The sequence below is a fragment of the Miniopterus natalensis genome, chromosome 11 (assembly GCF_054644295.1).
Source record: "Miniopterus natalensis isolate mMinNat1 chromosome 11, mMinNat1.hap1, whole genome shotgun sequence".
NCBI classification, from domain to species: Eukaryota; Metazoa; Chordata; class Mammalia; order Chiroptera; family Miniopteridae; genus Miniopterus; species Miniopterus natalensis.
The window spans coordinates 77212587-77280983 of NC_142091.1; the positions used below are offsets into that span (position 1 = coordinate 77212587).

At 61.7% G+C, this 68397-nt stretch overlaps 2 protein-coding genes and 1 long non-coding RNA gene across 5 annotated transcripts; 2 read left to right on the forward strand and 1 right to left on the reverse strand.

Moving 5' to 3' along the window:
• Nucleotides 1–3269: 3269 nt before the first annotated feature.
• On the reverse strand, nt 3270–20190 carry LOC107539921 (uncharacterized). 3 transcript variants are annotated; one of them, XR_015715319.1, is made up of 4 exons: nt 19668–20190; nt 13290–13465; nt 8834–9007; nt 3270–4102 (listed from the first exon to the last, which is right to left on the reverse strand). It is a non-coding gene; the product is annotated as an uncharacterized LOC107539921 (long non-coding RNA). The 3 variants fall into 3 exon arrangements; XR_015715321.1 differs by having other exon boundaries at nt 8834–9010; XR_015715320.1 differs by having other exon boundaries at nt 13290–13491.
• A 298-nt stretch (nt 20191–20488) lies between these two features.
• On the forward strand, nt 20489–28952 carry CTSD (cathepsin D). The gene is made up of 9 exons (XM_087822467.1): nt 20489–20605; nt 22368–22527; nt 24257–24380; nt 24963–25081; nt 26265–26494; nt 27232–27354; nt 27713–27857; nt 27941–28039; nt 28123–28952. The coding sequence occupies exons 1-9, from the start codon at nt 20538–20540 to the stop codon at nt 28288–28290; spliced, it is 1236 nt and encodes a 411-aa protein (XP_087678593.1). The 5' UTR covers nt 20489–20537; the 3' UTR covers nt 28291–28952.
• Nucleotides 28953–32956: 4004 nt separating this feature from the next.
• On the forward strand, nt 32957–40312 carry IFITM10 (interferon induced transmembrane protein 10). Its single transcript, XM_087822315.1, has 3 exons — nt 32957–33001; nt 33195–33647; nt 40141–40312. Exons 1-3 carry the CDS (start codon nt 32957–32959, stop codon nt 40288–40290), a joined length of 648 nt encoding a protein of 215 aa, XP_087678441.1. The 3' UTR covers nt 40291–40312.
• The last annotated feature ends 28085 nt before the right edge of the window (nt 40313–68397 follow it).

Below are 68397 nucleotides of genomic sequence, written 5' to 3' on the forward strand. Positions count from 1 at the left end.
TAGTCACACCCCAGGCCTATTAAAGGTTCACCTTAAGCCAGCCCTGCCCGTTGTTTCTGCGCATCTAGGTTAACACACCTTTAAAATGGCTCTTTTCCAGACCCCTAGGAAGGGAAGCCACCCTCCAGAAATTTAGGACACAAGCTTGTTAACTATCCTGTAATCCAGTCACAGAGTTTTTCCTGGCTAGCTTTCTCCCACCTCCACACAATCTTCCTTGGTTCCCCCCTTAATTCCAAATGTGTGAAAAAAACTGCAAACTCACACTCTCCGGACCATCTGAGATCTTGCTTCCTGGCGATGTCCTCAGTTTTGGCTCAAATAAACTCTTATAAAAATTCTCTACAGGTCTGGACGTTTCTTACATTGGCAATGTCAACGCACCTAATAAGAGCGCTTTAAATACGTAAGGCAAAAATGAAGAGCACCGAAGGGAGAAATAGACAAGAGTGCAACTATGGTAAGAGAATTCAGCAACTCTCTGTTAATCATGGAGAGAAAATATGGTAGGAAGTCAGGAAGGCTATGAAGACTCGATCGATGCTATGGATCAAATTCACAAATGGGCTTTGATGGAGCACGCGACCCTACAACAGCAGAATTCACATTCTTTTCAAGTCCGTATGAAGCATTTACCTACATAGAGCATGTTCAGGGCTGTAACACAATTCTCAATAAATTTAAAAGGCTTCTAGTCATACAGATTCAGGCCACAATGGAATTAAATTACAAAATGAAAGAGAGAGCGATACCCAGAAAACCTGCAAACATATACTTGTGGTGGGCAGGCTGTTAAGATGGCCTTGTGACCTCGGTCCTCTGGGGTTCCTCCGGTGAATGCGAATAAGGTTACTAATCAGTTGACCTCAAGATAGGGAGCCTATGTGGTGGGCCTGGCCTAATCAGGGGATCTCTTTAGAAGCAGAGAAGTTGCTCCCGCTGGCAGAAGGAGAAGTCAGCGATTGGCAGCGTGGGACGAGGTTCTTGGTTACTGAGACAGAGGGGCCATGGAGCAAGAACCCAAGAGGGACCTGTAGGTGCTGAGAGGAACCCCACTCCAACAGCGGGCAAGAAAACACAGAGCTCATTCCCAGGACTGCAAGGCACTGAGTTCTGCCAGCAACAAGAGCGATCGAGGAGCCTGAGCTCCAGGGGAGAGTGCAGCCAGCTGCTACCTTGATTTCAGCCTCACCAAAGAACTGTGGATGCAAAAGGGGCCACGCGCTAAACCCGACACACTCAGGGGAGGCCTGCGTGGCGGGCGGGCCCTGCAAACACAGAGACCGAAAGTAACCACCCAGCATGGTGTGAACATAAAAATTCCTAACTAAGAGAGGGTCACGTCCTTGGCCTGCAGCCTCCCTGACAAAAGTCGATCTCTACCGTAGGCTAGGCTGTTTATGGTCCTTGTGCGTCTAAGATAACATGCGTTTGAAAGGTCAGAGGAATCCCCTTTTCCAGACCCCACCAGAGCAGGAGACCACGGGGCCCCTCACTGTTATCGCATCCCCGCACACCATCTCCATGTGCTATAATGTTCATTAACTTTCCTGCACCCACCAATGTCCAAGAAGTGTCTCTCAGGCTTACTCTTTACTCTCTGTCCAATCCCAGAGGTTCCCCTGCTTTGCTTCCTCCCCACCCCCTTCATCTACCACCCGTGGATTTAGGGTAACCCCCACCTGCATCTCCCCCTTTTGTTCTAATGTGCACCACAGCTGCAAAACCGCCGTTCTCGGGAGCGATTCCTCAGGCTGCTGAGAGTTTACCCTCCAGCCCCCAGCAGATGTAACCAGTCTGGCTCTAAGAAACGCATAAAAATCCTCTGTGGGTTTGGACGTTTCTTGCCTGGACAGAGCTGGGGCCGCGTCTTGCTGGGTCTGACCGGCACTGGGCGATACAAGTCGCTGTTGTTTAAGCAGCTGCACGGGTCCTTCTGCGATGGAAGACTCACGCGATACAGAAACAAAGTAACACAGAAGCAAAATACCACAGAAACAAAGTAACACAGAAACAAAATAGCAGAAACAAAATAACACACTTTACAATAGCATCTTGAAATGAATGAGAGTGAAAATGCAACATTAAAATTCCCTGGATCCCAGCCGGCGTGGCTCAGCGGTTGAGCATCGCAGCAACTTAGGATCCAGGAGATCAAGGTTCGATCCCCAGTCGGGGGCGTGCAGGAGGCAGCCGATCGATGAGTCTCTCATCATTGATGTTTCTTTCTCTCTCTCCCTCTCCCTTCCTCTCTCTGAAATCAATAGAGACCTTTTTTTTTTTTTTTAATTCCCTGAACGTACTACATTCGAGAACAAGAAGGTTCTCAAATCTGTTCCCTCGGCTTCCACCCTAGAAATTAGGAGAGAAAAACAAGTGAAGTCTAAACTGGTGGAAGAAAGGGGGTAAAAAATGCAAGAGGAGGAACCTATGAAATAGAAAACAGAAAATCAATGAAACCAAAGATTTTTTTTCTGAGCAGATAAAAAAAAGTCCAATGAAACCCTATCTAGTCAGATTGATTCAGGAAAAAAAGAGAGAAGACACACAGCATCACCACCAGGAGTGAGACCGTGGCGATCACAGCAAATCCCACAAAACAAAAGGGTGGTGAGAGGATTCACCGAACCAACTCTACGCCCGTGTCTCCAACCGCTCGGAGGACACGGACAGCCCGGCAAGCTCGCTGCGGGGCACCGACCAGCCGCACGGCCCCGCACCTCCCGGAGACGACGAGGGTGTGATTTAAAACCGTTCAAGAAACAAAATTCAACCACGTAAATGTGAAGATGCAATTGGCTCTATTAAGCGATTCATGAATCTGGCAGCATCCCCCCCCCCCACCCTGAATGAGGGGTTTATAGCCCAAAAGAGGGGCTTATAGACAGAGAAGCTGGCGGGTTATTTCGGGGAAGACACGTCCCCTCGAGCAAGGCCGGGGTCTTATCAGGCCAGGACCCGGCTGAGTGGTTTGAAGTTCCCCTCCCGGGAGAGGCTGCAGCTGCCCTGAGCAGGCTGTTGAACCCAGGTTTGGCATCCTGGGCTTCGATCGAGGGACACCTTGGCTGGCCTGCGGCTTTTGTTTTTAATAAAACCTCCCCTCGAAGAACATTCCAGGACCAGGTGTCTCCACTGGTGGATTCTACCCGGAAGCCGGAGAGAGGGCGACACCGCAGCCCGCCGGGCAAGGGCCGAAGGAAAGAAAACCACAGGCCTGAACGCAGGGCAGACGTTCCTGACAGAAGCTGAGCAAATCAGATTCCAGAGGATTTAGCCCGGGAACACCAGATCTTTATTTAAAAATATATATATATTTTTTTAATCCTCACTGGAGGGTATTTTTCCCATTGCTTCTTCAGAGAGAGTGGAAGGGAGGGAGGGGGAAGAGAGAAACATTGACGTGAGAGAGACACATCCACTGGTTGCCGCCTGCAGTCGCCTAGACCGGGGCCAGGGACGGAGCCTGCCACTGAGGTGCGTGCCCTTGACCGGGAATCGAGCCTGAGACCCTTCGGTCCACGGGCCGATGCTCTAACCACTGAGCAACACCGGCCAGGCCACCAGATCATTTTAACATCTGAAAATCACCGCATCTCATGCAGCACGTGAACAGGCTGGGGGGGGGGAAAGGGACCGCTGTCCTCAAAAGTGCAGAACAAGATTCTCACAAAATCCAAGCTCCCTTCCTGATACAAATTCCCCGAAGTCCTGGCCAGCGTGGCTCCGTTGGTTGGTGCGTCCCGGGCGCCAAAGGGTTGCAGGTTCAAGTCCCAGCCAGGGCACACGCCTAGGGTGCAGGTTGGATCCCCAGTCGAGGGGCGGACGGGAGGTCACCGGGCGATGTTTCTCTCTCCCATCGGTGTTTTCCTCTCTCTTTCTCTCCCTAAAATCTATTTTTAAAAATTTTTTTCAAAGGACCAAAACTCCCAGAAAACAGAACAAAAGGGAATTGCCACAACCTGCTAAGAGGCACCTGTGGAACCCGTCCGGCCGGCGCCCTCTGTCGTGGGGAGACCGGGGGCTGTGCTCCGACGCTCAGAAGGGGACGACGTCGCTCTCACCGCCCCGTCCATCGCCGCCCGGTAGGGTCCAGCCAGTGCAGCTAGAGAAAAAAAAATCAATAAAAATAAACTTAAAGAAAAAAGAAAAATGCATTCAGCTCTTACAGGGGATCAGACGTAACCACCTGCGCAGAATCCTACAAAATCAGAGACTGACCAGGCTACGTGAGCGGCACAGGTGTGGCACAGAAGGTGGACGCGCGGGGATTTCTACCCGCCAGGCCGAACGTTCGCAAGGGTCACCGGCTAAAGGGGCTCGTTTGCCCGCCCACCAAAGCCCCATCAATCCCGGACAGGCGTTTGCAGCCAAGAAGGTGAAGGCTTATTCGTAAGGAGATGGCACCAAACCCGGAGTGCCAGGCGAGCTCGAGCTCACAGACGTGGCTCCCGACGGTCGGGGCCAGGGCTGGGGTGCGTCCAGCCTGCGGGCTGTGCGCCACGTGGTCTGGCCCGGCCGAGGCCTCCCCCAAGAGCAGCAGTTCCAGCCATCACGTCGGGGTGAGATCAGTAAATGCTTGACCCAATACAGCTAATTTTTAAGTTGATAATTTTGTATGGCCCTCGAATGATGTTATAAACGTCCAAAGGGCCCTTGGCAGACAAAGGTGGCTGGGCGTGGGCTCTATAGGGGACAGTCACTCATCATGCTGGGGTCGGGGTCTCTCCTGACCGGTCTGGCCCTTGTCCATCGCGTCCATCGGCTGGTTTCCCAAGGGTGTGGGCAGTGGGATCATCGGGCTTTTCTGAGCCTGGAGCTGAAACACAGCCAAGGCCGAGATGTCATCCTGCTTTGCCTGAGACTCTGTCTCCAAGGTCAACAGACCTGAGGCTTTGTTCCCGAGATTATTTGATGTGACAGGAACCTCCTTGTCTTGAGGGCCTGATGATGACGGGAGTGGCCGAGCGAGGGAGGAGGGGACAGGTGAGTCAGGTGCCAGGCGAGGACAGAGCGACCGGAAGGTCAGGCTGAAGCAATGAAGTTTCTGCGAGTTACAGAAGCTGACTGCTTAAAATACCGCTCCCAAGAGAATCAAAATAGGAAATATTTAGGGATACGTTTGACAGGAGACGTCCAAGACCCGTACTCTGAAAACTAAAAAATATTACAAAGAGAAAGTAAAAAAACTAAACCCGGGAGGGACACGGTGCTTACGGACAGGAAAGCTCATCTCCACCGAGACGCCAGTTCCTCCCAGCTGACCTGCGGGTTCAACCCGATCGGGGCCAGACCCCCGAGAAATGTTTCGGAGACACTGAGAAGCCAACGCAAAGACGTACGTGAAAACGCGAAGGACGTGAGGTGGGCGAATCGGCCTAAAAGAAGGGGTCGCGCTGGACGACTTCCCCTGACCGCAGGGCTCCCCGCGAGCGGCAGGGAGGCCGCGGCCCAGCTACTGGCGGGAAGAGCCACGTGGGCAGGTGGACCGGGCGGAACAGGGCAGGGAAATGGGCCCCCACACGTGGTCCCCGGACTTCCAGCCTCATTACCCAGGCAACTCAGCGGGTTAATCGTCACTCCAGGACATTTTTTCCACTGCTTTTCGGAGACAGTGGAAGGGAGGGAGAGAGAAACATCGACGGGTTGCCTCCCGCACGAGCCCCGACTGGGCCTGGGAATCGAACCTGCCACCGAGGTGCCTGCCCTTTACCAGGAATCGAACCTGCGACCACGGAGCGAGCAACACCGGCCAGGCCGGGAGAGGACTTTTTCTCAGACAGAAGGTGCTGGGACAGGGCACAGCCATGAAAGGGAGCACCAGCCCTCCCCTCGATCGTGACCGAAAATTAACTGGAACACAGCACAGGCCTCGCAGAGAGATGAGGCCGAAACTTCCAGGGAAAAAGCACAGGTGGGGACCTCCCTCACCTCCCTTGGGTTTGGCAAAGATGTATTAAATACAGCATTTGGAAAAAAAAAAAAATCAATACATTCAACCTCATTAAAAATTTTTTAAACTCTTTGAAAGACACAGTCGGGAGAAAATACTTGCAAAACATACAGTCTTTGCAAAAAAATAAAAATTAAAAAAACCACAAAGAATTTATATCCAGATCACATACAGAACTCTCTCCACTCCATCATGAGATGAACAACCCAGCAGAGAGACAGGGAGCGCTGGCCGTGGCTCAGCTGGCTGCACTGGTGTCCTGTGCACCCAAAGGTGGCGGTTCCATCCCCGGCAGGGCTCGTGCTGGGTGGTCGGGCGGCCAAACAATGTTTCTCTCTCTCTCTCTCTAAAAAGAAAAAAAAAAAGCCAGGAAAAGGTCTGAAGGGACAGTCCACAGGTAAGCTGTGGAAATGGACCATAAGCAGGTAACACGTGACCAGGGAAAGGCAAATAACCCCCGGGGGCGACACCGCGCAGCATCCTTGGGGTGCCAGCAGCGAGGGCCGGGCACGTGGAGCCGGGCAGGCGGGGAGCACCGGCCTCCTCGGCTGCGGGGGTCGGAGCCGGACGCCCACAGTGCGGACGCCGCTTGGACACGTCCTTACAAACTGCCCACAGGCCTGCAGGGGAAGGTTCCAGCAGCCAGAACAGGAAACCCTGGAGCCCACCCAGGCGCACCCACTCCAGCGGGCAGGCGGGTGGAGGCGCGGGCGCAGGGGGTGCTGCCCGGCTGTAGGGAGGGGACGGCGGTGCTGGAGGGCGGATTAATGAGGGCGTCTCGGAGACGCCCACGTCCTAATCCCTGCGACTGTGACCGCGCTCCGTGACCAGCGGACCCGGGGCTTCAGGCGGATCTCGGTTGCTAGGCCGCCGACTTGGAAATAGGGAGATTATCCGGATTACCCAGCCGTGAAATCACAGGTGCCTGAGTGGGCGCGGGACCTGGCCTTGGAAGGGGAAAGAGCCACCAGCCTGGGAACACGGGGCCTCCACGGCCCAGGAAGGAACAGGGAGGCCGGCGGGCGGGGGAGCGCCGTCCCGCGACCAGGAGCCACCCAGGGACCGGGAGCCAGACTCGGGACCTCCAGGACTGGAAGGGAGCCTGTGTGTGTAGTTAAGCGCTGGGCACGGTGCCCCACGCAGACGCCGAGAGCGATGCTCAGATGCCAGCAGTGAGCTGGCGAAACCTCGAATAATTCCGCTGAGGGACAGTCGGGGGAATGAGCGCCTGCTGCTGGTTCCTCTGCAGGACAAGGGCGTGGTGATAACAGGTGGCCACGGCCTGCTTGTCCCCTTCCCCTCGGAGAGTGCACCCCCGCAGCCTCGGCCAGACTCGACAGTCCAGACGCCAGGGCCCGTCAGTCACACACACGCACAGAGGACAGAGAAGACTGTCGCAGGCAGACACCGGACGTCCCTGCAGAGGCTCAGCACCCAAGGCTCCCTGGGGTGTGCGGGGCCCATGGGGTCACATGGGACCTTGGGGCCCGGGGAGCCGAATGGAACTTGGTCCCATTTCCAAATGCGCGGGGAGTTTTCACAGGACAGGGAGAGGGTCACGGGCACCTCCACGAGCCCCGCGGGCTGTGAGGGAGGGCGTCTGGGGGCTCCGGGGGCAGAGGAGAGGGGACTGTGGGCCCGGGCGGGCCAGGGAGAGGGGCCGGGAAGCTGCGATGCCTGGGGGGACGGGAGAAAGCTGAACCTGCGTTCCCCGCGGAGGCAAGCAGGCGTCTGAGGCGGCCGGGGACAGACTCAAGGTCCCCATCAGAGAAATGCAGGTGCTCAGACCAGGAATCCAGGGGCTGTGTCTGGGGGTCGAGCGTGGGGCTGGGCGTGGGGCAGAGGGACCTGCCGGTGGAGGCTGAGTTGTGTCCCCCGAATCCCAGCGTTGGAGCCTGACACCAGCACCCCGGAATGTGACCGCCTGTGCAGGTGATTAAGCTAAAATGAGGTCACTAGAGTGGGTCCTAATTCAATATGACTCGTGTCCTCGTAAGAAGAAGAGACCGGGCCCTGGACACTGTGGCTCAGTTGGCTGAGTGTCGTCCGATGCCCGGAAAGATTGTGGGTTCAATTCTTGGTCCGGGCACATGCCTGGGTTGGGGGGCCAGTATGGAAGGCGGCCAATCGAGGTCTCCCTCTCCCTCTCTCTAAATCGATGAACATACCCTCGGGGGAGGTCAGGACACAGACACACCCAGGGGACGGCCCCGTGGGGACACCGGGAGAGACGGCCGCACACGCCCAGGAGAGAGGCCTCAGGAGGAGCCAGCCCTGCGACACCTGGATCCCGCCTCCAGGACAGGGACAGGGAGCGTCCATGTTTCAGGCCCCATCTGTGGACTTCAGGGGCCGCCCCGGACACTAACGCGCTGCTTTTCTGACAAACCCCTGAGAACGGTCAGCCTCCTCTCTCAGGTGGCATGAAAGCGGCAAATCAAGTCCAGCGTGTCCCTTGAGTCCGGGACGGGGGTCCTGTGGCCCTGGAGGCTGCGTCAGGGGCGGTGATGGTGGCAGGAGGGGGCAGTGCCCCAGCCTTTGTCCCCAGCCTCCAGGCGAGTGGCGAGGGCAGGAAAAGGGCCGGCAGGTTCCTCGCCGCCTGCCGCCTGCCCCCTGGGGCGGTAGGTGGGAGCGGGACCCCGGGGTTCGAATCCTGACTCTGCGCCCTGGCCAGTGTGGGTCAGTGGTTAGAGTGTCGGCCTGGTCAAGGGCACATACCCGGGTTGTAGGTTTTATCCCAGGCCCCGGGCGGGCGTGGGCGGGAGGAACTGGCTCTAAAAATCAACGGGAAAATATCCTCAGGTGAAGATTAACAAGAACAACAAAAACCCTGACTGTGCCGCTTCCTAGCCCCTCAGCCCATCCACGCCCCTGGCCTCTCACCTGTGACGTGGGTGGTGGCTCCGCCTCTCTCGAGGGCAGGCAGGTGGTGCCCCTCCTGAGGCTCTCCGGGCAGCGTTCCACTCCGCGTGGTAAACACCGGGGGAGCCACCGTCCTCGGCCTGCGACAGCAAGTCAGGGGTTCGCACATGAGAGGCCAGCAGGGCGCCTGGTGTCCTGCTGGAGGAGCCAGGAGGAGAGGTTTCAGGGACAGGACCTTCTCTTCTGAAACAGGAAAAGCCCGGGGCCGACTGGGACGGTCGGTCACCCTCACAAGCTCACCAGGATGGTCGGTCACCCTCACAAGGTCACCAGGATGGTCGGTCACCCTCACAAGGTCACCAGGATGGTCGGTCACCCTCACAAGAACATCATTCAACCCAGCACAAGGTCAAAGGGATCAGCGACCAGCAGGGTGGCACATGGGGGGTCAGGGAGCCCCATGTCCCAGGAGGGTGACGCTCTCTCGCTCTCCCACGGGGCTGAACTCCACTCGCCAGCGGGCAGGTCCCCAGAGCCGCCCTGGCCCCCCGGGGCTTTGGGACACCCGCTTCTTCCCATCCAGGGGGCTGTGGGGGGCTCAGTAGCACGAAGCTGGTGTCTCTGCAGCTGAGGACCTAGAAGGGAGGCTGCCTCCCCAGGATGGGGGTCCCGTAGGGGCAGGGAGCATAAAACCCAAGGCCAAAGCCAGCCTCACATGACAACCAGACACACAGGCAGTGGGCGCCTCCCGTCAAGGAAGGAAGTCGCTGGGAGCTGCTGACCACAGGACGGGCCCCATCACGTGCTTGGAGGTCAGCAGGGCCCGGGCCTGGCGGTCACTCGGGACGGAGCCTGGGGGACAGCGGCCTTTCCAGTCGCCCCACAGAAGAATAGAGCGGGTCCCGTCCCCGCACCGGGGCCCAGGGCGCCGGCCGTCTCCTCGGGGGCCTCCTCGGTCTGTCCCCTGCAGGGCCCTCTGGGAACACGGCTTGTGTGTGATGACCAGCCGCCCTCACCTGCGTCACTCAGGCCCCTCTCAGCGGCCTGGGCCACCACCCTTCTCTGTTCCCTCCCAGCTACACAAGGGGTGGCGGGTATGGCGGGCAGATGGGGGCTCCCTTGCCCCCGTCTCTGCTGAACCCGCCCCGTCAGCTAACCCCACTCTCTGCTCAGTCCAGGGCCTTCCCGCGGGTCACCTGTCCCTCGGCCTGGGTGCTGGTCCCTGGTGGTCAGGAGTTTTCCTTCCTCCTTGGGTCACAGTCCTGTACGTCCTGATGTGGCCCCTCCCTCAACTGCTCAAGTCACTGTCCCCTCAAGACTTACTGTATTTGTCACTGTCATTGCCCATAACCCCCCGCAGCCCATCCTTCCGGGGGGCAGGGGTGTGTATCTCTTCTGTTCATCAGTGTCCCCAGGGCCTGGCCCTCAGGAGGCATCATACCAGCACCTCATCTCCGACTGGGGTGGGACAGGACCCGATTCCTGCTCCGGGGACAAAACTCAGGCTGGAGACTCAGGGGATTGTTCATGGGACACAGGAGCCACCTGCCCCCACCCACTCTCCCTGCCCTTCTGAGTCACTGCTCCAAAGAGAAGGGGCATTGCAGCCCCAGGCCCATTTGCCCAGCTGCCTGGGAGGGGCTGGGTGCCACCGGGGGGGCCTAGCATCCTGAGAGCCGGCGGGCACTGACCACCAGCCACTGGCCCACCCCGGGAGGCCCTCCTGGCCGTGGGCAGAGGGGGGGCGGGGTGCAGGAAGGCCGATAAGGCCTGTTCCCATAAGGCCTGTTCTGGGAGCTGGAGCCACAGCCGCAGCCAAAGCAGAGCAGGTTCTCCCGGGAGTGGAGGGTGAGGCCTCCCCTGGGCTCCACCAGGACCCACCTCTGCACCCACTCCTGGGAGGTCGTGACTAGGTCACAGTGGCCCTGCCCTCTAGGGGACTGCCATGTGGCGCCCTCTTCCCTGTTGCTCTGCCCTGACATCTCTGGGTGGCAGAGGGGCACTGAGGCGAGAAGGCCCGGGTCCCGCAGAGCAGCGGGCCTGCTGCACGTCACGGAGAGAAGTCAGCTGTGGCCACGCCGGGCGAGGAGAGTGCAGGGGTTTGGGTGGAGCCCTTCACGCCATCAGCCACTAGCTGCTGAGGCACAAGTCACACCTTTGTTCTCTAGGACAATCGGAGGGCCCAGGAGCACTTAGGTGCAGCCAGGACATTGCTCAAATCCTGACACTCCAGAGCCTGCAGGAAAAACAAGCCGCCTGCCACCCGGCCCAGCAGACCAGGCGAGCCACCCAACCACACAGCCAGCCACCTGCCACCCACCCCAGCAGACCAGGCAGAGCGACCCAACCACACAGCCAGCCGGCCTGGCCAGCCCAGCCCACCCAGCCAGTCCCTGGGCCCAGCCCCGTGGCCTCTCCTCCCACAGCCCTACAAGCCTCCCCAAGTCCAGCCACCCACCCACCCCACCCCAGCCCCTCAACTCAGCCTCCCTGGGGTGTCTGTCCCCAGCCCCAGGCTCCATCATGGGCCACTCGGACGCTGGGGCTCCAGGATGCCTCCCCTTCCCCTCCTCTCCTCACCCTGCCCACCTGCCCTGGCTTTTCTGCAGGTTCCAGGCCAGGCTCTGGCCAGCTGACTCCCATCTCTATCCCTCCCCTGGCCTTGTCCTGACTTTACGCGGATGTCCAAGCTCCTCGGGGACACCTCTCTCCACAGTCCAGCCCACCGGCACCACACTCCCTCTAGGCCCTCAAAAGAAGTCCTGTCTTCACCCTAACGTTCTCTGTGTCAACAAAGGACAGTGTGGGGGTAGCACAGTGCCCCCCAAAAACATTCACGTTCTGATCCCCAAGCCTGTGACCATGTCACCTCATAGGGCAAAGGGGGCTTGGCAGGTTCAGCTGAGGACCTTGGGATACAGGACGACCCTGGATGACCAGGTGGGTCCCATGAAATCACAGGGGTCCCTGCGAGACGGAGGCAGGTGGGTGAGAGTCAGAGATGGGAGGCTGCTCTGCTGGCCCTGCGGATGGAGGAGGCGCCACGTGCCCAGGACATAGTTTCTCTAGGAGCTGGGAAGGCAGGGAGATGGACTCTGCTCTGGAGCCTCCGGAAGGACCAGCAGGCAACACCTTGGTTTAGCCTGTGAGGCGGGTTTCGGAGTTCTGGCCTCCAGGCCACGAGAGAACGACTTTGCCTTGTTTTCAGCCACCCTGTCTGTGGTCCTGGTCACGGTGGCCACAGGCCACTGCCAGGCAGCTCCTCTTTCCCAGTGACTCACTCCCGAGCCAGGAGGAGCAGACGGGGACCAGAGACGCCGCCCCTCCTCTTCCTCACCCCCCTGCGCCCTCCCTTCCTATCTGCTGTGGCTCCCTTTGTCCCAGCTGAAGGTCGTGACCCAAGTTCAGGTGCATCCCCTTCCCCCCGGAGGAACTGCTCCGGGCTACTGGTCACTCACAGGAGAGTGAGGCTCTGAGTTTGGGCCCCTGTCCTCTCCTTTCCACGTCTCTGCTGTAATTAAGGCCTCGCCCAGGGCCTGCACACCAGCCTCTCAGCCACCTGCACCCCACAGGCCTTCACCTGGCCTCCTCCCTGCACACCCTGACTGGTCACCACCACCCCACCCCACCCCCGCCTGGTGACCACCGATGCCTGGCTCACACCCCTCAGGGCACCTCTCCACGAAGCTCTTCCTGAACCTGCCTGTGTTAGTCAGGGTTCTCCAGAGAAACATCCATCCATTCATCCATCGATTCCCTCTATCTATCTATCTATCTATCTATCTATCTATCTATCTATCTATCTATCTACCTATCTATCGATCATCTATTTATCTATCTATCATCTATCTATCTATCTATCTATCTATCTATCTATCTATCTATCTATCTATCTACCTATCCATCTATCCATCCATCCACCCCATCCACCTGCCCATCCATCCATCCATCCATCCATCCATCCATCCATCCATCCATTCATCCATCCATCCACCTATCCATCTATCTATCTATCTATCTACCTACCTACCTACCTACCTATCTATCCATCCACCTATCCATTTATCTATCTATCTATCTATCTATCTATCTATCTATCTATCTATCATCTATCTATCATCTATCTTACCTACCTACCTATCTATCCATCCACCTATCCATTTACCTATCCATCCATCCATCCATCCATCCATCTAACCATCTATCTACCCATCCACCCATCTGCAGGGGTGGGGACCTTCTGGCCCACAAAATCATTTGGTCTGGCCCTGCCAAGACCTCACCGAAGAGAAGCAGTTCCAGCCATCACATTAGGGTGAGTTAATTAAATGTCTGACCAAATAGAGCAGGCTAATTTTTAAGTTGATAATTTTGTACAGCCCACAGATGATGTCATAAACATCCAAATGGCCCTTGGCAGAAGAAAGGTTCCCCGCCTCTGATCTAGAGAGAGATTTATTTGAAGGGATTGGCTCACGTGACTGGGTCCTGCAGGCTGCAGCCCCCGGGATGCTGATGTTGCAGCTCAGTCAGAAGCCTCTGGCGGCTGAATTGCTGAATCCCTTCCTCCTCAGGGACTCGGTCTTTTCTCAAGGCTTCAGCTGAGTGGACGATGCCACCGCGGTCTGGAGGGAGGTCTGCTCCAGTCCAAGTCTGCTGATTGTAAATGTCAATCACATCTAACACAGAAACACACAGACAACGTCTGACCTAATAGCCAGGCACCAGGGCCTGGACAAGTTGACACCCAAGTGACCCCCACCAGCCTCCCCTTGTCTGCACTTGGCCCTGGGGCACCTCTGTCCCCCACCTGCAGAGCAGGGCGGCCTCGACCTCCCATCTCGGAGCCTGTCGCCGAGCAGCAGAGAACGCAGGCCACAGACGTCCATGCGCCCCCCGGAGCCCCAGCACCCCCCGCACCCCAGGCTTCAGGCCTGTCCCAAGAACTGCCCTTTTGGGGCCCATAGGAGGGGTTCTCTGGGTGCCTGGTTTGTCTCCCCAGTGAACTGGGGTGGGGGCAGCTATGCCCTCCTGAGCCCCCCACAGCCTGGCCAAGCGCACGTCTGCTCTAGGCAGACTGAAGGAAGCAATTGTCCCCTGTAGCACCTGGGCTCCTCCAGACACCCCAAAAGCACCAGGCCTGCCCACAGCTCCCTGCTGGTCTGCAATGGGCCCCTCATGAGGCACAGAACTGGGGGGTCGCTTATGGTTGGGGTGCAGGGAAGAAGCAAAGGTCCCCGCAGGAGGGCACACGGGCCGGGCTCCAGCCGCTATGGGCCCTGGAAACTGTTTCTCCCTGCTGGGCATAGAGCTGGACTCAGTTGCAGGGGGCAATGGTGAGGGTGGGAAGCCCTGAATGACCCTGCCCCGAGTGGGGGTCGGGGAGCAGAGGGGGTGCCTGACTCTGGTGGGGAGAACCAAAGGGCATGAGGCACCTTAGCCAAGCCAGGTCCCTGTCTTGCAGGACTCCCAGGATCCTGGACCAGCTGAGCCTGGCGTCGCGCCTCCCTGCTCCTTCCACCTGTGCCTGGCACCCCTCCCCCTGCTCTCACTGTGCCAGCCACTCACAGCCACACCCTCCCCCACCAGCTCAGGCCCCATCCAAGGCAGCTGACCCAAAGCTAATTCCCTCAGCGGCCTTCCTCACAGCAGAACTATTAGCCTGGGCCTGTGGCTGGGGCCCCAGGGATCTACACCCCCACTTCCTCCTGAGCGGCAGAGGGGCCTGGCTCCAAGGACCTGCAAGTGGGGTGACTCAGGCCCAATTGGAGGGCAGGGCAGGGAAAGCAGCCCAGCAGGCGTGACTCAGCACCTCTGCTGTTCCCCCACCCACCTCCTGGGAGGAAACCACTTCCCGCCCAACCCCAGAGCAGCACCCAGAGCAGCCCTGACCCCAGGCCTCCCTGCAGCCAGGCCCCCTGGGCACCCACAGACCCTTTCTTTCCTTGGGTCACTGGGAAACCACCTGCTCAGAGCTTGAGTAGATGGGCGTGGCTGTGCCCTGGGGGCTGCTGGGGGGTCTCGGGGCCTCCAGGTGAGACCCAGGCCCAGAGCAGCGGGACCGGGGCAGAGAAGAGACTACCTGCCAGTTAGGACCCATCCCTCCTCCCTCTGCACCTGAAGGGGTGGAGGCGACAGGAAAGAAGGCCCAGCCTGGCTGCAGCCCCAGCTCCAAGTCCCCAGGGTCCCCATGTCCTGTGCGCTGGCGGTTTGTCCACGCTCAAGGCCTCCGTTGCGTGAATCTGCACCAACGATTTGCTCTCTCTACAGTCGGGGGGCGGGGGCCTCTACAGGCTCCGGGGCCTTCTGTCCGGGGCTATTGTCAAGGTTGCTGCCAAATCTGTGCCTGGCCCGGTGGCCGGGACACTTCTGTTGTGTGAGTCCCTCCAAGAGGTGCCGCTGGCCTGGGACGGCTCGGGATCCGCTTTCGTGGACAGGGCCACACGGTGTCCCAAAGTGCTTGTGCCCACTGGCCGGCCAGCCAGCCCTGTTCCAGTCGCTCCGCGTCCGCGTTTCCAGCGTTTGCACTGCAGCCGCTCGGGCGGGTGTGTCGGCTGGGACGGCTGCCACCTGCTCCTTCCCAAGAACGCAGATAAACACCTTTCCACACCTCGATCTGCACCTGGGCTTCCCTTTCCCTTGCCCGTTTTTTTTTTTTTTTCCATTTTCTTTTTCTATTGGGTTGTCCATCTTTTTATGGGTTTGTGGTTCTTTTTAAATTTCAGATACTAGTTGCTTGTCACATATATAGGGTGCGCCCCAAAAACGTACACGTACTTTAACAGCTGGTGACTCAGTCAATTTTCACTGCTTTTCAGGTTTAACTGATTTGAACTAATGGGTGAAGCCAGAAGAAGCTCAAAGAAAATGTATCCTAAAGGGCCACTGGACTTTTTTTATGGGGACACATAAAACACAAAGTTTACGGTACAAAACCGGCAACGGTCGACGCACTGAGGGCGACAAATACCGTGCGAAACGGTTCCTGACGTCGGCGACTCCGCTGCTTCGCTTTAGCGGCAGGGCCCGGGCCGGACGGTCGTCGGTGTGAAACAGGCCTTGACAAAAATATATCATCCGTTTCTGTAGATGCTTTTAAACTCTGAAAATGAACTGCGGGTTCATAACACTGACTTTATAAGCACACAGAGTGCACACACAGCCCGCGTGAGGAATGGTTCCCGATCGCGCCGGCTGAGGCATGGGAGTCGGTAACGTCTACGGGCTTTGAGAAACCTATAGTGTCCTGTGTCCATCCTTCCAGCCTCATACAGAGCAGTTTCATTGCCCTAAAAATCCTCTGTGCTCCACCCGTCCACCCCTCCTGCCACCACAGCCACTGATCTCTCACTGTCCCCATCGTTTGTCCTTATAGTGCCCCAGGGTTGGAACCACAGCACGTGGCCTTTCCAGCAGCTTCTTCACCCAGGAATATGTAGCTAAGCTTCCTCCCCGACAGCTCGCTCCTCTTTACCGCTGAGTAATATTCCACTGTCCGGATGGGCCACAGTTTATTTATTCACCCCCTGAAGGGCATCCAGGTTGCTGCTGAGTCTTAGTGATTATGAATAAAGCTGCTGTAAACATGCACATGCAGCTTTTCGTGAGGACGGACGTTTCAGCTCCTTTGGGTAAACACCAAGGAGCACAAGCGCTGGATCCCACGGTGAGATATGTTTGCTTTTCTGGGAAACCACCAAACTGCCTTGCAAGGCGACCGCACCCCCCGCGCCCCCACCAGCGGTGAGAGAGGTTCCTGCGGCTCGCGTCCCCTGGGCACTGGGTGTCGTCACTATTTTGGATCTTGGCCATTCTGGTGGGTGTGCGGTGATGTCTCACTGTTGTCTTAATGCGCACTTCCCACAGGACACAGGTGGCTGTTCACGGCCTTATTTCCCTCTGCGCTTCCTTGTCTCTCACGTGTCTATTTAGGTCTTCGCCCATTTCTTAATTGGGTTTTTCACTTTCTTACGGTTGAGTTTTAAGATTTCTTTGCACATTTTGGAGACAAGTCCTTGTCAGGTGTGTGTCTCCCAGCCTGCGGCTTGTCTTTTCAACCTTTCTGTCATTGTCACAGGCACCTGGGTGTCTTTTGTGTGCTTCCCGTTTAAACAACAAATCTCTGTCAGTTCCATGATCACGAAGACGGTCTCCTTTGTCTTTCCTCCCCTCGAGGACGCCCCATCTGCATTTCTCTCTCTAGCCCCCCGGGACTGAGGGGGGGTGCACTGTGATGGAGGACCCAGCCGCTTCCGTCCACCTGCACCAGGTATCGAGACCACCCGCCCCCCCCCCCCACACACACTACACGTCAGCGAGACTCCTGCTCTGCTCAGCTGCCTTCCTGCCTATCCCTGCACCACCACCCCACCGCCCGCACCACTGGCTCTTTACAGGAGCCATGCTTACACCACACCCCCCACGTCACTGGGCTGCTCTCCTCAAGGTCAGATGACCAAATCCAATGGCCAGTGGGGAGCCCCACCTTCAGGGGACTGCTCCCCGGCGTCCTGTGTCACAGCGGCCACCCCACGAGCTGCCTTTGCTCGGCCTGCAGGGCTCCTCCCCTGGTCTCTGGTCCCCTGGCCCCCCGGCCACTCTCTAACCTTCTAAAGCTGGGAGGCCCCAGGCCTCTTCCAGTCTGCTCCAGCCCTTGGTTGCATCCAATCTCATCATTTAAATACCATTGACCATTGAGGACTCTCAAGCCTCTACCTGAGCTTGGATCTGTCCCCTCAACTCCCAACTCCAACAGCTGCTGCCTCTCAACAGCCACTGTACGTCCCCTGGGCCCCCCTGGGCATCATCTCAACAGGTCAACCCAGAACTGAGCTCCCGGCCTTCCTCCCGGGCCCTTCCTCCTGCATGCATCCATCTCAGCCAATGACAGGCCATTACTCCGGCTATTTTGGACAGACCCCTAGTGAGTACGGACCCCTCCATCACCCACCCTTTGTCCCATCCATCAGAAATCCTACTGGCCCTGCCTCAAAAGTGTGCCCCTAAACTGACTGCTCCTTGCCCCAGCCTGGTCCCAGCCCAGTCCAGGCGACAACGGCCTCCCAGGCCGATCCCGCTCTCTCCCTGTATCCAGCACAGCAGCTAGAGTGATGCTTCCCAGGCTCCTCCAGCTCATGCCTCTCAAGAGACAAATTGGGGTCCTTTGGGGCTCCTCTCTGACCTATGTCTGACCTCTTCTCTTCCCCCCTCTGCCCACGCTCTGCTCAGCTGACTACCCCCCTCCAGGAGGCCCCCATCTCCAGCCTCAAGCATTGATCCATCACCTCCCCAGTCTGCTCACATGAGGCCTCTCCCATTGCAACACCCGCCCTCCTTCCTGTCACCCTGTGTCCCTCCCCTGCCCTGGTTCCCCGAGCACTTGTGTTTCTCCAGAAGCCTGTGTGGCATCTATTTCCCGGTCTGGGTATGAACGCCACAAGGGAGGGAGTCCTGTGTGGGTCCCGTGATTTCCCAGCACCCAGGGCACGTGTTGGGTGTCGGACTATTAAGTGTGGGAGGGATGGGCCACCAGGCATCCGAGGGGAGGTCGAGAGGAGTGGCAATTAACCCCTGACTCACCAGGCAGGCAGTCCTCCCCACCTGGGCCTTGGCTGCCCCATCCCCCTGGAGTCCCTAGGCCCTGGTCCGCACCCATGAGGAGCCAGAGACCAGGAGTTGTGCCCTGGGTACCCCACCAGCTCAGACCTCTGGGCTGGCACCTGCCCAGCTGACTTGGGAGCCCTGTTCCCACCAGGCCTCCTTTGGGGCCCCTTGGCCAGTAGACAGCTGAGCGGGTCAGAGAGGCCCTGCAGTTCCATGCTGGGCCCACTGCCTTTGGCCCGAGGGGCACCTCTTTCTGGCCCTGTCCCACCTTTGGGAGGGCTGCCGGTACAGGGCCCTCTGGGACCCTCGGGCCAATCACACCATGAATGGCTCTGCTGGGGTTACTGACTTGGAGGGGCCTTTGGCCTGGGAAAGAGCAGAGACTCCCTAGGTGCCTGACCAAAGCCACGGGGCGTCTTGGGGAGCACAGGGCCCAGGCCAGAGCAGCTGCCCACGAAGGGGACGTGGGCTCTTTCCGGTGCTCAGTGGCAGAGGCCGGGCCCAGCCCCTACAGGCAGGTGCCATGGTGCGGCCCATCAGGGAGGGACCCTTGAGCCTGTGGGTCAGTACTTCTGGGACCTCGAGCACCCCTCTGTCCCACCCACATGTAACTGTTGAGCACCCACCACATGCAAGGCACTGCTCTGGGTGCTGAGGAATCCTGGGAACAACATGGAGAGAAGGTCCCACTCTGTGCTGAAAGGACTGACAGGTGGTTTTTGGGGGAAGGGGGCCTCTCCACCCTCTGGGACAGAGAGGTCCCTTGTCCCTTTTCAGCTGCTATTTTAGGGGAAAGCCCAAGAACCTCGGCCTGGCTCACAGCAGCCCCGGCCAGATACAACTGGCCACCTCTGCCCTCCCACCCCAGCTGTCCACATGGCCTCTCCTGCCCACACCCTCCGCTGACCTTGCTGCCATCACAAGCGGTCACTTTCCAGCACATTTCTCCACTTAATTCCCTTTTTTTTTTTTTTTTTTAAATCCTCACTGGAGTTTCCATTGCTTTTTAGATGGAGTGGAACGGGGTGGGGGGGAGAGAGGGAGAGAGGGAAGCATCGGTGTGAGAAACACATGGACTGGTTGCCTCCCGCACATGCCCCAGGTGCCCCGACCTGGGCCGGGGGGGAGGGGGAATGAGCATGCAACCCAGGTAGGTGCCCTTCCTGGAATCGCTCTCACCACTGAGCCAAACCAGCCAGGCTGATTCCCTTCCTCACACGACCTTTTAAAAGAACCTGTTGGCACTCCTTACCTCCTGAAGGTTAAGGCCAGTCCCTCCTCTGGCCGGGAATAGGGACTGAGGATGGAGGTGGCCCCTCCTCAGCCCCCGAACTCTGTTCCACACACCACACGTGGCAGGAAGGGGTGATGGGTGAGGTCCTGAAGGGCAGTGGTCACCATGGCCTCAGCAGAGCTGAGCACTGGCCGGAGCGGATGGGGGGGGCTCACTCCCCCAGCAAGTGGCTGGAGCTGGGAGACCTGATTCTTCATTTGAGTGGAGGCCTGGGGAGGACCCTGCGAGGGTGGGCTGGGGGTCCCAGAGGAAGGGGGGCCGAGGTGGGAGGGCCAGGCCATGCTAGCTCTGGACAGTGAGATGGACAGTGAGGAGCGGGACGCCTGGTGGGTTGGAGAGGGCGGCTGAGGGGGGCTGGAGATGCCCAGGGCAAAAGAGGAGCGGGAGGGGCAGGGTGCTCCGTGCAGGGCGCAGGTGGAGGTGCTGCAAGCACCCTGGAGACAGGAGAGCGCGGGGCCTCCTGGATGCACGGCCCGCGGGCCTGGGGAAGGAGCCTGGGCTGGGGGCGGCCAGGGGGGCGCAGGCCCGGGACCCCTTGGCTCAGGCCCGGTGGCTCTGTGCCCGCCCGGGTCCCCGCGATTCTAGGGGTGGGGGTCGCGCCCCAAGGGGGAGACAGGCCGGGGAACCCGGCTGCCGGCGCCTGCACTAGGCCCAGTGGGCGTGGCCTCGCTGGCCCCGCCCAGGCCCCGCCCCGCGCCGCCGGCCGCGGCGCACGTGACCCGCCCGGTTGCAAACAAGCGGGTCAGCTGACCCGGCCCGACTGCGCCGTCATCCCGACTATTAAGCCCGCGACCTCGCTCCGGCTGCTCCGACCCGGCCGCCGCCGCCATGCAGCCCCCCAGCCTGCTGCTGCTCACGCTCGGCCTGCTGGCCGCGCCCGGCGCCGCGCTCATCAGGTGAGGCCGCGGTGACCCCCGGCGCCCGCGCCCCCTGCGCGCCCCCTGCGCCCCGCGAGCCGGGGTCCCGCGCGGCCTCCTGCGAGGATCCCCCACCCTCGGGCGGGGCGCGCGCTCTGCGGGCGCAGGGTTCGCTCAGGGCCCCTCCCGCGCCGCATCCGCGTGGGGGTCGGAGGGAGGGCGGCCGTGACCCCGGGGGACCCAGCCTCCCCAGGACCCGTGGGACGGCGGGGCGCCTGTGTCAGGGCCCCCGTGTGGAAGTCGGGAGGCCCCGGGTGGTGGCCCGGAGGCCCCTGAGCTTGGGCAAGTCGTGTTCCCGCCTGGAGCTGCGCTTTGCCACCTGTGACAGGGCGCACCTTCCCCTAGTCTGTCACCTGGAACCTGACCACCGGCCGTGGGCTCAGAGACCCTTGGGGCCACCCTAGGAGTCCAAGTGCCCAAGAGGCAGGAAGGGAATTAGCTTTTGGAGAGGGTCCGGGTGAGTGGCCTCAGGCCCTGGAACCTGCACCCCTATGCCAGGTGAGGTCACCGACGGCCGGGCCTGGACTAGGCTGTGCCAGGCAGGCTGAGAAGGGTCCCCTCACCCCCCATTCTCCCATCCTTTCCCAGCAGGCCCACCCTTTTATGCTTCTGCCCCCACCCATCCCCAGGGGCCTTTGTCTCAGGCCTGGGCAGCATTCTTCCACCTCTGCTGTGGGCCTTTTGCCCGTGGGCAGGTGGGTGAGGCCATAAGGCTGAGGAGCTGGCTGGGGGCCCAGTGGGGCTGAGCCTTGCCAAAGGGCTGCCCTGCGTGGGCTTCTCTGTGGGCTGTGTCCTGGGGGTGAGTAGCCCCAACTGGATTAGTTGTGGGGAGCAGCTGCAGGCCTGAGCCTGCCCCAGCCCCACCCCCACCCCCACCCACAGACCTCCCCCCAGGAATAGAGAGCAGTGGGGGAGGGAGCCTGGGAACTCTTGGGGGGCAGCTGAGCCAAAGCCCCTCGCACCACCCAGGTGCTGTGGGACTCATGGTGCAGCTCCCTGGATTACTAGAGGGCACATCCCTCCCCCACCAGGCAAGAACCTTGCGAGGCTCTCCCAGCCTACCAGCTCTTAGGCTGGAGCCCCACTTTCTTGGGGCACGCCCTTGGCATGCTAGAAGTAGCCAGCCATCATCTTGAACTCCCGAATCCCAGGCTGGGAAGACCTCTCACCCCAGTGTTACCCTTGCTCGGGTGTCCTCTCTTGCCACGCCCCCTGCACCATGGCAGCAGGGAGCAAGCTCAGACCCAGGGGAGCCAGGGACCCCTCACTCTGCCCTCATGGCAGAGCCCCCTGCGCAACACAACCAGGACACCTGACCTCAGCCCTCTGTGCCCCCCTGCTAGCCGGGACCCCCCTCTCTGGGTGCAGGCCTAGTCCTCGGGGTCTGTATCTCAGTGAGGAGAGAGTGACAGGTCAGCAGCAAATGGTGGAGGTCACTGCAGTGTGGGGCGAGGGCGATGGAAGGAGACAGGGTGATGTGAAGGGTGACTGACGGTGGTCAAGGAGGGCTCCTCAGAGGTGGTGGCACTGAAGTCCAGTCTGATGCCAGGAGGTGGCCATTCCAGGGAGGACAGAGAGAAGACGAGGGGGGGTCTTTGAAGCCTGTGGTGGCTGAGGAGGGAGAGGAGCAGGCACCAGCTGCCTCCAACTGGGATGCTTGGATGTGGGTGGGGAGGGCCCAGGGGGGAGGGGAGGCGAGCCGAGCTGCACCCTAAGGAGCCCTGACCCCTCCTCTCCACAGAATCTCACTGCACAAGTTCACATCTATCCGCCGGACCATGTCGGAGGCGGGGGGCCCCGTGGAGAACCTGATCGCCAAGGGCCCCATTTCAAAATATGCCCAGGAGGTGCCCGCTGTGACCGGGGAGCCCGTCCCCGAGGTGCTCAAGAACTACATGGATGTGAGTGTCTGGGCAGGGTGTCCGCTTGGGGCAGGGCCAACTGACCGGAGACACTGCTTTAGGGAAAGTTCTGTGTGAGCTGGGGTGTATTTTGGCAAAATGCTCTTGCTTTCAGCAGCCAGCAGTGTTGAGCCCTTACCTGTGCTGGGGGGGGGGCTTCCACTCGGCCACACCCCCTATCAGGTGGTGGACTCGCACCGCTGGGGTCTGCACAGCCCAGGGCTCTCCTGCCTGGCTGAGAGGGAAGGTTGGGGTGGCCTCAGCACCCCTGAGGCATCTACTCCTGTGAGCCACTGACCGTGGGCTCCGAGCTGGGTGGGTGTCTCTCCCCAAGGCCAGCCTGGGGGAGTAGGGACAGTGTCACCCTCTGCAGATGAGGGAGCTAGTCCCAGGGCCACTGGCTGGGTGTGGAGGAGCCTAGAATCAGACACAGGCCTGCCCCTCCAGGGAGGCTGCTGTGGGGGCCCTGGGGGTGCTGGAGTTGGGTATCTGGGCTTGCCTGCTAGGGCGTAACTAACTGCCTTGGAGCCTGTGTCCCTGCCCAGCCTGCAGGGAGCCCTGGGGCAGCCTGTGACCCAGGCTGTGCCACCGCTCCTTGAGCTGGATAGAGGCTCAGAGGTGAAACATTCTGAAAGGCACACAGCCAGCAGGGGCCCGTCAGCCTACTCCCAGCTCTGGGGACATCCTCTCTGTGCGCCCCACCGCTGAGCCTTAGGGAGCCAGCCTCTCGCTGCCATCCAGCCTCTGGGGCACCTGGGACTGGGACAGGTGGCTGTGTCCTCTGTCCTGACTGGCTGGAGCCCCGGCCATGCTTGGAAGCCAGAGCCTAACAGGCATGTGACTGAGCCAGTGGAGGGGGGCCGTCTGCCCAGGTCAACTGACCAGTTCCTGAATTTCCTCAGTGCCCACACGCTCGGATATTTGCTGAGTCATCCACCACCCCCAATCTGAGCACTTCTTTTGGGTCATGAGTCAGCAGCTGCTGGTCCTCCCTGGAGCCAGGCAGCCAGGGAGAGATGCCCCAGGGGGCTGGTGCCAGACTCCAGTGGCGACTGGTGTCTCAGGCTCCTTCCCGTGATGGGGCGGGGCGGTGCCAGGCAGGCAGGGCCCAGGTGACCCCAAGCTCAAGAACGCCCATACTCTGACCCAGGAGAGGGCCAGGAATGGGGCTTCCCTTTGAGGCTCAGAGGGGCACATGCCCCCCTCATGTTCAATGGAGCACCCCCAGCTGTCCCTGCTCCCCATGTGCACAGATGGGGAACCAACCCCCAGAATAGTGATCCTCCAGGGTGTCCCTCCTCCCCTAGGCCATCCGTACTCCTCTACCTGGGAGCCCTCCAGGCTTGGCCCCATGGGGCAGGGGCAGGGTAGGAACTGAGGCCCCAGAGTCAGGTCCTGACTTGGTCCCTACCCTGGAGAGGCAGTCTCTCCCCTTCGGGGCCTCTGGACCCCTGGACCACAGAGGTCCTTTTGGCCTGAGGCTTAGGTGGTAGGCAGAGCCAGTCCTGACTGACTGACCCACTGGTTTCACGTTTCAAATGGGGAGGGGGGAGTCTTCCCTACTCTCACCTTGGTCAGTGGGGGGGCTATACCCCGGGGTCTGGGGGTGGCAAGTGGCTGTGAACAGCCTAACGGGTCCTGGCTCTCAATACAGCTGGTGGCTTCTCTGGCCCAGTGGGGAGGTGGGGTGTCCCTCCCCTGGCCCTGATAGACCCTGCCCTCTCCCCAGGCCCAGTACTACGGGGAGATCGGCATCGGGACCCCCCCACAGTGTTTCACTGTCGTCTTTGACACTGGCTCCTCCAACCTGTGGGTCCCATCGATCCACTGCAAACTGCTGGACATTGCCTGCTGTAAGTCCTTCCCGTCCGTCCTGCCTGAGCCCCCACTGTTCTCTAGCCTGGGAGCGAATCTGAGGGGCCTGACCCCAGCTCTGCGCTGCCGGCTGCCCGGGAGCTAGCAGGGAGGTCGGGGCCCTGGGGAGGGGTACGCAGCCCTCGTTCACCTCACACCCACGGCGTTGGGGGCTGCGGCCCAGCCTCCCCCGTCCCCTCTAGTCCTGGCAGGTGGCTGTAGGCTAGATGCTGGGGAGGAGGGCAGCTGAGGCCCTGCCTGGGCACCTGGGGCCCTGCCTGGGCACCTGGGCAACATGCGGCTCCCAGTTCTTAGACACACCAGGCAGCTTCAGCCCCAGGGCACTGCTTTCTGGGCAAACCTGTTCCTGCCAGCCTGGTTTCTCAGGGCTGGGCCCATGGTAGCCAAAGATGGAGCCAACCATGACCACCCACCCGCGAGTTGAGACCAAGGCTGGGTGCTGGCCCACTGTCCCCGGCCCTTGGGAGGGCGGCTGGGTGGCTGGGGCCTGGCAGGGGCAGGGTGGGAGTCGAGGGTCAGAGGGCACGGTGGCAGCAGGCTGACGGCTCCCCGTGGCACAGGGATCCACCACAAGTACAACAGCGGCAAGTCCAGCACATATGTGGAAAACGGTACGGCCTTCGACATCCACTACGGCTCGGGCAGCCTCTCCGGGTACCTGAGCCAGGACACCGTGTCGGTGAGTCTGTCCCCCGCCCGGCGCTCACTGTGGTGGGGATTCTCCTTCTGTGTGTGACCGGGCTCGGGCACCCTCAGCCCCATCCCAGGGCGGGGGTCTTGGCTGGCTTGCTGAAGGGGCTGTTGAGTTGGGATGGCCAGCAGCTGCCAGCCGAGCAGAGGCCTGGAGGTGAGAAAAAGCCCAGAGTGCTCAGCAGTGAAGGGACAGCAAGTGTGGACAGGGACTGGGAGCCCACCCAGCCGAGTGCAGGCCCGGGGGTCGCCAGGAGGGTTAGAAGGAGAAGGTGGGGCAGGGAGCGGCTGGCCTGGCGAGGGTTTGGACACCTGAATAGTCCCCAAGGCCGGGGCACACAGGTGCAGGTCTGGGACCAGGACCTGCGGAGTGAGTAACGGGGAGGCCCCCACCCAGGCTCCTGGCAGGTGCACCCCTGGGAGGACTGGCTTTCATTCTGACGCTTGGGTTTGAGGTGCCAGCTGGGTGCTCCGGGCCAGCCCTGGGGGAGCTCCCTGCAGCTGGTGAGGCTTAGGGAGGGCAGAAGAGTGGGGGAGCCCCTGGGGCAGCCGACAGAGGGTTATCTACAGAGCACACAAGGGGGTAGAGCTGACTTGGGGCCTGGCCCGGGAGATCTGGGGGAGTAAAGAGCAGAGAAGATGGTCCCCCCCAGCCTCAGCGTCTGGAGGCACAGGGAGGCAGCAAGCCTCCTGCAGGTCTGTCCCTCATCCGGGCGACAGGTGGGCTCGGGGAGCATGAGGACCAGCGGGCTCCTTCCCACGGTGCTTCAGCTGCTTGTGGGCTGCCCTCCTCCCCCACCCCGTCTCTGCTGGGCGCCCCCCGAGTTATCTCCGGGCCCGAAGCAGGATGTGGCCCAACACGCTCCCCTCCTCCGGTGTCACCCGCACGCGCACAGCCGTTTGTCCCCACATCCTGCTCTGTCGGCAGCCTTGGCCCAGCGGGGGAGGGGGAGCGTGGCCTTGACTCTGGGGGGGGTCGGGTCATAGGGTCTCAGTCCCCTGGGCCAGCCCGAGGACTGTCCCACATGCCAGGTGATGGGCAGTGACCAAGCTGGATTTTGTAGCTGTGGCCACCCACACTCGGGGTCCATGGGGACAGCCCATCTGGGGCCCAGGGGCTGGCTCACTGGTCCCTGTGACCCACTGACCCCCCCCCCACATACGGCCCACAGGTGCCCTGTAAGGTGGATGTGTCCGCCAGGGGCAGTGGCATCAAGGTGGAGCGGCAGGTCTTTGGGGAGGCCACCAAGCAGCCTGGCGTTACCTTCATCGCGGCCAAGTTTGACGGCATCCTGGGCATGGCCTACCCCCGCATCTCCGTCAACAATGTGGTGCCCGTCTTCGACAACCTGATGGACCAGAAGCTGGTGGATAAAAACATCTTCTCTTTCTACCTGAACAGGTGGGTGGGCCGGGCCCCCGTCTCCCCGTAGCCCAGCCGTGCTAAATGCAGGGGGGAGCGGGTGCAGCTGCGGCGGTCATGTGTCCTCCCTGTGGGCGCTGGGCCACAGCCCCTGGCACCTGGCTGAAGGCAGGTACAGCCGCCCTTCCCAGGAGGAGCCAGCACCCCCGAGAGAAGGCTGTGTCTCCCCATGGGAGGCGCTTGGGCCGTGTGGCCAGAGTCTTGGCTTGGTGGGCCTTGTTGCTGCGAGAACCAGATCTGGGTCTGGTGATGGGCAGATGTGGCCCCTGGGTTGCTAACAGTCCCGAGGGTACAAGGCCATGAGCCCCGGGGCAGGAACGAGCTGGCTGAACTCTCAGGGTTGTCAGTGTCTCCTCCTGGAAGCCCTCCTTGGTTCCCTTCCCTATCTGTCCCCCAGCCTGACCCTGGCTGTCCTCAGCTGGCAGGCCAAGAGGCCCTGATGCCCAAGCATGGTATCTTCTGCTGGGCACAGGGCTTGGCCTGCAGTCCACACAGGGTATAGGGTCGGAGCCCCTCCCCTGGGGGAGAAGGAAGATCCATTTCTTCTTGTGCCCCTTCTGGGTCCTTCCATCAGTATGGGCTCAGGAAGGCCCTGGCTCTCGCAGGCCTCTAAGGTTGCCCCACCTACCACTGACCTCTGACCTCCTGGCTCCACCCCGTCCTCAGGCTGGACGTAGGGTGGGCAGGAGGCTGACTGTCCCTCCTTTTCCTCCCAGGGACCCTACTGCGCAGCCAGGAGGTGAGCTGATGCTGGGTGGCATTGACTCCAAGTACTACAAGGGCTCCCTTTCCTACCTCAACGTCACCCGCAAGGCCTACTGGCAGGTGCACATGGACCAGTGAGTGCCCGCTGAGCCCTCGCCCGGCTCCCTGGGGCTGCAGTGGGCTTTCTCCAGCTGCCCATCAGCAGGCCCTCAGGGTGGCGACCGGCCTGGTGGGGGTTGGGAGGGAGTGGTGACAGTGGGACGGGCCTGGACCCTGTGCCCCGCTGGCCCTGGGCGCCTCTTGTCCTCTCCTGGTGTCATCTCCACGTGGCTGTGCAGTGGCTCTGAACCTACGCGTGGCTGCTGGGTCCTGGCACCAACTCTGCTCAGGGCCCAGTCCTGAGAAAGGAGGAGAGAATGTCCTGCCAGGGCTGCAGCTGGGCACGGTGGGGGCTCCCGGGGACCCTGGCAGACACGCCCACTTCCCCTGTAGGGTAGACGTGGGCAACAGCCTGACCCTTTGCAAGGATGGCTGCGAAGCCATCGTGGACACGGGCACCTCCCTCATTGTGGGCCCCGTGGACGAGGTGAAGGAGCTGCAGAAGGCCATCGGGGCCGTGCCCCTCATCCAGGGAGAGGTGAGTGGGACAGGAAGGGCCGGGCGGGTGGGGCCGGGTGCCCAGGCTGCTGTCCCTCCCCCTGACACTGCCCGCTTCTTCAGTACATGATCCCGTGCGAGAAGGTGTCCAGCCTGCCTGAGGTCTCAATGAAGCTGGGGGGCAAAGACTACAAGCTGGGCGCTGAGGACTACACACTCAAGGTGGGGGACAGGGCTGGGGAGTGGGGGTGGAGGCCCAGGCTGCTGGCTGGCTGGCTGGCTGGTAACACTCTGGCCCCTTCCAGGTGTCACAGGGCGGGAAGACCATCTGCCTAAGTGGCTTCATGGGCATGGACATCCCCCCGCCTGCTGGGCCGCTCTGGATCCTGGGCGACGTCTTCATTGGCCGCTACTACACCGTGTTTGACCGTGATCAGAACCGCGTGGGCCTGGCCGAGGCCGCCAGGCTGTAGCTGCCCGCCGCTGGCAGGAAACGAGAATCAGAGGAGGCGGTGCCCGCCCGCCCTCCCAGCTGCCCCCCACACACACTCACACTCACACACTCACTCACCTGTGCACAGCCGTCTTTCTAGGCAGCTGGCATGACAGGCGCCGTTTGTTCTGTGGTTTTCCCTTCCCTGGTTGCAGAATGCTGCCTGTCTGTCTGTCTGATGAAGGAACGGGGCCCAGGCAGCCAGTCGGCTTGTTAGGGCTCAGAGCCCTTGCACTGACCTGGAAGACACTGCTCGGCTCAGCAGCCATCTGGTGTATGTCCCAGGATTCCCTCTCCCCGACCAGGTTTCCTGCCCCAGCCTGGGCCTTGGGGTGCTGGCTGCCCGGGCGGTGCCTCTGGGCTGAGCCCCCGCCCTGCACCAGGCTGCCCTCCTGGTTCCTTCTCTACTCAGCCTGGGCCTGGAGCTGGGCACCGCTGCCCCCCCTCACCCGTTCGTTTGTCTCAGGCCCAGCAAAGAAGGGCCAGCTGAGGCCCAAGGACCAGCAGGAAGGAGCGGGAAGGGAACAGAAGCGAGCCCTGTGAGGCCTTTAGGTCATCCTGGGGCCTGACGCCACTGGGAGAGCATGGACTCCCCTGGGGTGGGGCGGGAGGGGTGCTGGCACCGGCCTTCCCTGAGGCTGCCCCTTCTGGAGTGGCCGGGAGCCAAAGTTGACATGAAAATAAAGTTGTTGGGGCTCTCTCTTTGTGTGGGCATGTTTTGTGCTTGGTGAGGCAGGTGGGTCTAGACTGGGCGTGGGGAGGGGCTGGGAGATGCCGGCATTTTGGGGGCTTGGGGAGGGGCACTCTTTGGAGATGCCCTGCAACTGGAACCGTGGAGGCTTGAGCTAGCTGCCCTGCCACATGGCTGGCGGGAGCTGGCTTGTACCGAGGCCTAGAGCAGTGACCAGCAGGATGTGGCCTGGGCCTGAGGCCGCAGGGTGGGGCTAGCAGGCTTTCTGGTGAGCGCCAGACTTTCCTGGACATGTTCCTGCCCTGGGAGGAGACCCCAGCAACAGGGCCCCCAGTGTTCCCCAATACCCCTGCACACCCCACTTGGGCCTAGGAAGGGAGCCTGTGTGGGGGCAGCCTGCCTCCCAGCTGGGCTTGTTGCCAGCTCAGGAAGCGGCCTCTCCATGTGCATCCCAAGCAGTGTTGGGCCCACCTGGGGACCCGGGATCACAGGGCTCAGGGAGCCGAGTTAGGAATCCACCCCCGCACCCCAATTATGGCCTCTATGGAGGAGTCAGGGGCAGGAACATTTGCCCAGGTGCTACTGTACAGCCAGGAGATTTTGAGGGATGAGTAGGAGTCTGAACACCTGGTGATGGGGCAGGACTCCCTCTGGGACTCTTGGCTTGGAGCCCAGCCCCGTCAGGTGTAGGGTTGGGCACATGTGGCATTTGTAACTGTCCCGGTTCCTTTTCAGCCTGCAGGGCTTTGGCTGCCTTGGGCCTGGGAGACAGCACCCCAGAGCCGAGCCTCGGTGGCATCTTCTCTAAAGAACATTTAACCAGAACGGCAAGGCAGCCAGCAAATACATGCCCAGTGTTCTCTGCACATGAAACATGAGCAGGGGACAGGAAGGCTCTGCAGCGCCTGGCAGGGCTTCTGGGGAGACAGTGTCATCATAGCCTTTGTTCACTGAGAGGCTGAGGGCAGAGCCTCTGGGAGGGAGGTGGCCCCTCTGCCCTCGCTCAGGCTCACCCACCAGGCTGGCACTGTTCGTGGGGCCACGTGAACAGTGCCCCCAGCTCCCCAGCTCACCGTGCATGTGACCCTCCTGCTGGTAGTCCCTGCTCTGGAACATGGTGACCAGCACAACCAGACCCCCTGACACCCGCTGGGGCCGGGCCCCCAGCCCCAATCCAGGTCCTGCAGTTGCTGATGCTCCTGCTCAGAGTCCCGGCCCTGTGGCCACCCCAGGCTCAGTTCCAGCCTCCCCAACCCCACCCTTAGCCTTGAGTCTCTGTCTCTGGGAGGTGGGTAATATCAGGGTGCTCCTCACTGGGACCTTCTCTGCACCCACCCAGCAGACCTGTGGGCAGGGGAAGGGGTGGCCTTTCCTGCCCCACACCCCTGCCTTGAGGACACCCAGGTGGAGGCCAGTGGGGCCCTCAGAGAGAGGCAGCCTCACGGTGGTCTGAGGGAGAAAGGCCTGACCCCCCTGTGACCTGGAGCAGGCCCCCGTGAGCCAGTGCCCCTGGCCTGCTGCCCAAGGACTAGGTGGACTCGGGTGCAGATCAGGCCCCGTTGGTGGCACCTGCAGCCCCTGTCCAGGGCTGCCGGGGCAGAGCCTGAGACAGGTGAGGCAGTGCCTTGCTGGGGAAGCCCAGTTTGGACACCACAGGCCACACGCATGCTGGGAGGGCACCTTAGGTGAGGCTCAGCCCCAGGAGAGAGGTCTGGGTGCCCCCATACCTTCTTAGGCCCTGGGCCTGGGCTCCTAGAGGGTGTGGCTGGCATGGGAGGGGGGTGCTGCTTGGGAAGCCCTCCCACACACAGGTTTTATCAACACCATTTAAGTCTTTGTGCTGCGGGCTCCTGACAAGGGTAGATGAGGCTGTGCCAGGGCTGGGCAGGGGAGGAGCTCGGAGAGGGGGTGGCACCTGTCCCAGGATAGGGAACACACACAGTTCCCTAGAGAAGGGGGTTCAGAGAGGACCAGGCAGAGGCACGCAGCACTCCGAGGAGAGAGGGGACCCTGAGGACACAGGCCCAGGGGAGAGAGGGTCGTGGGGAGAAGGGGGGACAGGCTGAGAGGGTCAGAGGGAAAGGGGGCTTCATGGGAGGAAATGCTCCGAGCATGGCCGGAGCCTCTGGGTGGACAGGGGCTTGGAGGGACATGAGAGGCCAACGGGTTGTCACACTTCATGGGGGCAGGGGCTTTGGAGGGTGTGGGTTTGGTGGGGGCCGGTGGTGGGAAAGGGGACGAGACTCAGAGAGGCACCTTCATGGTTGGAAGGGGGGCTCCCCAGGATGGAGGGGATCACTGGGGCTTTTGCAGAATGGGGCTCAGCTGGGGACAAGTGAGAGCTCTAGGCAGTGAGCATGGTGGGGCCGATGAAGGCACTGGGGCTGTGCTGGGCAGGCGCTGGGCAGGGCAAGTGACTTGTGGGGACAGAGCAACTGCCGGGGATGGGACCCAGGTGGGACAGGCCAGGCTCACAGAGAGGCGAGGGCCCCTGAGGGGACTGAGTTCCCAGAAGACTGTCGTTAGGACCTGCTGAAGGACAGCCGGCCCCATGGGCAGAGGGACCCACCGGCCAGAGGTCATGGGCTCCGAGACTGGGTTCTGTGACGGACCTGGATTAGCAAGGGTGGGGTTCAGAGGCTCCCAGCCGGTGTGGGGGGGTCAGGTTTGGGGAAAGGAGAGGTAGGAGCCCTGACAGGGGTGGGCTCAGGAGAGACAGGCCGTGCTGGGGCCTGGACTTGGTGGGTTTAGGAAGATGGAGCTGTGAGGGTGGCCGCCGGTTAGGGACAGGATGGCGCAGGGGTGCCACTCGGGGAGGGCCTGGTGAGATCCCTCCTGCCCGGAGAGGGACTGCACTTGGGGGGCTGCACGGGGTCAGATCAAGGACACGGGCCCGAGAGAGGCTCAGGTGGCCGCCGGTGCGCGCAGGGGAGGAAGGGGGTCTTCGGGGGACAGCCGGGGGAGCCCAGGGGGGGCTCAGCAGAGGGAGGCGGGCTGGGGTCCCAGGGACGGGGTGGCGCAGGCGCCGGTCGGTCGCGGGGGAGGGGATTGTCCGTCCCTGGCCTCCCCGCACCCCGAGGGTCGGGCTCCCGGGCCCGGAGGAGGCGGGAGGCGGCCGTGAGTCAGGCTCTGCCCGCAGCCGCCCGGCTGGCGCAGCGCAGGGCGCGCAGGGCGCGGGGAGGCAGCGCCACGGGCCCCGCGCGCTCCCCGCCCCGAGGCTGGGACGCCGGGACGCACCGCGGCCGGACAGACCGCGGCCGCGGGACGGCGGGAGGACTCGCGGACGGAGCGCAGGGCTCGGCCCCTGGCCCAGGATCGCCCGTAAGCGGCGGGGCGCGGTCGGGGGCCTGCGGCGGGGGGGCCTGGCGGGGGGGGGGCTCGGCCGGCCGCAGACCCCCGGGTGGCGCGGGGAGCGGGCGCGCCGGTGCCGCGCTGGAGAAGCGCTGGCTTCGCCGAGTGACATTGCGCGTCTGTCTGTGGCACAGGGCGGGTGGCGCCCGCGGGTGCGCGCGCTCGGGGTCCGGGCGCCGCGGGGCCGGGGCTGGGGGCGGGGACGGCGCTGCGCGCGGGTTTGGGGCCCCCCTCCCCCCGCAGCCTCGGGCGACGGTGTCCCCGCCGGGCCCCTGTGCGTGTCCGCGCTGCGTGTCTCGGTGCGGAGCCGTGGACCTGGCGGCACCCACCGCGGGGCGCGCGGGGCGCGCTGGGCGCGCGGGGTCCGGGGAGCCCGGCGCGCGGCGGCGTTTGGGCCGATGTGTCAGCGGGATCCGGCTGCAGGTGTCCAGACGGCCCTGCGCGCTGCCAGGTCGCGGCTGAGGCAGCGTCATTGTGGGTCCCGTGCCCTGCGTGTGCCCCAGGGGCCCTGGGGCGCTGGCGCGCGGGGTTTATCGCAACGCCCGTCAGTCGGGGCCTTGTTGGCTGTGTGGGGGTTGCCGCTGTTGTGTCTGCCAGCGGGGCAATGTTTGTGCGCAGATGGCAGAGCCGTGAAAAGCCCCCAATGTTCGTGCCAAGGCTGCTGTGAAGGGCTTTGGTTTGCCAGCCGCTGGGCGGTGGGGGAGGCAGGTGGCAGCCGGGCAGGGCAGCTGGCTGCCTCGCTGGGGATTTCCAGCTCCTTCGGGGCTGCCGTGGGGCTGCAGGGGAGATGCTGCGGGGAGCCAGGGGGGACCCAGCGCGCTGTTCCTCTTCCCTCCCCTCAGGCCCAGGGCCCCTGCCAGTGCCCAGCCCCGCTGGGAGCCCCGGCCAGCACCACGGACGGCGCCCAGGAAGCCCGAGTGCCCCTGGACGGGGCCTTCTGGATTCCCCGGCCCCCGGCGGGTTCGCCCAAGGGCTGCTTCGCCTGCGTGTCCAAGCCCCCTGCCCTGCAGGCGCCGGCGGCCCCGGCCCCCGAGCCCTCGGCCTCGCCCCCCATGGCGCCCACCCTGTTCCCCATGGAGGCCAAGAGTGGCAAGACGGACAGCGTGCGGGCCGCCGGCGCCCCCCAGGTCTGCAAGCACCTTGCGGAGAAGAAGACCATGACGAACCCCACGGCGGTCATCGAGGTCTACCCGGACACGGGCGAGGTGAACGACTACTACCTGTGGTCCATCTTCAACTTCGTCTACCTCAACTTCTGCTGCCTGGGCTTCATCGCCCTGGCCTACTCCCTCAAAGTGAGTGGCGGGGCGGGCGGGGCGGCCCTGGCTGCGCCTCTGTCCCACCCTCCCCGAGAAGCCCCGTGTGGCTGAGCAATGGGACAGGAGACCACACAGAGGGACGCGGCGAGCCCCGGCCGCCCTCCCCGTGCCGGGCTGGGAAGCTTCGGGTGTCTTGGTAGGGCTCGGGGCCCTCAGGGCCAGGTTCTCCATGTGGCCAGCGTAGTCGGTGGGGTGGGACTTGGGGCTCAGGGTCCTGTCCTCTGGCTGGGGGATGTGGGAATTAGACCTGGACACGGCTGCCCCTAGGCTTATGGGGACGGAGCGGCATGGAGGTGAAGAGGCCCTGGGGTCCCCCCCTGCTGACGCGAGGAGGGCGAAGGCAGGGACCGCTGACACCTGGTCCAGGCCCCTCGCTGGGGAATCCGACACCAGGCAGACACTTGGAGGGCGGCCACGACACACTGGTCACCGGTCACAGCTCTCCGCCTCCCCTCCCTACACACGGTTCTAGACAGTCTGTCTAGGCGGCCGGGAGCCGGGGGAGAGCCGTGCGCACTCGGAGCCCACCTCCCGCCCAGGTGGGTGGACGTCCAGAGCCCCTCGCTGCTGAGAGAGGAGGGGCCGGAGCAGACAGCCCCCCCAGGGCAAGGTGGGGACAGATCACAGGAGGGAAGCTGTGGTAGCTCACACTTGGGGTGGAGAGACCCAGACGGCCGTGTGTAAGGACAGAGAGCCCCACCCGCGGGAAGAGGTTCCTTCCCCTCCCCGCCCCAGCCCCCTGTCGTCCGGGGAGGGCTTGGCCCAGGTCTGGCCGGATCATCCGTCTCCCCAGATTTCAGTGTCCAAGGTCAGCGGGGTTTCGTTGATGGTGTCTGACCAGAAAGGCGGAGACAGCGGGGGTGGGATAGGTGCCGGACGTGGGGCTGCCGGGCGAGGAGAGGCTGGCGGGTGGGAGGGCTGGGACAGCTCTGCCGCTGTGCATCTGTGAGCCCCGTCCCCACCCCACCCCACCGCCCCCCGCACCACACACCCTGACCACCTGGCTTTCCCTTCCCCCGACTCTCCCTCGGCTTCATCGTCACCGATCCCCCCTCGCCCCTCGTGTTCAGGCCTGTGTACCTGGTCCTGGACTTCCCGTGTGGGATCTGTGTTGTGTGAGTGAATGTGTGTGAGTGAATGTGTGTGAGTGAATGTGTGTAGGAGTGAGTGTGTGCGTACATGTGTGTGAGCACATTGTGCGTGAGCATGAGTGTGTGTTCTTAGAGGTGAGTGTGCGTGCATGTGTGAGTGTAATTGTGTGTATGAGCATGTGTGCATGAGTGGTGTGTGTGTACATATGTGTGAGCATGTGTGTGAGCATGAATGTGTATATGCATATGTGTGAGTATGTAAGCGTGTGTGCCTGTGTGTGTTCAGGTGTGTATAGGGGTGTGTGTGAAAATGTGTGAGTACATTATGTGTGAGCGTGTGTGTGCATGTAGGTGTAAGTGTGCATGTGTGTGAGTGTGCATGCATGTGTGCACGAGTGGTGTAGATGTGAGTGTGCATATGTATAATTATACATGCGCGGTGTGTGAACGCATACGTGTGCATCTATTTGGGAGTGCGCATGTGCGTGCCTGAGTATGTGCATGCATGTAGGGGTGAGTGTTCGTGTGTGTGCGTGTGTGTGTGTGCGCTGAGTGCATAAGGTATGAGTGTGTGTGTCTGTGTGAGTGCTGTGTGTGTGTGCTCGTGTGTGTGTGCATGTGGGGGGGTGCGTGTGTGTGTGCATGTGTGTGTGCGCTGAGTGCATAAAGTATGAGTGTGTGTGTCTGTGTGAGTGCTGTGTGTGTGTGCTCGTGTGTGTGTGCATGTGGGGGGGTGCGTGTGTGTGTGCATGTGTGTGTGCACTGAGTGCATAAGGTATGAGTGTGTGTGTCTGTGTGAGTGCTGTGTGTGTGTGCTCGTGTGTGTGTGCATGTGGGGGGGTGCGTGTGTGTGTGCATGTGTGTGTGCGCTGAGTGCATAAAGTATGAGTGTGTGTGTCTGTGTGAGTGCTGTGTGTGTGTGCTCGTGTGTGTGTGCATGTGGGGGGGTGCGTGTGTGTGCATGTGTGTGTGCGCTGAGTGCATAAAGCATGAGTGTGCGTGTGTGCTCACATGTGTGTGCGTGTGTGTACGGTGTGCGTGTGTGAGTGCTATGTGTGTGCCTGTGTGTGCTGCAGAGGCAGCGAAGGGGACGGTCCCCGGGAGCTGGGGGTGGAAACTGCCAGGCCGACCTCAGCTCTGCCTCCCCTGGTGCCCACAGCCTGTGGATATGGGTCCAGCCGCACGGGCTCCTGTCCGGAGCGTCCCTTCCTCCCCTTGGCCCGGCTCGGGCAGCCGGCTGGCGTGGGCAGGCCCATCTGCTGTGGGCTGTAGGTAGGTCATGGGCTTCCGAGTGGTGCGGGCTTTGCACAGGGTAAGAGTGGGTGCTCCTGAGGGGCAGAAGGGAGCCCAGGCGCCTCCACCCTGGGCTTGCTCCCTGAGTTCTCCCCGGAGGGCAGCAAAGGTGGAGAGGCCGGGGCTGACCTGGGAGGGGCGCGCGAGGTAAGCTGCCCCGCGCGGGGTAGAGGACAGTGCCGGCCGACTCGGGCTCGCGCCCGGGATTCATCCATCTGTCCATCCAGCTGCACAGCTCCTGGCCTCCTACACCCACCGCATTTGCAGCCAGTCACGGGCATTTCCAAGGCGCCCGACAGACTTGGGTCAGGAGGCCATGGCCACATCCTCAGCTCGGTCCCCTGAGAGCAGTGAGCTCTCGAGATGCCACCTTGCTTCACTGAGCCCATCCCTTCAACATTCACAAATCAAACAGAAACAAAACAACACTCACGTAAACACACGTGGGCAGGGCAGAGGCTGGCAATCTGTGGGTATGAATAAAGGTCGTGTCCCTGCCCCGTCTGTTTATCCATCCCGCCTGCCTGCCCCGTCTGTTATTCACCCTTCAAGCCACTGCCTGGCCCTCCACCCACGCTGGTCCGCTCAGTTCTTTGCAGGCTGGGTCTGGGATGCGGGGTGCGGCTTGATGTTGCTCAGCCCCGCGTCCTGCGGAGGCAGACAGACAGCAGGTCTCCACCTGTGCCACTGCCCCCTTGTCACTGCAGGAAGACCCGACTCCTCGTCTTGGCATTGAAGGCCCTCCGAGATCCATTACAGTGCCCCCCTCGGCCTCAGCAAACGCCCCCACCCCCTGCCATTCCATAAGCACATCTCAGGTGTGCTGCTCCCCCAGCCCGAGGGCTCCGGGTCCCTCTTCTGCAAAGGATTCCAGTGACTCCTTCTGGCTGAGCCCCTTCCCCAGCAGATACCCCACTCCAGCCATGGCTGTCCACCCACCAGACCTGTCCCTTCTTCTTCCTGCATCAGTGTCCAAGACAGGGCTGGCCAGCCTAGGGGTCACAGAGTGCTGGCTGAATGGACAGATGGACAGAGGACACATGGCAAATGGAATGAGCAGCCCAGTTTCAGAAAAAGCACTTGAGGGGGAGGTGGGGTTGGTGCAGGACACTCCCGGGACAAGGCAGCATTTCCAAGGGGCCTTGAAGGATGGATGAGGGGACAGGTGTTCCCGATGAAGAAAACATACACTAGGGTGAGGCAATGTGGGGGAACAGCAAGGCCCCCACCTCTGTGGGGAGCAGAAGAATATGGTCATGGAAAGGCAGGCTGAAGGCGCGCAGTGAAGGGTTGGGACAACCTGCGGAGGTTTGCATTTTGTCCCATGGAGAACACAGAAGGGAAGGGAAAGGTGTGATCAGAGCTGTGAGGTCTGCAGCCAGTGTGGAGGAAGGGATGGGAGAAGCCCAGAGTCAGAGAGGAGTTAGGGGCCTGGGCAGTGGTCCAGGCAAGAGAGCCTGTGGCTTCACCTAGTGCAGGGATGGTGACAGGGGAGGAGCAGCGGTAATGAGGACGTGGCGGCAGCTCAGTTTGGGCCCAGGAAGCTCTGAGACTTCCCGGCGATGGAAGTCAAAGAACAGATTAGGAGGGAGGATACTTTGTCTATTTTTGTGTATACGTATTTGCCCATTCCTTCCTGTCAGAACATCAACACCATCCATCCACCATCCAGCATCCATAATCCATCATTTATCATCCATCGATCCTCCACCACCTATTTATTCATCCACCATCCACCCTCTGTAATCCATCATCATCCATCCTCCATGTCATCTATCATTCATTCATCCATCTATCCGTCATCCCTCATCCGTCCATAATCCATCCATCTGTCCATCTACCACCCATCCATCCCTCCATCCACCCACCCTTCATCCATAATTCACCATCCATAATCCACCCATCCTCCACCATCCATTCATCATTCATACACCTATCCATTCATCCACCCATCATTCATCCATCTATCCATCTGTCCATCCATCCACGCACCCACCCATCCATCCGTCTATGCATCCATCCATTTATCCATGTTTTTACATGTTCATTAAGCTTTCTCCTCCGTTCCCCACTCTCCCCATTCCATCCCTACCTATCTTAAATATAAATTCACTTAACTATTCATCTGACCTCACTTTCTCAGTAACTTGCCCCATTTTGCTTACCGACTCCATCCCATCATCCAACCCAACATGTCAATGCCTCCATTCCTCCTTCAGGCCGTGCACCATCCCTTCTCCCCACTGCTCTTCTAACTGGGCCTCACTTATCCATGTGTGCCCCACCCATGCACCCCCCTACTGCTCTCACTGGTCTTTTTCGATGCCTCTCATTTCTCCTTCCCATTGTTCCTGCTCCAACGACTCATCCACCCAATGACCCACCAGCTCTCTCTTCACCCACTCATCTGTCTTCCACACCCCAGCGTACATGGTGGCTCTGGCTTACAACACGGGTTTGAGTCCTGGAGCCTTGAGTAAGAAACCACATCCATCCGTGTTGAGTTTCCCCCCTTGTGGAAACAGGGACGGACCTACCTCAAAGCGTCATCGAGAGGATTAACCGAGGTGACATCAAGTGATGCTCTTAACGCCGTTCCATCCCATAGTTGTTTCTTTTATTATAATTTTTACTATTATTTCATGCGCCCATTCTCCTGCCCCATGTGTGGTTTTACCTAGTCATTCGTTCCTTCATTCATTCATCGATCCACGAATCCGTCAGCTTCCTTCAAACACCCACCCCTTTCCTAGTCCCTGCCTCTCTAATGCCATCTCCCCACCTTCTGTTTCCTCTCCCCTCCCCTCCTTCCCTTACTCATGTTAACTATGTGTCAATTTATTAATCCATTTATTGATGAAAATATATTTACCTACCCTCTCTTCTCAAGTGTTCATGCTTCATCCCATTTCCCAAACTGTCTACTTTATACTTCTTGTAGCCCGTTTCCTCCCCAGGAGCATTCATGTTTTCCTGTTATTGCATCACTTTTACTTACCGACAGGCACCACTAACTAGTCCATCCACCGTCTTTGCCCACCTCGTTTACCCACACACGGACCGTGGGCTTGTCCTGTCTCCTCTTCTCTCCTGTCTCTCCTCACTCACCTCCATCCATCAGTGTCCCCCAACTGTCTGCCCACCTTCTTCCTTCAACCCAGCCCCCTGCCTTTGTCCGTTTGTCCCCCCGCTGATCCACAAATACATACTCTTCCTGCTGCTCCAGGTCTCCATCCTGTCTCCCCTCCCTCCTCCAGCCTTTGCTTTCTGCTCGCAGCTCAGACCTGCACTCCCTTGGTCTGTGTGAAAGGAGAGGGTTCTGGGGGGGCTGTCCTCAGATCCCCCTGCCTCTCAGGTTCACCTCTGTCCACTGCCGCCCAGGACTTCCAGAGAGAAACCCTCTCCCTCACCGCAGTAGCCCCTTCCCAGAGCCCTGGGGACTGCTGCTCGCCCTGTGTGTGGTGTCCATCCTCGGGGAACCCCGGTTAATTTCAAATTAGCTGGGACCCATCAATCAAGGACACACATCATCCAATCGTGGCCTCTCTCTGAGACCAGCTTCCTCTCTAGTTAGAGGTAACTGACACATGTAACAGTAACAGGCGCAGGTGTAGGGTATACAATGTATCGAGATGATTTCCCTGAGGGTTTAGTTAACTCACCATCAAATGATGTGATTATCTTTTTTTTGTTGTTTTGGTGGTAAGAACACTTAAGATCTATTTTTGTAGCCACTTTCAAGTACAGAGCAGTATTATTAACCAGGTGTTTTATTTTAAATCAGACTAAAAAGATACAAAGAATCCCGTATGCCTTTAACCCAGATGCCCCGATGGTAACATTTTACCATATTCGCCTTTTCCGTTTCCCCGTCTGTAAACGCACAGTATTTATTTTATAGACCGTCTGAGGGTACATCTGGGAGCAGTGCCCTCGCCCCTGACACTGCAGCATGTTGCCCGCGGCGGGGACACCGTCCTGCGGGACCCCAACTGGCCGGCAGGAATGGGGAGCTGACGGCTCTGCTCTCCGCCCTCCCGCCTGGCCGGGTCCGCTCCTCGCTCACTCCTCCTTTGTGGCTGCAGGTCCGGGACAAGAAGCTGCTCAACGACCTGAACGGAGCCGTGGAAGATGCCAAGACCGCCAGGCTCTTCAACATCACCAGCTCCGCCCTGGCCGCCTCCTGCATCATCCTGGTCTTCATCTTCCTGCGGTACCCACTCACCGACTACTGAGGCCCCGCCGCGCAGACGGGGGGCTGGGAAGGGCTCATTTTCCTGACTGATGGGACGCGGATGCCGCAGTCCGGGCAGAGCGGGGCGGCCGCCCTGGGCCCCTGAGGCCGTGACCCGGGCAGCAAGGCCGGCAGCAGCTCTGCACAGCAAGGGGGCAGGCAGCCAGCTACGTGCAGCCACCCCTCCGCCTCCTGGTCCTCCGCCTGCTTCTGGGATCCCGGGTTCTCCCTGGGCTGCCGCCCCCTGGCTTCCAGTGGCTGCACCCCCGCCCTCCTGCGCCCTCACCCAGGCTCCTGGGCCCCTCCCACCTGACACCCAGCAAGAAGGGCTTCTGTGGGAGCTTCCCCAGTATGGGGGCTGCCGGCATCTGGGGACTCCCTCTACCCTCCCTGACCCAGCCTCCTCCAAGCTGAGACCCTGCTCAGAGCTCCTGTACCTGTGAATTTTCAATAAAATTCCTGCCCAGCACTGATGGGCTCAGCCTCCTGTCCCCTGCATGGCTGGGGGGGGGGGGAGACGATTTGGAGGCTTTGGGACCCCATTCAGACACTGCCTGGGGGGGCCAGGGCTCAGTGTCGCACCCCCGCCGACTCCGATGGGAAAGTCTGCTTCTAACCCAGGAGGTCTGTCCGCTCTGCAGGACAGGGGACCAGGGGGCCTTTCGGCCGGGACTGCGCCGTAGGCGGAGCGAAGGTGTGCGGAGGGAGCGGCCGGCCGGGGCCCGTCGGAGGCAGCGCAGGCCCGCAGCTCGGACAGGTGAGAACCCTGAGTAAACAGGAAGCCACCGGGGCAACTGGGACTGATGAACTAGCCGACAGGAGGTTCCGTGAGCGCCAGGCTCTTAGTTCCCAGAACCGTCCTGAAAACAGTTCTGGCCCCGACCGTGTGGCTCGGTGGTTGAAGCATCGGCCCAGTGACTACATTTTTAAGCCAGGGGGCTTTCCAGGCTCTGCATCTTGTGTTTCTAGCCCCGAACGTGTCCAGTGGAGAACTCGGGTCTGGAAACGCCACGTCTATCAGGCGATGCCAGCAGGAGTCCTCTCCCTGGGAATTTACGCCCTGGCTCCCGCCCAGGGCTCCAGCAGGGAAGACGGAGGCATGTGGGACACGGGACTCCTGGGGCCAGAGGACTCACCCTCTCGCTCCGTCCCGCCTTTCAGTGAAGCTGGCGGCCTCTCGTGGGGGCGATTTATTGTTTCATAGCGTCCGTGGCCTCCTGGCAGCCCTGGCAGCCCGCTCCCCACAGAAGGAGGCCGTGGGGCACAGCAGCACCCGGCTCGGCCCAGGCCCCGGTGTGGGCCCTGCACGTGGGGGACCCGCACAGGTTAAATGTGGGGCTTTTCCGCGGGGAGGTGTCCTTCCCAGGACTGCTCAGTTGAGTCCCTTGCTGGCCTCTGGCCTCCGCTGTCCTACGGGGGCACCGGGAGGGCTGGATCCGCCCGCGTGGCCCAGACGCGTCCGTGGGGGGGTATCCCACAGCCACGGGGCAGTGTGCCCGCCGGGCTGTGCAGAGAGAGCCCAGAGCCTACAGGATGTGACCCGAGAGAAAGAGGCTTATTTTAAGGAACTGACTCAGGCCACTGGGAAGGTTTGCAGAGCCCACGACCCGACGGGGAGGCCGGCAGGCTGGAGACTCGCAAAGGGAGCAGCAACTAGCGCTTATTTGAGATAAGAGACAAAAGCTGTTCAAGGGCCAGTGACTTGGGGAGAAACCCAGTCGGCCTCTGAGCAGGAGGCAGTGGCATCCATGGGGGGGGGGGGGGACCACGGCATCCACAGAAGGAGGCGTTGTCGTCACCGCCGATAAGTGGCAGGGTGACGCTGGACCTAAACTACACTTTTCACCTTCAGTCCAGTGGTCACCGGCCCCGTGGTCATCAGTCTGGTGGCCATCGGCCCCATCGTCCCCGGCCCCATGGTCATTGGCCTGGTGGTCATCAGTCTGGTGGCCATCAGTCCCATCGTCCCCAGCCCCGTGGTCATTGGCCTGGTGGTCATCAGTCTGGTGGTCACTGGCCCAGTGGTCATTGTACCTGCTTTTCTGTCATCTTTGCAAGCAGTTGTTTGGGACACAGTGCTGCCTGGGCCCCGAGCAAAGGTTATTTTGCTCTAATATCCGGAGGTTTGAGGAGAGACGCGCAAGGCAGACCCTCTGGGCTCACAGCTCCGCCTCCGTGTTGAAAGGCTCTGTTTATATTATTTCTTTCATAGTCCTGAGAGCTGGTCCCTGAGGCTCATGGGCGGCCGTGAGGACCCTGTACCCCGGGGGCATCGTCCATTCAGGGCCCCTCATTCCACGTGACCCTTCATCTAAAATGGGACCGCGGTGCCACGACCAGGCATCCAGGCAGGAAGGCGGGGCTTCTGGGGATGGGCTCTCAGCCCTCTGACCCTCCTGACCCCTCCGGCCTCCGGGTGGGTGGCTTGCACAGGGCAGTGGCCTTGGCAGGGCCAAGTTACAGCCCAGGACCTTCCTTGAGCTGCCAGTGTCCCGCACAGTGTGTAGCCACAGAGCCCGCAATGCTGGGGACGCCAGGGCTTTCCTGCTGCGTGGCACCCATGTGACTCGGGGCAGGGAGGGGGGCCTGCGGCCAGCCCACGGGAGGCATGGGCATCCCAGGTCCAGGTCGAGTGGCCACCAGCGGTCTGCCTTCCCCACACCCAGGCGGCCTCGGGGGCCGCGGGAGGAAGCTGAACGCCAGTCCCTGATCCTGTGCCTCTCGGAACGAATGCGTCCCCACCGAGCCTGTGCGCCTGGAGAGCCCCGGAGGTACTGAGAGTCGGTGGGTGCCTCCCGGGCCATCGGGGTCCCTGTGTGCGGAGGCATCGTGGGTAGGATGCCCGTCTCCCAGCACAGAGAGCGCACGCTCCTGAGACCTTGGCCTCTGCCGAGCCCTCCCGGATTCTGCTGTCAACTGAGGCCTTGGGTGCTGGCTGAGCATCTGGTTGTGGTCCCAGCAGGACCTGCAGCCCCACCGAGGGTGATAGTTCCCTCTGTGCCGCCTGCCCAGGTGTGTGCCCTTCTGTGCCCGGGGCTCAGCCGCTGTAAAGGGCAGGAAACAGCAGGGCCGACCTCAGGGGTCTCTGGAGGAGCCCACCCCACCCAGACATGAACTCCAGCAGCAAAGGTCTTTATCTCCCTGCTGCTGTGCCCCCGGGGGAGCAGGGAGCCTGAGACTCAGAAAGGGCCCAGAAAACCCGAATGCAGACACCACAGGAGCAGGATCCAATGGTGAAGGCCGCAGGCAGAGCACCGCGAGGACTCGGCGGTGGGCGCTGGACCTGCGCTAAGTCACCGCAGGCCCAGCGGGACACCAGGAGTCTCGGCTGCCACTCAGATCCCCCAGCTCTGACCTCACTGTGGGGCTGGCTCAAGTGGGACATGGGGGCGGGGGGGCGACAAGAGGGAAGGTCAGTAGGAGGCTGGACCTGGGGAAGGGCTGGAGCCACAGCCCCACAGCTGGAGCCACAGCCCCCGGAGCAGCCACAGCAGCTCATGGTTCCGGTGGTTGAGGGTGGAGCAGGTCAGAGGAGCCGGCAGAGAGGGGGGGTGGTCAGGTGTGGAGCCTCCTGGGCCAGGGGCCTTTATATATCCGCCAGGGTCAGGGGTCAGGGGAGTTGCTGGGCACCATCACTTGCTGGCTGCCATCTGTGCCCCTTTCTTTGGGGAATTGCATTTGTCAGTTCGACCCTGCAGCAGCCTCGGTGGGGTCCCAGTTCTGCACTTTCTCCTAGTTCACAGTCGCCTGTTCCCTGGAAAACAGCAGAGCCCTTGTTTCTGTGAGTCAAAGGGCACTAGAAGGGTCCTGGGCCCAGACCTGGAGCCTGTCTTTGCTGCCTGGGTCCGTTGCCAAGGCTGCGGGGACAAAGGACCACAAACTGTGGGCTCTGAAACTAGACCCCTGTGTCTCACAGTCTGGAGGCCAGATCTCTGCGTCAAGGTGTCCCAGGGCCACACTCCCCTGAAGGCTCAGAGGGTCCCTCGCGCTTCTTCCCGCGTCCGTGGCTGCCAGCATTCTCCGTGTCCCTTGGCTCCGACTGTCCCTAGATATTGTCTCGTGGCCTTTCTCCCCGGTGTCTGTGTCTCCACGTCCTCTCCCTTGTCCTTACAGGACACCAGTCACTGGATCAGGCCCACCCTAGACCGGCACCACCCCGTCTTAACTTGATTACATTGTAAAGACCTAATTTCCAAATAAGCTCATATTCCGGGGTTCCAGGTGGATGTGAACTGGGGCGGGGGGGGCTCCTCCTGATCCTGATGTTGCCCCAGATGCTTTCCTGGCTCTGAAAGCCCCAGGGGGTGTTCACAGAGACACAGGGAGGGGGTGTCCATGGATCTCCCTGGACCAGGCCCTCCCATCCTGCCTTTCACCTCCAGGGACAGCAACACCCAGGATTTAACAGGACCCGGGACCCGGACAGGCCATGGGGTGAGGTCCAGGCCCTTGTGGAACCCCCGGCCTCCCACCAGTCGTGTGACCTTGGGCAATCCTGAGCCTCCTCTGACCCTCAGTTTCTTCATTTATGCAGTGGGGACAGCAGTGGCCGCTTTGAAGGTGACAGGGAAGGACAGTTGAGTGGCCGGCCCCTCGCAGGCCTCCCGGAGCACAGCGGTCACCTCGCCCTTGCTCTCTGTCTCCTCCTGGCGGGGACCAGGCCCTCTGCAGGGAGGGACGTGGGGAGCCGGCCGAGAGCGGCTGTGTGGTCCGTGGGCGCCCCCTGGTGTCTGTGAGGCCTTGTTTGTGGACAGCCAGGGGACAGCACCAGCTTTCCCAGGGCCCAGAGGCAGGGACACAGGACAGCCTGGAACCAGCCACGGGCATCAGGGGGACCACGTACAGGCTGGCGAAGGGGGAGGGCATCACGGGGCCCCGTGGGGGCTGTGGGCTCAGAGCCGCTGGGTCCCACAGCCCCTTCCTGCCGGGGCAGCAGAGCCCGGGCCCTGGGGTGACCTGTGCCTCCCATCCCTCCGCACATTCACCTTCCTGCTCAGCCCTCCGGGGGTTCGTGACGGGACCAAGGACCTCGCCGGGTCCGACAGCCACGGGCTCCCTCCGCACTCCACGCGCCCGCCCTCTCCCTCCCCTCCGCGGGTCAGGGCCCGGCTCCCTGGCGTCGGCCCGCAGGCCCGTGGAGGAGACGCTCCCGCCTTGGCTGCCCTCGGGTGGCCTCCCTGCCCCCAGCCCCTTGTCGGCACCTGTGTTTTTCCAGGCCCCCGGGCCCGAGCTCCCCCCATCACTCAGGGGTCATCTGTGTCCTGGGGAGACTGGTCCGCCCCATGACTGTCCCCAAGTCACATGATCTCTGTGTCTCCTTCTTGACTCTAAACTCCCAGTAGTAATAGGGGGCCCATCCCTATTAACGAGAAAATTAAGTGGGAGACACGCGGGGCTCCTCAGGTGCAGCAGAAAGTCGGGGGACGGGGCAGGCGCCACCTGGTGGCAGCGTGTGTGCTCAGGGGAGGATGGGCCCGGAGGGAAGGCTCTGCCCAAACACCCTGTCCAGGGAGAGGGACCCGCTCACCCCCAGATTTGGGGTCTGCAGGAACCCACAAGGCCCTCAAGGGACCGTGTCCCCAGCTGGTCAGGTGCCTGGGGGTCCCTGAGACACCTTCAGGCTCCCCTTTCCCGGGCAACACGGATGGAGCCGTGTGGCACCGAAACCAAGCTGCGCACCCACTGAGGTCTGTCCTTCCCGGTCCTGGGACTTTAATGCTTTTTAGAAACAAAATCACGCATCCTAAGCTGCTGTCCCCAGGCCCAGAGCGGGTGCTCAGAGGAGGCCCCGCAGAAGTTCAGCCGGCGCCCACAGCGCCCCCTCCCAGGGGCATCATAACCACAGGCTAGTCTTTGTCCCACGTACCACGTGTCGTGTTCACTGACCGCGGCTCCCACCCTGCTCTCCCTCCCGTGGCAGACTGACCAGCTCGTAGCCCATGGGCGACCAGCCGAGGCTGGGCCATCACAGGGCCCCACCCTCATGACCTCACCCAGACTTCATTAGCTCCTAAAGACCCCACCTCCAAATGCCACAGACTGGTGGTTAGGGCTTCAACGTGTAATTTGGGGGTGCTCAGAGGTCAGATCATAGCAAACGCCACTCAGCTCGGGACAGGGGACCAGCCCTTCTGCCGATCAGGTGCCCCCTCTCTGTGGTGTTGTCAGCCCAGGAGTGGAGCTGGATGAGGGCCCTGGTGACGGTTCCCACCTCCCCAGGAGCTCCCTCCTCTTGCTTGTGCCCACCCCACCCCCTCACCACATGTGTGCACATTCTGAGCAGTGATGGAGGGGCCCCGGAGACCCAGACCCCAGCAGTGACATGGCCATAGGGCTCGACCCAGCAGTGGAGTGGTCCGAGCATTCAGGGAGGACACTGGGCCCCTGGCCTCGCAACATCAACTGTGTCTTGTCCACCCTGCATCCCTCTGGTGGCCATCCCCTCCTTGCATTGAGCATTTATGTGGTGCCGACTGCATGCAGAGCCCAGGACAGGACCCGGGGAAGAACAGAGGAGGAGGAGGTGCCCGGTATGTGCGGTGGGGCTGTGCTAGGGCCCGGGCACAGGGCAATGAGCTGACTTTGTCCTGCACCCTGGAAGGTGGTCATTGGCTCATTCATCTGCTCTCCTCCTGGAGATGAAATCCCCAATCCATTTCTGCCCATCAACGCAGAAGCCACGGACACAGCTAAGGAGCCTTGTCCCACAGGCATCACCCCCTTGCCCGAGTACCCAGCAGGGGGCACAGGGGCAGGGCCCGGATGACACCTGCACAGCCAGCCATCTTTCAATAAGTAGCAAACTCGTAGCCAACAGCCACTGTAGCAGCTCGTGGCAAAGCCACCCCGAGCAGGGACAGCCCCTCGCCCGGGCGCCCAGCTGCAGCCGCTGACGCCCTGGTCCCTGCTCCACTCAGGGGCCTGGGGGACCCGCCGAGAGGGGCTCAGCGAGAGGCGGCTGGGCTGTGTCTGGAGCGTGCGCTGGGCACGTGCAGGAGCCCGGGGCCCGCCGACCGCCTCGCCCACCACCCAGGGCTGTGAGCCCTGAACTCGCAGCAGCTGAGCCAGACCCCAGGTGCCCTGCGTCCTGGTCTCGGGCCGGGCCCGGCTGGAGGAGGCCTGCAGGGACGCCGCTGTCCAGCAGAGGGCAGCTGCGGGCGCAGGGCTGGCGGGGCTCCCCTGGCTGCAGCCTGGGCCTGGGCCTGGGGCTGGGCTGGGCTGGGACAGGCCAGGGAGGGGCAGTGGGCGCCCCCCGGGCCCTGCCGGCCTCTCCCGCAGAACCGAGGGGCAGCTCCCTGAGACTGATTTTCCTTCTATGACCCTCACCTGGGGTGGAGCCGTTCGCCCCGGGCACTCAGCTGCCCCCCCGCCCCCCCGTGGCCGCCGGGAGCAGGCCGCCCTCCCTGCTCAGGGACAAGCTGCTGCCTCCGGGCTGAAGTGAACGGCCCACGGGCACATTTATTCTGGGACGAGGAGGGGGGTCCTGTGCCAGCCGGGCCCAGGGGAAAGGGGTCGTTACACAGACGTCCCCTCCTGGGTGTGCACAAGCTTGTTTCCAGCGTCCGTGACCAGCGCTCACCGCCCCCTCCACCCCCCGGCCACGGTCCAGGTGGGAAAAGACACGGAGCTTCCCCGTCTCGGAGACACGGACACGCCGTGGCTCTGTGACTCGGAGCACGTGGCCCTGTGTCATGGAGAAAAACAGGGGCAGGTGTTTCCAAACCACCCGATTTCGCCTGATAGCCAAACAAACTCGACATGCGGGGAGACACCTTTAAACACAGGGACCCGTGCGCCCCGCGGATCCCTAGGGGGCTCCACAGTGAGTGCAGCGCCCGAGCCACAGCAAAAAGGGCGAAATAGGAGGCTGACCACGGGGCCGAAAATGTTGAGCCACGTTGTGAAAAGAAAGAAATGAAAGACAAGAAACTCGGGGGACAGGAGCCGCTGCCTCGGCCGTGGGGAGACGCGGCCGGGCCCCAGCCGCCCGGGGCAGCCGCTGAGCCGGGGCCGCAGGCACGTGGGAAACTTTGTGGGAACAGCCTGCAGGGCCCGGGCCCCGAGCTGTCCCCCAGCCTGACACAGCCGTTTCCTGCTGCTGTTTATCTACAGAAGCACCAGCGGCCGTTTACAGCAGGAATGCTGGTGAAGGGCTTCTGACATTATCACAGAAAAGGTGCAGCCCCGCCTGGAATGTCAGCAGCCGTTAAAACCCTGGATGTGAAAACGATTAATGTCGTGGGAAACGCAGGGACATCCTGCCCCGTTGGCATCACCGCAGTTTTGCAGGGAGACGTCAGGGTAGCAAACCCTGGGGGCCGGGTGGGGGGAAGCGTGGGACCCGGCCGTGGGACCGCGTCCGCTTTAATCCATGCGGTTTCTTCCTGCCGTAAAAAGTATTCTAATTTTTCAAAATCCAGCGGTTACTTTTGAAAAGGAAGTTTATCAGAGAATTCCCCAGGAGCAATAACCTAAACTAGGCCGAATATTAACTCTCAGTGACTTTTTTTGAAAGTCTAGAGGCAGAGCCCAGGGGCGCTGCTTAAAGGAGCCGGCGCCCGGGCCCCTCTGCCTCTCTGCCCCCGGGTCCCAGCCTGAGGGGTGCGTCCTTCAGGGGCTGGGCGCCGGCCGTTTCATCAGCGCCCCGAAAGCAGAAAGGAGCCCAGAGGGAAGGACAAGGAATCTCCAGCCAGCCCAGGGGTTTCTTCTAAGACAGAGAGTTAAACATACAGCTACCCTGTGACCCCGCAACCCCACTCCTAGGTGTGTCCCCCAAATAATCGAAAGCAGGGTGTCAAGCAGGTCCTCGCACACCCACGTCCACAGCAGCCAGAAGGTGGGAGCAGCCCGAGGGCCCATCGGCAGACAGATGGACACACAAAGCCTGTCCCTCCGCACGGTGGGACATCTCTCAGCCACGAAGTGGAAGGAAAGTCCGACACCGGCCACAACGGAGCCTTGGGGACATTTTAAAAAAAACCAACAGGGGAGTAGAAGCCGGAGGGAGGTTAGAGAAATGAGCAGCCCTTTCTCTGGGCCTAGGGGCAGGTATGTGGCCGAGGCTGTGGGGTGAGGCAGGGGACACCATGGCCGGAGCAGGGCCGTCGTGGCCTGAAGGAAGAGCAGGGGACAGCGGGGGCCCCAGCAACTTGGGCTCCGGGGTGACCACTCAGACAGCAGCGAGCAGAGGGGGCGCGAGGAGGCAGGAGGGCTTGGTCCCTGGGGGGGACAGAGACTGGGGGGCATTCATGTCAGCCGTCGCCTGTGAGCAGAGGGACTTCACTGTGTCCTGGAAGCTTTGGGGAGCAGATGGGAAGCTCCCCGAAGGGCAGCAGATGGACCCAGCAGGTCTCATCCAGTGGGCAGGGGGCTGAGGGCCCAGCAGAGGCCAGGGTGCTGCTCAGAGATGGCTCCGGGGGCTGCGGGCACACTGCCTGGTGACCACTGGGCCTCTTCCTGGGGGTCAGGGGGGCTCAGGGTCAGACAAGCTCTTGGGGAGGGAGGTGATGTGTCTCCAACAATGTGTGGGTGCAGTGGCCCTAGAGTCAGAAGACAGAACCCAAGGGTGTCATGTTTGTCAACATGGCTTTGGGGGACTGAGAGGACCAGGAGGAACCCAGGCCAGTGGGGGACAGCAGGACCACAGCCCCTGAACAGCCACAGCTGCCCAGGGTCCTGGTGGTGGGGGGCGGAGCAGGTCAGAGGGGCAGGGAGGGTGCCGGGGCCAGACCCAGGGCCAGGAGCCCACTCAACCCTGCTGTGGCTGTGTCACCCCAGGACCCCTGGGCCTGGCTATAGAGTCAGAGGACAGAGACCCAAGGATGGGGTCTGTGAGCCCACTCAGCGACTCCTGGGTCCTCACTGACCCCCTCCCAACCAGGCTCCGGCCCTCGCCAGGGTCTGCACACTTGGGGCCTCTCAGTGTCAGTGACAGTCACAGATCCTGGGGCCCACTCACCCCTGCTTCCAGAACACACCGGGGGGGCCCCGATCCTGCCCCACAGGCCGGCGTGGGGTTGGAGAAGGGCCCCTGCCTTCCAGCTAAGGTGCTGCCTCCCGGGCCCCCAGACCCTCTCCACTGCTCTGCCGGCCCCAACCAGGCTGACCTCCTGGGTGGCCAGGCCAGGAGACCTGGGTCCCCACCTGGGGCCATCTGGAGACGGCAGGACGCGTGCGAAGCCCCCGAAAGTCCTGGGGGACCCCCGGAGCCCTGCACAGCTTTACTGCAGCATGAAAGGGAAGGAGGGGAGAGGGCGCGGTGTCCTGTAAACACGCTGATTTCCCAACGCAAACCAGATTCCAGCCCAGGACACCAGATGGACACCTGCGTCAGCGCCCCCTGCCCGGGGCCCAGCTGGTATCGCTGCTCTGGGACCTGTCACGGTGACCGCTGACACGTTTCACAATCAGGCAGGATTGGTCCCGCGTCCCTCCCCCAAACCCCCTGATCTCTGTGATCTCGGCTCTTCTCAGAATCGCAAACATTTGGTCACTAACTGACCACGTGAGAAAAGATAGGATGTTTTCTCAAGTGGAAAACGCCAGCTAAGGAAGTAATTCCGCGTCTCACCCACCTCGGGGCGAGTGCGGAGCTTATCTCTCTGGGAAGAATCTGCTGAGGCCAGAGCCCGGGGGGGCCGGGGCCAGGCCCAGCTGCCGGGGCCAGGAGCGTGGCCTGGGAGAGGGGCGCCCGCCCGGGCCTGGCTGCCGCTGGCACCTGGGGAGGGGTCCCAGCAACCCTGACCGCGGGCACGGGTTTGGGGATGGGAGTCCCCGACAGCGAGCGCAGCTGCCTGGCAGCACCAAGGACAGTGGCCTTGGCGGCAATGTCAGTGACCAGCTTAGCTCCCTGCCAGCTGGCCGGTCCCCAGGGTGTCCCTCACGCTGGGCCTTGCGGAGGGAGCGCCTCCCAGTACAGTCAGCCCGGCCTTGCCCCACTTTCTGTCCTGGGGACTCCCTCCCCCCATTGGCCTCTCGGAGCCGGGTCCCGGGGGCCCTGTAAGGTGGGGAGGTCGCAGGGTCAGTTTCTGCTCACACAGGTGCCCCCAGCTCCCAGTCCAGACCCCGGACCTCCCTCCCGTCCCGGAGTCTCATTTGTGGGGAACTGTCAACCCTGCCTGTTGGGGCGCTGACCTTTGGGGCTGGGCTCAAGGTCGTGTCCCTTTCGGCCCCCTTCTCTGCAGCCAGGGGCTGAGAATCATTTTTACATATTTACTACTTAGTGAAAATCAGAGGAATCGCGCTCTGTGCCAAATGAGAACCACGTGACGTTCGTGTTTCCGTGCCCACGGTCCCTGCTTTATTGGGCACAGTCACCCCTCGGATGACAGACGGCAGAGCTGAGCTGTGGCCGCAGAGCTGGGGGCAGGGGTGTTGCCAAGCCCGGAGCCCGGCCTCGCAGGGAAGCCTCAGGTCCCGCAAGGCCGGGGGTCAGCCTCCCACGCCCGTGTCCACGCAGCTGCCACCAGCCTCGTCCATGGGGTGAGGGACCTTTAGAACGCACCCCTTCCATCCCGGGGGCGAAGGCTGGGTTTCCAGAGAGTCTGGTCAAGTCCCTCAGGTGTTTCCAGAATGCTGGCTTCCAGGGGCCATCGGGGAGGCAACGGAGGTGACTGAGAGGTGGTCCCGTCCCTGAGGGTGTCCTGACCCATCCACCAAGATACAGGGTGTCCTGGGTATAAGCCCGGACATGGGCCTCAGTGCCAGGAGGGACCACGGCCCCCAGAGGAGGAGCCAGCGCCCCCGGCTTGTCCTCTCCCAGCCCAGGGTCCCATTTCCCAAAGCACAGGGTCTAAACCAGGGGCCAGGGGTTGGCCAGGGGGGCTTTTCACTCTGAGGACGTGATTCCCGGGTCCCGGTGAGTCCTGCCATGCCCGTGACTAACACGTGGAGGCCCAGACGTGCGCCCGGCCCACAGGTGACCGGTGGCCGGGCTTCGGTGGGGACACAGGGCCGGGTCAGGGGCGCCTGGCACTCACTCGGAAGAAAGAGAATGAACCCCAGGGTTTGGTCCCGCTGTCTAGGGCGTCGGGGAGGCCACAGCGATCGGGGTTGAGTGGGCCTGGGGGCCAGGGCGTCGGTGCTGGGGGGCGGGGGGCACCCTCGGGAGGCGCACAGCTCACCCTGCCCGTGGGAGAGCTGTTTCCTAGGAGTCTCCAGGGCAGAGGCCGAGGTGGCCTTGTTTACCATTCCCGGAGCGCAGAGGCCCTGTGACTTTCCTGATAAGGCACGTAGCCCTCTGCTCAGCTAAGCCGCCTGGAATTCCTGGGGGGTTGGGGCGTCAGCAGATACCGCCTGGAGCCACAGCGATCACGCCACTCCTCCCCCCCCCTCCCCTCCTCCCTGTGCGACCTTGTGGCCTGGTGTTCAAGCCCCGCCGGGGGTGCAGCTGCTGTGTGTGCTGTGGCTGTCACGTCCGCAGGGATGCTGTTAGTTTGGGGAGAAAGGAGGGGAGGGGGCGGGTGAAGGGCTGCCCTGGGGCAGCTCTGCGAGGTGGGCACTGCCCCCCACCCCTGCATCCCCGGTTCACGGTGGGGGAGACTGGAGCTCAGAGGCACTGAGAGGCTCCCCAAGGTCACACATACTGAGGGCCGAGCCAGGGCCCGGCACCCCGAAAAGTCCTGATGCCTCATACAGTGCGAACGCCGGCCAACACTCTAAATCAAGGAACCTTCCGGCACAGCCAGAGTCACCTCCTGGATGCGGGAGAAGTCCCGGGTCGGGGACTCTGTCAGGGAGACCCCCTTCCCTGGCCTCGCTGACAGGGGGCCCCCGTCGGCAGGCCCAGCACCCCCGGCCCCTGCTCTCTGCCCCAGCTGCCCCTCCGCGAGCACACAGTCCGGGTGTCACAAATCAACGGGACCGGGGCCCTCCAGGCCTGTCCTCCCTGGGGGTTGCATCACCCAGTTCTCCCACGGGACGGGCCCACCCGTGTGCATGTGTGGGTGCCTGTGTATGAACAGGGTTACTGTAAGCATGGGCTCCTGCGATCATGGGGTGACTCCAAAATCCGTGGGGGCCCAGCAGGCTGGAGACCCGGAGCGCTGCTGGTGCTCATGAAGTCAGAGGCCGTTGGCCTGACGCCCCCTCCCTCCCGTGGGGAGCTCAGTCTCTGCTCCACTCGGCCTTCAACTGATGAGATGAGGCCCACCCACGTCACAGGGGACCCTCTTCCCTCAAAGTCCATGAATTTTTAACTGTTAGTCTCAGGCCAAAACCCTCTGTGAGTGAACCCACAAAATTCACCACCTCGGAGGAATCATTAAGTGTGTTCTCTGGGGGTCAGGCTTTGTCACTCAGCACCGTGGTTCGGGGACACCCTGTGCCACCCTGTGGCCCACTCCTCTGCCGCCGAGTGGGACGCCCTGTACAGAGTGTGGGCCGGGGTGGGGTGAGGGGTCCTCGGCACTCACTGCCCCCCACTCAGCAGGTCGTGCCCCACGGCGGGCTCTCCCATGCCCCCCCTCTGGCTCTCAGCCACGCGGCAGGTATCTGAGGAGCGGCTGCTATGTGCCAGGCACCGGGCCAAGTGTGAATTATTCCGGGAAGACCCAGGCAGCTGACGCTGTGTTCACGTAACCCTGGCACGAGAAACGCCACAATCCTGGCATGTGACGCAGCCCATGGACGGCCCGGGGGAAGCAAAGGCTCAGGCGTGACCCGCGGAGCCACGTTCCCAAGGCCACAGCCCGACGTGCGTGGCTGAGAAACGTGAAAAGGCAGCAGGGCCCGTGGCTCCCGAGGAGCAGCCACCGGAAGCTGAACTTAACCTTCGTAGACGTGGGACCAGGGGAACAGCACCAGGGCTTTGAGTCCACAGGGTCGTGGGTGATGGTGGCGGCGAAATAAAAGTGCAATGAAAATATCGGAGAGGAGGGGGGACCCAGCCAGAACCAGTGGCAGCTCCGTGCGGTGACCCCGCAGCCCCAGGCACCTGTCCCCGCGCAGGCCACCGGCCGCACCTCCCGCTTGGGGCCCAACACCAGACTCCTGCGGGGAGCCCCTCGGAGGAAACTGACACAAACGAAGGAAATTCAGTAAAAAGAAGAAAGGCCTTGAGATCTTTGCTCTTCCCAAGACAAGATTTAACAACAGGGAGAAATGCCGTCTCCCCCAACCTGGAAGGCGTCAGTTCTCCAAAGGCGGGCCCGCCCACGTCATCCCGCCCCAATTAAAATAAGGGGCTATTTTTGCCGTCCCGGGCGTCCTCTGAAATTCTCATCAAGGGCATGTGTACGGGGCAGCTATTAAATTTTTGAAAGCAAAATATGGGGCAGAAGCGAGATTTCCCAGGCAGATAGCAGAGCGGTGACTCAGGCAGGGGAGTGCGGAGCGAAGATTACAGCTGGGACAATGGGGGACAGCGGCCCGCCCAGCGCCCCAGGAACTCGGGATGCACGGACGGATGGACGTGCGTTCTGTCGTCAACAGGAACGGGAGAGACCCGTGCTGAGACGACATTGCTACCCCCCGCGTTCATTCTGAGCAAAACAGACCTCACATCAGACACGAAAATAAAGAGCCATAAAAAGCCAAACAATAAAAGTGGCGTTTCTGAGAGGACACGGGGGGGGGGGGGCTCTGACCACGCCCGGAAAACATCGAAGCAGTAACTGCATGTCCCAGACGCCCCTCTTTCAACAAAACACCCCCCATGAAAGTCGCCGTGAACAAGGAGGGTGGTGGTTTAAGAGAAAATAATCCTAACGAAGGTGACACTGAAAACAGAGCCGCACGAATCAGTGAGCGAAAGGCCGGCCACGGGGCAAACGTGGGCCAGACACGGGGACGGGGCTCGGAGGGGCGCGGGGTTAGGAAGCGGTTTGGGGAGCGGCCTGTGTCCGAATGTGTTAACGTGTCAATGGTGCCGATGGCGTCCACACTGTCATTTCACCTTCCCGAAATTGGTCTTGGTAGATTTGACATAATTCCCACCAAAGCACCGGGGGACAGACAAACGGATCCTGCAGTTGATGTGGGGGGGACAGAAGAACTGACACAGCTAAGCTGGAAAGTAAAGAATTAAGTGGGAGAAAGCAGACCGTTCGGTTTCAGACCCACTGCGGCCCTGCGGTGGTCGGGGGGTGACACTGGGGAGGGACGGACACGCGGGTCGGCGGAGCGGCAGGGGCTCCACGCGGGGACCCACCCCAGGCTCCTTCGCAAGGGGGCCTCCCACCACCTTATAACAAAACAAACGCAAACGGGACCACAGAATCGCAGGCTTAAACATAAAATATGAAACTGGTCAAAGGAAACACAGAACAAAATCTTCAGGGTGTCTTAACCATGAGAGACACGATCCAAACGATTTTTAAAAATGAATGAATGAGACTTTGTCAGAATTACAGCCTCTGGCCCCGGAGAAGCCTCTGGGAAGAGACGGGAAGACAAGCCCAGGCCGGGGGACGGGGTTCACGAAACACGGGCAGGGGACACCCTCGGGGATGACGCAGCTGCTCCCCCAGCTCAACGGCAATGGGACAAAGGACATGGGCCGCGGACACCGGGGCCCCTGTCACAGGAGAGGGCGGCAGGGGGCCGGGAAGCACCTGAGGGGGGGCCGCAGGGAAGCCGGAGACCCCAGGCCGGTGGCAGCAGCAGGAGGGGTCGCGGCACAGCCGCGGGGGGTGGAAAATGTCCATCCGACCTGGAAAACAGTTTGACCGTTTCTTAAAAACCTGCACATACACTCCCCAGATGGCCCGGCGAGGGGACCCCGAGCGCTGACCCCTCGGAGGGGGCAACACGTTCACACAGGAAACGCACGCGGTTGTTCCCGGCGGCAGCTTTATTTGCAACAGAGAAAAACGGGCCAACAACCAGAGTATCTTTCCCCAGGCGCGCGGGGGCCCGACGCGGGCACCTGGACACCCTGGGGTGCTCCCCTGCCCAGGACAAGAAACACCCCACGGATAGGAGTGACCCGGGCTGAGTGAGAAAAGTCCGTCTCGAATATCTCACGCTGTGTGATGCCATTTACAGGCCATTTTCAGAATGACACAGGGGCAGCCACAGGAAACAATGTAGCCGGAGGTCAGAGCTGGGAGACGGAGCGTCTGGGGCGGGCAGGTGGGCTCCCGAGCACGCGACACATTGTAGCAGAGCCGCGGGGGCTGGGACCACCGGGCAGCTACTGTGGCAAAGCGCTCGGCTGTTTTTACAGCCTCCTGTGAATCTATAGCTATTTCATATAAAAAGTTTGTTTTCGAAAAGACCTGAAGGGCCTTACGCAGAGCACATTCCTGCTGCCTTTGGTGTGAGGAAGAAAAAGAAATAAAACAGGCAGGCGCCGCGGGCAAACAGAGCCCGGGAGGCACCCACCCGCGGCGGGACAGTGGCTCGGGCGCCAGGGGGTCACCCCGGGGAGCCCCTCAGTGTTCACCCTGCTCACGGAGACAAAGGGAAAAAAACTGACGAGGAAGGAGGGCGGCTAATGTGGACCAAACCCAGAAACACATGGACATTTTCCTTGAATAAGTGTCAGGGCTGACGTCTGGACAAGCGGCGGCGGCTCCCTCCGCAAGGCCCAGCGTGAGGGACACCCTGGGGACCGGCCAGCTGGCAGGGAGCTAAGCTGGTCACCGACATTGCCGCCAAGGCCACTGTCCTTGGTGCTGCCACACAGCTGCGCTCGCTGTCGGGGACTCCCATCCCCAAACCCGTGCCCGCGGTCAGGGTCGCTGGGACCCCTCCCCAGGTGCCAGCGGCAGCCAGGCCCGGGCGGGCGCCCCTCTCCCAGGCCACGCTCCTGGCCCCGGCAGCTGGGCCTGGCCCCGGCCCCCCCGGGCTCTGGCCTCAGCAGATTCTTCCCAGAGAGATAAGCTCCGCGCTCGCCCCGAGGTGGGTGAGACGCGGAATTACTTCCTTAGCTGGCGTTTTCCACTTGAGAAAACATCCTATCTTTTCTCACGTGGTCAGTTAGTGACCAAATGTTTGCGATTCTGAGAAGAGCCGAGATCACAGAGATCAGGGGGTTTGGGGGAGGGACGCGGGACCAATCCTGCCTGATTGTGAAACGTGTCAGCGGTCACCGTGACAGGTCCCAGAGCAGCGATACCAGCTGGGCCCCGGGCAGGGGGCGCTGACGCAGGTGTCCATCTGGTGTCCTGGGCTGGAATCTGGTTTGCGTTGGGAAATCAGCGTGTTTACAGGACACCGCGCCCTCTCCCCTCCTTCCCTTTCATGCTGCAGTAAAGCTGTGCAGGGCTCCGGGGGTCCCCCAGGACTTTCGGGGGCTTCGCACGAGTCCTGCCGTCTCCAGATGGCCCCAGGTGGGGACCCAGGTCTCCTGGCCTGGCCACCCAGGAGGTCAGCCTGGTCGGGGCTGGCAGAGCAGTGGAGAGGGTCTGGGGGCCCGGGAGGCAGCACCTTAGCTGGAAGGCAGGGGCCCTTCTCCAACCCCACGCCGGCCTGTGGGGCAGGATCGGGGCCCCCCTGGTGTGTTCTGGAAGCAGGGGTGAGTGGGCCCCAGGATCTGTGACTGTCACTGACACTGAGAAGCCCCAGTGGACAAGGGACCGAGTGTGCAGACCCTAGGGGGCCGGAGCCTGGTTGGGAGGGGGGTCAGTGAGGGCCCAGGAGGCGCTGAGTGGGCTCACAGACCCCATCCTTGGGTCTCTGTCCTCTGACTCTATAGCCAGGCCCAGGGGTCCTGGGGTGACACAGCCACAGCAGGGTTGAGTGGGCTCCTGGCCCTGGGTCTGGCCCCGGCACCCTCCCTGCCCCTCTGACCTGCTCCGCCCCCCACCACCAGGACCCTGGGCAGCTGTGGCTGTTCAGGGGCTGTGGTCCTGCTGTCCCTGACCTAGCCAGGCTCCTCCTGGTCCTCTCAGTCCCCCAAAGCCACACTGACAAATATGACATCCTTGGGTCTCTGTCCTCTGACTCTATAGCCAGGCCCAGGGGCCTCCTGAAACTCTGTCTCAGACCCGCAGCCCCTCCTGGTCAGGATGGACTAACATGGACACGGTCCCACGGCCGGGTCCCACGCTTCCCCCCACCCGGCCCCCAGGGTTTGCTACCCTGACGTCTCCCTGCAAAACTGCGGTGATGCCAACGGGGCAGGATGTCCCTGCGTTTCCCACGACATTAATCGTTTTCACATCCAGGGTTTTAACGGCTGCTGACATTCCAGGCGGGGCTGCACCTTTTCTGTGATAATGTCAGAAGCCCTTCACCAGCATTCCTGCTGTAAACGGCCGCTGGTGCTTCTGTAGATAAACAGCAGCAGGAAACGGCTGTGTCAGGCTGGGGGACAGCTCGGGGCCCGGGCCCTGCAGGCTGTTCCCACAAAGTTTCCCACGTGCCTGCGGCCCCGGCTCAGCGGCTGCCCCGGGCGGCTGGGGCCCGGCCGCGTCTCCCCACGGCCGAGGCAGCGGCTCCTGTCCCCCGAGTTTCTTGTCTTTCGTTTCTTTCTTTTCACAACGTGGCTCAACATTTTCGGCCCCGTGGTCAGCCTCCTATTTCGCCCTTTTTGCTGTGGCTCGGGCGCCGCACTCACTGTGGAGCCCCCTAGGGATCCGCGGGGCGCACGGGTCCCTGTGTTCAAAGGTGTCTCCCCGCACGTCGAGTTTGTTTGGCTATCAGGCGAAATCGGGTGGTTTGGAAACACCTGCCCCTGTTTTTCTCCATGACACAGGGCCACGTGCTCCGAGTCACAGAGCCACGGCGTGTCCGTGTCTCCGAGACGGGGAAGCTCCGTGTCTTTTCCCACCTGGACCGTGGCCGGGGGGTGGAGGGGGCGGTGAGCGCTGGTCACGGACGCTGGAAACAAGCTTGTGCACACCCAGGAGGGGACGTCTGTGTAACGACCCCTTTCCCCTGGGCCCGGCTGGCACAGGACCCCCCTCCTCGTCCCAGAATAAATGTGCCCGTGGGCCGTTCACTTCAGCCCGGAGGCAGCAGCTTGTCCCTGAGCAGGGAGGGCGGCCTGCTCCCGGCGGCCACGGGGGGGGGGGGGGGGCCCAGCTGAGTGCCCGGGGCGAACGGCTCCACCCCAGGTGAGGGTCATAGAAGGAAAATCAGTCTCAGGGAGCTGCCCCTCGGTTCTGCAGGAGAGGCCGGCAGGGCCCGGGGGGCGCCCACTGCCCCTCCCTGGCCTGTCCCAGCCCAGCCCAGCCCCAGGCCCAGGCCCAGGCCCAGGCTGCAGCCAGGGGAGCCCCGCCAGCCCTGCGCCCGCAGCTGCCCTCTGCTGGACAGCGGCGTCCCTGCAGGCCTCCTCCAGCCGGGCCCGGCCCGAGACCAGGACGCAGGGCACCTGGGGCCTGGCTCAGCTGCTGCGAGTTCAGGGCTCACAGCCCTGGGTGGTGGGCGAGGCGGTCGGCGGGCCCCGGGCTCCTGCACGTGCCCAGCGCACGCTCCAGACACAGCCCAGCCGCCTCTCGCTGAGCCCCTCTCGGCGGGTCCCCCAGGCCCCTGAGTGGAGCAGGGACCAGGGCGTCAGTGGCTGCAACTGGGTGCCCGGGCGAGGGGCTGTCCCTGCTCGGGGTGGCTTTGCCACGAGCTGCTACAGTGGCTGTTGGCTACGAGTTTGCTACTTATTGAAAGATCGCTGGCTGTGCAGGTGTCATCTGGGCCCTGTCCCTGTGCCCCCTGCTGGGTGCTCTGGGCAAGGGGGCCACGCGTTGGGCTGGTGTTCACGCCCTGCCCACAGGGACAGGCCCTTTGTCTCGGAGCCCAGGGGAAGGAGCCCAGCTGGAGCCCAGTCCTGTCCGGGAGCTGAGCGGCCTGGGTCACCTGGTGGCCCCGGGGCTGGGTGTGTTATTTCACCTGAGACTCATAACAGGCTGATTTTAGCTTGTAGGTTGTTGGGAGCCTCACCCCACACAGTCTGGGCAATCGGCATCTTCCAACCACTGAAAGTCGCCCTCCTGTGTGCTCGGCGCCCACGACCTCCCAGCTCCCCCCCTTCTAAGGGGTCCCCCCCACTGCCAGAATCCCCTCCTGCTCCCCTGCCCATCCATCTGTCTGTCTCCCTCTGTGGGCGCTGAGCTCCCTCCGGCTTTCTCTCTCCTCTCCCCTTCTCTCTCTCTCCTGTCTCCACCTCTGTGTCTATCTCCCTGTCTGTCCCTATAAGTCACCTGTACGCAGGGCCCTCTGAACGTCACCCTCGGGCCACACTCCCGTAACCGACCGCATGCTGGGCCCGTCTCGGCCGCCTCGCAGGCACCTGCCTGGCAGTTCACCCGCTGCACGGACGGGGTGACCCCCCGGGCTGCCCTGGAGAGTCTCGCCGGGACCTGTTTTCCCTTCAAATCCCCATCCCACCCGTCCCACGTCCTCCCGCCGCCACTCGGAAACCTGCTCCCGACTGGTCCGAGCCTCAGAGCCTGGCCCCCTGCCCGTCTCAGCTGCCACCGTTTGTAAGGTGCCCATGGCTCTCTTCTCCTAACTGGGCCCGTCCCCCCGCTCTGTCCCCTGACCACTGGTCGTCACAGAGAGGCGGCCGTGTCCCCGACACCGCCCCCCCCCGTCCCTGTCACTGCCCTCACCGGAGGAGCCCGGTTCCCTCCCGCTGTGCAGCCTGGTGCTGGTGAGCGCCAGGCGGGTCCACCCATGGGTGTGGGCAATTGCTCCCCGCGACACCACAGATTTCTGTTGGGCTCTCTCCGCCTTTTCACAGGATTTATTATTCAATCGAGTTAGTTCATTCAGTTTTATAGTTTATGGCCCAGGGATCTAAACCGTCTTAATTTCTTTCCAGTTGCTCCCTGAGCTCGCCCTGTGTCCCTGGTCACGTCGAGGGAGCCACGTCGCCACCAGACGGGACGGGGCTGTCTCAGGCGGGGGGACGTGGGTCCCCCCGAAGGACAGTGTCGCTCTTCCCCCCGGACCCCACGCGCCACGGCCCCAGCAAAGACGGGCACTGGGTCTCAGTCGCGTCAGGTTTTCTGGGAAATGAAGTGTTTCCAGTTCAACAGAAGGGCCTCGTCGCACGCCGTGCCCTGTCCGGGACCCTTTCCTCTAGTTTGTTCATTCCTTTGGTTGCTGAAGGGCCATCGGGTCACTGTTACTAGGACACAGTTCGTGGTAAACAGGTCAACAGTGAGCACCTGCCCCGGGCCCTGGAGCCCGGCCCTGGACTGTCCATCGGGTCAGCACATTCCCTGTCCGCCCTCCCCCCGCCCCCGCCCCCGGTGCTGACGGGGACACGCACGCAGGCAGCTGGCCCACTTTCACAACAAGGACATCTCAATGTCATCCGCGTACACTCAGCTGCGTAATATTCCAGAAGCACCTTTGTCGCCGTTTGATATTAAACAGTCGCCCCAGCGGCGGAGAATCTGGCCATTTCCAGGCCGTGGCTTTGGGTGGCTGGCAGGTTCCACGGCACCCATCTCGGGGGCAACACCCTCGGGGGTGACGCCCTCCGCGTGGACCCATCCCCGCTAAGTCTAAGCTCTCAACCGGTGAAGAGCCTCCGGGTATTTGAGACTCAAAGGTGAAAATGAAAAGACTAGTGGAAAACCGGGCAGGTCTTGCGAGTGGGGGAACATCGGAGGCCGGGCACCGTGAACCAACCGGGCCAGTCGGGCAAATGCCAAGCAAACAGCCAAGGAGGCCGCCTGTCCCCGGTGGTGGGAGCAGCGCCCCTCACGGCCGGGCAACCAGACGTCCCGGTGTGCCCGGCAGTGGGGGGTCCTCACGCTGAGCTCCCCGCACCCCGGGAACCCCTCAGGCCCGCAGACCCACCAGCCGCAGCCCACGGGCTGGAGCGAGTCTCTGGGTAGCTGGTCAGCGGCCAGGGCAGCCCCTCCTGCCTGGGACCCCGACATCCTCCCCGGCAGCCCCGCCACCCCGAGCGGTGGTGAGAAGGGGAACGTGGTCCTCACTTCAAGGACCGGCCTGGGGGGTTCATACTTCAGAGTTATGTTCCCGTGGCCTTTTGGAAAATACCGTTTTCCCTGTGCAAGCAGTTTCTATCTTTGTTTGACGTGTGCATTATAAACGGCCTGGGTCTTATCGGGGAAAGTGTTAAGCCGGTGGGAGCGGGAGGCCTGGGAAGCCGGTGAGTCATGCGTTCCAGCCGTGGGGCCGGGCCGGCCGAGGGGGCTGCTCTGCCCCCCACCGCCCGCTCTGACCACCCGCTGCAAGGGGGGGGGGCCCGGGCCTGCCGAGCGCTGTGGGAAGCTGTGCCCCCTCCCTGGGCCCAGAGTCACGGTCCCATTGCCCCAGACCCCCCAGTTCTGACAGCACGGGGTCCCCCCTCGAGTTCAGAGACTAACTGAGGGCGGCCGCAACCCTCGGAGGGCTGAGACCACAGTCCCTGTCCACACAGCGCACGGCACAGTGGGCTTGTCCGCATGGGCACCACCAGGGTGGGCGCTGGCTCTGCTCCTGGTCGGCAGGGACCCGCTGGTGCCACGCTGTGCAGGGGCCCACAGCCCTGCTGCCATCTGCTCACTCATGTCACAGGCTCGTGCCACTTAGGAAGCAATTGGAGGGTCTCCCGCAGACCAGGCTCAGGGGACTGGGCTCCTTCCTCCATGTGTCACGTCCACCTGGGAGTCTTCCCCTTCCATTGATACAGGAGAGAGGGACAGAGACAGACAGAGACAGAGACAGAGACAGAGACAGAGGGAGACAGAGACAAAGAGAGACAGACAGAGACAGAGAGGGACAGAGACAGAGAGGGACAGAGAGAGGGACAGAGACAGAGAGAGACAGAGACAGAGAGGGACAGAGACAGAGACAGAGAGGGACAGAGAGACAGAGAGAGACAGAGACAGAGAGAGGGACAGAGACAGACAGAGACAGAGAGAGAGAGGGACAGAGAGACAGAGAGAGACAGAGACAGAGAGAGGGACAGAGACAGACAGAGAGAGAGAGGGACAGAGAGACAGACAGAGACAGAGAGAGACAGAGACAGAGAGAGGGACAGAGACAGACAGAGACCGAGAGAGACAGAGACAGAGAGAGGGACAGAGACAGACAGAGACAGAGAGAGACAGAGACAGAGAAAGGGACAGAGACAGAGACAAAGAGAGACAGACAGAGGGACAGAGACAGAGAGGGACAGAGACAGAGACAGAGAGGGACAGAGAGACAGACAGAGAGAGGGCAGAGACAGAGATAGATAGAGACAGAGAGGGACAGAGACAGAGAGGGACAGAGACAGACACACGGAGACAGAGACAGAGACAGAGAGAGGAACAGAGACAGAGACCCAGGGACAGAGACGGAGGAGACAGCACTCAGAGCAAGGGGCCGGGGGGGACCCTCAGGCGGCAGCTGTGAGCTGAGCACCCCCCGAGCACACGTGGAAAGCAGACTGGCTCTAACGGGCTAAAATTCTACTTGTTTGGGCTGTTTTTTAAAAAGATAGTTTATTGATTTTTAGAGAGAAAGGGAGAGGGAGAGAGAAACACCCCACGTGAGAGGCAGACATTGATCGGTGGCCTCCTGCCGCCTCCTGCGGGGTCCCGAGCCCACAAACTGTCTTTGGTGCACAGGACAACGCCCAGCTCGGGCACACGGGCCAGGGCTTGGGCTATTTTTCAAACAGTTGAACATATAAAGATCTGAGTTTGGTCCCGGTGGACTCTGGAGCTGAAGGGCCTCAGCCGGGAGCGAAGACGCAGCCAGCGGCGCCACCCAGAGGCGGCTGAGCTCACTTTTGTGTCACTCACAATGTCCCCTCCCTGTGAGTCGGTGCCCAGGACAGGTCCCCCAGGAGAAACCGGGTGGGGGGGGGCGCTAAACCCTCCCAGGCTGTTTGGTGGCCCAGAGGCTGCTGGACACACGGCCACCAGGAGTTTTGGTGGCTGGGCGAGGCGGCTATGGTGTCAGAGCCCGGCTACGAGGCAGGCACGGGGAAGGCTCCCTGTATTTGATTTTCACTCATCAACTTGTCTTCCAGTGTCACGGGAAAGGACCAAAGACCCGAACTTGTTTGCATTTCTTGGCGGAATGGGAAGCCCCAATCCGAGCCGTTTCACAGAGGGTCCCGCTGTCCCCAGTTTTTAGCTTCCGGGATCTGACTTGGACAAAGGAAACAGATGAGCGGATGAAGGGCTGTCCCTTCACCTGGGGACACCTCGTGCCCAGTGCTGGCACGTTTGGCTGCCTCGGGGCTGGAGGGGCCCACGGTCGGGGAGTCCTCAGTGTCTGATCCTGTCCAGAATGACGGACTGAAGCTGCTGACGGCAGTGTCCACGGTCAGGCTGGTCCTAGCCCAGCGCCAGGTGCAGCCAGTCAGTGCTCAGAGGCCAAGTTCCTGACGATGCCGCCTGCTGACCATCCCCCCCGCCCCGCCCCTGGGCAGGCAGAGCAGGTGGGCATGACATACTGAGCCCACAGGCTGCAGGCGTGTCCCAAGGGGCAGGTCTGGGTGGGCAGTTTCTCGGGCGGGGCTGCCGTGTCCTGCACACAAAATGCAAACAATGAACCCTCAGGGAGAGCTGGGTCTCCTGGCCTCCCCAGCTTTAGGAGGCGTCCACACACAGAACCCAGGAAGGCTCTGACCCTTAAGGGGAGACCCAGCAGCTGCTCCCCTAAGCACACCACCTCCAGGTCACGGCGAGGCCTTGCAGTCCGCAGACAGGGCACCTGCTCTGCCCCCCCCCCCCCCCAGGAACTCAAGGGGTGGTCCCTGCACCCTCCCCTTCCCTGGAAAGGGCTGCATCCCACCTCCAGAGCTCATTCCCCGGGCAACGCTGCCACCTGGTGGCCAGCTCCACTCCGTTTCCACGCAACGCTGCCACCTGGTGGCCAGCTCTGAGTCTTTCTTCAAGTCCAGTCTTCTGGTGGGAAAGAAAATTTCAGAACCCAAGACCCCGGCACAAGGTTACTTTTGTATTTTACCTTATTTTATTTATTTTTAAATATATCTTTATTGATTTCAGAGAGGGGGAGGGAAAGGGAGAGAGAAAGATAGAAACATCAGTGATGAGAGAGAGTCATAGATGGGCTGCCTCCTACAAGCCCCCTCCTGGGTATCGAGCCCCCAACCTGGGCATGTGCCTTGACTGGGAATCGAACCTTGATCTCCTGGATACTAGGTCGATGCTCAACAGATGAGCCACGCCCGCCTGAGCCAAAGTGACTTTTTTAAAATCACTGAGCCAAATTCAGGTGCCTGCTTTGAACTCAACGGCCAAGAGTTAGTTCCTAGGAGCACAGTTTACAAAGCAGCCTGTGCTCGTGCGCAATACTTGCAGCCTTGGTGTTGCGAGGGAAGCAGACCTTTAGACACACGGGAAGGACAGCTCTGCACGGCGGTCTGCGGAGCCGGTGGTGATGCAGCTGTGGCTCCCACCATCCCGCTCGCCAAGTTAGGGACACCGTGCCCTGGGGCAGTGGGGGTTCAGAACTCGGCCCCAGCCCCAAGGACACATGGCTTCTGTCCTTTCCCCCCTGTACTGGCAGGCACTCATAGGTTGGCGGGCGGCACAGACAAGGACAGAGAGAGGTGTGAGGTGAGGCCCTCCCAGCTCGGGCTGCCCCAGAGCTGCCAGCGCCCTACGGGGGTCAGGAACAGGGCTCAGATGGATTTGGTCACAGCAGTAACTGTGGGCATCACGGGGGGCAGGACCCCACCCCTTCCTCCCTGCTGTGCAGGTCCCGGCCTCTGCCCAGGTCCTCAGCTGCAGCCTGAAACCGAGGCCACTTTCTCCAGGGCAGGTCCGACCCACAGTGAAATGCCAGAGGCTGCTGACCACGCTGGACTTGCCGTCGCTGGAGCAGGCTGGTCCCCTGCAAACCCGACAGCTGGGTTCCCAACACCAGCCTGCAAGGCTGCTCAGTCGGGGTGGGTGGGGCACCAAGCACGGTCACGGCCCCCAGAGCAAAACAGTCACAACACAACCCAGGCAGCTAATGCCCCCAAACTCAGGTGCTGGCAGGTGTGTGTGCCCCCCTCCCCCGCGCTAACTCTCGTTTCCATCTGCCCTCATCAGCGGGATTGGAAAATTCAAATATATTTCTATATCATTTTAAAGGCAGCCAAAATCGCAAGCTCAAAGATGACCGTTTGTAATGCTTTTACACTCACAGATAAAAATTCAGAGATGTCACCTACTGCTATCAGACATGGTGCCTGCTGCCTGACCACACACTCTCTCTGGCAGGAGGCCCCGGCTGCCGGTCTCAGGAACCGCACGTGAGCTCTCTGTCCACAGCCCCAGGCGAGCTGAGCTCTCCCGACAGGTCTCGGGTGCAGGGAGCTGCTGTGGGGGGTGTCGCTCCCCAGGATGAGCCGCATCTCAAATACTTTCCCTTGAAACAAAAACGTCTGAAATCACAGTTTCAAATATACTGTAATAGAAAGTGCCAAAGGCCGCCTTATGGAAAGGCATTTTGACCACCGCGGCTCAGCGCCCTGAGCATTCTGGGACAGCCGTGGAGATGGGGGAAGGGGTGTCACAAGGAGAAAGGGCCTGTGGCCTTCCAGACCCTGGACCAGTCCGTAGGACGTGCACATGAACACCACGCCCGGAGAGCACAGGAAAGCGAGCCGGCCAGGCCGCTCCGTAGCTGTCCAGCCACAGTCAGACTGAGGGCCTGGAATCCCCGCAAAATAGCAACCTGACCCCCACCCAGCTGAAATGGACAACTTCCTCCCTCCCTCCCTCCCTCCCTCCCTCCCTCCCTCCCTCCCTCCCTCCCTCCCTCCCTTCCTTCCTTCCTTCCTTCCTTCCTTCCTTCCTTCTTCCTTCCTTCCTTCCTTCCTGATGTATTGAGACACACAGTCGCCAACCCCCTGCTTCCTAAGAGCTCCCGGTCTCCCGAGAACCAGAGACCACCAGCTGATCAGCCAACCAAAGTCCCGCCTCCACACTCTCCCCCTAGGGGCCCTGAGCTGCTACCAGTGAGTGACCCACTGACCGTCCATCGCAGGTGGGTGCCGGGGTCTCTGCATTTTGGACATAGTTATGAGAGCCAGGCGGGGAAGCCCACCTGGTCAGAGGAGGTCAGAGATGGCTGGAGTGGGTGCCATGCGTGCACCTGAGGACTGCTGACTACATGCAAAGGGAAAGGGTCACAGTGACACCAGGCACCAACCACCTGCACCATCTTTATTCCCTAGACTGCTCAACACATGCCCCACAACTCCGCCCACAGCACCTGCATTACCTCCAACCCCGCTAATTCCACCTCCATCATTCCATCCCTGTGCCTCTGTCCTTCCCTCCCCGAGGTCCACGCAAACACCCCAGACTCCAGCTTGTTGGAACCTCAGGACCTTTGCACAGGCTCTGCACCTGGCTCGATAAAGCAAATATAAAAACAGACGGCAATAACGTCCAGTTCGCCTGTTTCTACAAGGACCAAGCTTCATTCTCGCCCTAGAGCCACCGACAGCCACGGGGCCTTCGGGCGCTCAGCGTGCGGGAGCTGTCACCTCCTCGCAGGGTCCCCGTCGCCCAGAGTCTCCCTTTGCCTTTCGCGGCCGCCTCGCCGGGTCTCGGTCCACAGCGCCACCTGGCGGCCCCTCCGCGCCGAGCAGCTTCTCCAGCCGGGACCCCGGGGCCGCACCTGCAGCGGAAGCAAAGCGGGTCCTGGGGCCCCGCGCGGAGCCGGTCGGAGTCACGCGAGTCCACGCAGCCGCCCTGCAAACACTGGCTGAGTTCCTACTACGTGCTGGACCCTGCTGTTGGCGCAGAAGAGAGTGATCGAAACGACAGAGGCGCTGCTCCGGGGGCTCCACCTGCTGGGACAGGAGAGGCAGGTGCTGCTACGCCGCTGGGACACGGGGGGCGCTCGGACATGGGGGGGGCGCTCGGACATCCGAGGGGGGCTCGGACAGGGGAGGGGCTTACGTGTCTGTGTTTAAGTGGAGGAGCGACGGAAGCACGCGGGCGCGCACACGCGGGAGGCCCGCACCTGCGCCCGCACCCGAGGCCTCAGCTTCACCTGGGCCCGTTTAGCGCGAAGATGGAACACAGGTGGGCACCCGCTGCGACGGCTGCTTTGCACCAAGGACGAGTCACAGGGGCATCGGTTGCGAGCTCTCCTTTACCTCCGATAACTGTTCGTATATTTATTTTTGAAGAGTGAACACCCAGAGTCTGTCTCCTGCCCTTGGAACGGCCCCGGACCGCGCAGCCTCCGCCTACACGACGACCACCGGGATTCCTCTCCTGCCCGGGGTTCACCCCTCCCCCTT

Bases quoted from the DNA above. Each gene is read 5' to 3' on its own strand.
- CTSD (XM_087822467.1), top strand. From the start codon at position 20,538: ATGCAGCCCCCCAGCCTGCTGCTGCTCACGCTCGGCCTGCTGGCCGCG. The intron at 26,495-27,231 runs GTGGGTGGGCCG...TTTTCCTCCCAG, and splicing joins TTCTCTTTCTACCTGAACAG to GGACCCTACTGCGCAGCCAG. The intron at 28,040-28,122 runs GTGGGGGACAGG...GGCCCCTTCCAG, and splicing joins CTGAGGACTACACACTCAAG to GTGTCACAGGGCGGGAAGAC.
- IFITM10 (XM_087822315.1), top strand. From the start codon at position 32,957: ATGTTTGTGCGCAGATGGCAGAGCCGTGAAAAGCCCCCAATGTTC. The intron at 33,002-33,194 runs GTGCCAAGGCTG...CCCTCCCCTCAG, and splicing joins GTGAAAAGCCCCCAATGTTC to GCCCAGGGCCCCTGCCAGTG. The intron at 33,648-40,140 runs GTGAGTGGCGGG...TTGTGGCTGCAG, and splicing joins CCCTGGCCTACTCCCTCAAA to GTCCGGGACAAGAAGCTGCT.